At 36.9% G+C, this 72,089-nt stretch overlaps 3 protein-coding genes, 1 non-coding gene and 1 pseudogene across 4 annotated transcripts in view; 3 read left to right on the top strand and 2 right to left on the bottom strand.

Annotated features, from left to right (window-relative positions):
• Positions 1-2,464: 2,464 nt before the first annotated feature.
• On the bottom strand, positions 2,465-2,573 carry LOC115988240. Its single transcript, XR_004091411.1, has one exon. It is a non-coding gene; the product is annotated as a small nucleolar RNA R71 (small nucleolar RNA).
• A 21,356-nt stretch (positions 2,574-23,929) lies between these two features.
• On the bottom strand, positions 23,930-25,063 carry LOC115985754. The gene has a single exon (XM_031108655.1). It carries the CDS (start codon positions 25,061-25,063, stop codon positions 23,930-23,932), a length of 1,134 nt encoding a protein of 377 aa, XP_030964515.1.
• Positions 25,064-30,524: 5,461 nt separating this feature from the next.
• On the top strand, positions 30,525-38,236 carry LOC115988153 (annotated as a pseudogene).
• Positions 38,237-56,957: 18,721 nt separating this feature from the next.
• Positions 56,958-58,559, top strand: LOC115987750 (probable glutathione S-transferase). The gene is made up of 2 exons (XM_031111349.1): positions 56,958-57,419; positions 57,935-58,559. Exons 1-2 carry the CDS (start codon positions 57,105-57,107, stop codon positions 58,277-58,279), a joined length of 660 nt encoding a protein of 219 aa, XP_030967209.1. The 5' UTR covers positions 56,958-57,104; the 3' UTR covers positions 58,280-58,559.
• Positions 58,560-71,704: 13,145 nt separating this feature from the next.
• LOC115987749 (probable glutathione S-transferase) overlaps positions 71,705-72,089 on the top strand; it is a 1,144-nt gene continuing 759 nt past the window's right edge. The window contains exon 1 of the mRNA XM_031111348.1: positions 71,705-72,085. Within this exon, the coding sequence (XP_030967208.1) occupies positions 71,768-72,085 (318 nt within the window). The 5' untranslated portion in view covers positions 71,705-71,767. The remainder of the gene's footprint in view (positions 72,086-72,089) is intronic.

Genomic DNA, 72,089 nt, shown 5'->3' with positions numbered 1-72,089 from the left:
CACTCTTGAGCAATCAACACTTTATTTCACTCACTACCCTTACAACAAACCCAGCTAAATACAGGGTTACTAAATGTTGAAATACAAGCAAATTTGGCACGGAATAAATCCAATAAAATGGTTGATTAAATTCAACCTTACAATCTTCCCCTTTGGCTATTCCGTGACAAAACCCTAAAACAGATTCTAGATTTAACATGTGAGTTGGGAACAGTTGAACAAAACTCACTCACACCTAACTCTAGAAGCTGTGAAGCACTTGAATCATAAGAACATAAAACTCCTGAAACACAACAATACACCATGATCATTGTATGCAGAAAAGCATGAAATGCATATGAAACAAGCTTAAGGTGATCAAGCAAAGATGAAATGAAGATTCAAATCATGGCTTGATCAACCAAGTAATCACCACAAGGTAGTGATCACTGATGTGCATGAAATATATACAATAAAGTACTCACATATCTACATATTTAGCCTTACTTTTATGTTATTTTGTGACTGATTATATAATATCTTTGTGTTGTAGGTAACAAGGGCTTTACATGCAAAGTGGGGCTAGGCCACTTGAATCAAGTCAACTTACATCCAGCCAGGCATGAATTCAAGAAAAGAGCAACCCAATGAAATTTAAGTCCAATTGGAGTAAGGAATCAAAAGAAATTTGCTCCAAATCCAAGTCCAATTCGGATTAGGATTCCAGACTACATATTAGTTAGTATTTTTAGCATAACTTTCGGCTCAGATATCCAATCAAGATGATTCAGGTTGGGCTGGAATGATAACTTAAAGGGCTAAAACTTTGTAGTTTACCAAAAGTCCAAATTCTGACGTTAAATGGGCCAAAATAGTCGGTTAAGTGAAGCCTAAAAATCTGGGATTTTCTCCAAACGAGAATTCAACTTGTAATAGGATTCCTTGACCTATTTAAGAGCTCTTTAGGGAAAAATTCATGGAGGTGGAAGCTAGTGCTAGGGCTGAGGGCTGAATGTATAGAGAGTGCGGCTACTTCTTTGGTTTTCTTCCATGACAGTTAGTTTTATTTTATTTGTCTAGTTTAATATTTAGTATTTTATTTTTGTGTTTTCTTTCAATTACTATGAGTAGCTAAATTTATAATTAGGGTTGAGGATGAAACCTTGTTAAGGATTATCAATAATATTTATGTGATTTGATTTTTCCCACAATAGTTGTTCTTTAATGATTTAAATTGTTCTTGCTTTATATCAATTGACTAAGATGAGATTCTAGATATGAGTTTAATCATGTTTTTCTCATGATTTAGGATTTGTCTTAATTAATTGAATGCTTGGTTTATTAATTCTTGATTATAAAATTAGACATCTCTTGTAATTTGTCTGTTAATGGATACAATTTATGATTTGATTTTTAGAATTGGATATATCTTATGATTTGTTTGGCTACGGATAGAATTGATGATTTGGTTTTATACTTTAGAAGCGAAGAAGAACATGCTTTAGATTTTTAAACATAATTTTTAATGATGATATTTTCCATGATAGCAAGATTGATTTCTAGATTATCATGCAGTGGTTGGAAAAAATTAATGATCATAAATATATGCTGATATGATTTACAAGGCAGATTCCAAAACCTTAATTCCTTTCTCTTAATTGTTTACATCTTTTTATTGCTTTATATCTTTTGCTTAGTTTAACTATTTGCTTAATTTTATTATTTGCTTAGTTTATTTTATTGCAACTAACCAATTTTTATTTAAACTAGATTAGGATTAATTTGGTTAAGGTTTAATTAATTTTCCTACATTCATACAAGTCCCTGTGGGTTCGACCTCGTTCTTGTCCAACTATACTTCGGTACGGTTCGTACACTTGCGAGTATTTTAAAATTTCACAACAAGTTTTTGGCGCCGTTGCCGGGGACTTGGTTAGGAAAATAAATTAGGTCTTAATTGAATTTTTCCTTCTACTAGTTGTAGTTATTTTTTTTTTTTTAAATAGAAAAAAAACAAAAAAAAATTAATTTCTTTGTGCTTGGTGTATGAGAACTTGGATACGTGATAAAGAAAATCGTCTTGTTAGTTTTGATTATTCATCCACAATGGGAGAAACTGGAGATGATTCAAAAACTCTTAGGGAGTTGTTCTCACCCATAACCACCAACCCTCCATCTTGCATAGTATTGCCTGCAACCACTGCTGCACATTTTGAGTTAAAGCCACAGATAATCCACCTTCTTCCTACTTTTCATGGATTGGATAGAGAAGATCCTTATATGCATGTGAAGGATTTTCTTGAGATTTGTGCTACTTGTAAGTTTCAGAATTTCACTGATGACTCTGTTCGCTTGCGTTTATTCCCTTTTTCCTTGAAGGATAAGGCAAAAGCATGGCTTAATTCTTTGTCACCTGGATCTATCACTTCATGGGAACTGTTGGTCACAAAATTCCTCTCTAAATTTTTCCCAATGGCCAAGACCAATGCTTTAAGGAGAGAAATTGCAGATTTTTATCAGGATGAACAAGAGAAATTTTATGAGAGTTGGGAGAGATTTAAGGACTTGATCTTAAAGTGTCCCCATCATGGTTTTGAAACATGGAGACTAGTACAATATTTTTATAATGGTTTGACTCAGACAAATCGTAACATGATTGAGTCCATGAATGGTGGTGGATTTTTGAGTCTTGTAGATGATGAGGCTTACAAATTTCTTGAGAATTTTTCTGAAAGTTCACAACAATGGGATTTTTCCAATCGTAAAGAGAGATGTGCCCCTGCAATTAAGAAATGAGGATTGTATGAAGTCAGTGAAGATTTAGACATAAAAGCTAGGTTGGACAATCTCACTCGTAAGGTTGAAGCTTTAGCTTTAGGTAGAGGAATGAATTCTGTCAATCAAGTTCAAAGTGAAACATGCTCTATTTGTGCTAGTCCTATGCATACAACACAAATGTGTCCTTCTGCAGCTGGGTACCCTGATTTTTATGCTGAGCAAGCAAATGCACTGAATAATTATGGAAAACCATTTGCTAGTCCATTTTCAGAGACATACAATCCAAATTGGAGGAACCATCCTAATTTCTCATGGAGGCAAAGTCAGCCTCCCACAAATGTAGGTGGACAACAAGTGCATCAACAAAGTCAATTTCGTCCACCTACTCAAGCATATCCTCCCATTCCTCAATCAACACCTCAGTTTGTAACACCACCAAGACAACAACCATCTTTGGAGGAGTCTCTCAAAACTTTCATGCAGTCAACTAGCCAAGCCATTCAAGAGATGAAAAGTTCCACCCATTTGAATACTCAAGCTATTTCAAAGTTGGAAAATCAAGTTGGCCAGTTAGCAACCCAAGTTGGAGAAAGGGAAAAAGGAAAGTTTCCTAGTCAACCTATACCTAACCCAAAAGGACAGTATGCCATCAATGGTTCTTCTAGTTCTACTCATGGACAAGAACATGTTCAGTCTATTACTACCCTTAGGTCTGGTAAGCAAGTTGATAATCAAGTGAAAATGCCAGAAGTGGAGGATGATGAAAATATTATGTTAAAGGAAAAAGGAACTCATAGTTCACATGATGATCATAGAGAAAAGAAGGACAACCCACCCGCCACTCCAATTCAGGATCTTAATTCCCCCCTTGATAAGAGGTTTGTTCCTAAAGCTTCATTTCCTCAAAGGTTAATCAGTCCTCAGAAAAGTGCACAATTTGGAGACATTTTAGAGGTCTTTAAGCAGGTGCAAATAAACATTCCATTTCTTGATGCAATTCAGCAAGTTCCTGCTTATGCCAAATTTCTAAAAGATCTTGTGACAATGAAGAGAAAGACAAATGTCCCTAAAAAGGCATTTTTGACCGAGCAAGTCAGTTCAATCATTCAGAATAAATATCCAGTGAAATGTAAGGACCCTGGATCTCCTACAATTTCATGTAGGATTGGGGATCATCTCATTGAGCGAGCTTTGCTAGATTTGGGGGCAAGTGTGAACTTATTGCCATATTCAGTATACTTACAGCTAGGTTTGGGGGATTTAAAACCAACAACCATGACACTTCAATTAGCTGATAGGTCTGTGAAAATCCCTAGAGGTATTATTGAGGATGTGTTGATTAAGGTGGACGCATTCTATTTCCTGTTGATTTTGTTGTGTTAGACACTGAACCTACTCTAAATGCCAATACACAAATCCATGTCATTTTAGGTCGCCCTTTCTTAGCCACATCCAATGCTTTGATCAATTGTCGGAGTGGTGTGATGAAGATTTCTTTTGGGAATATGACTGTTGAGCTTAATATTTTTGACATAAGTAAGCAAGTACTAGACAATGAGGATATATGTGAGGTTAACATGATTGGGAGCCTAGTCCATGATACTTTCCTACAATCAAGTTGTGAGGATCCCCCAAATGCTTGCTTAACCCGTTTTGATTGTAATTTGGATACTGAAAAATCAATTGAGGAGGTCAATGCATTGTTGGATTCTATTCCTCTCTTAAGTATTGATAGCTGGCAGCCAAAAGTGATCCCTCTTCCACTTTCTTCATCCCTATTCCCATCTATTGTAGAACCACCAAAGTTGGGTGAATTTTGGGAACACCAATTGATAAGTATACTTCAAGAGTATAAGGAAGCTATAGGTTGGAAAATTGCTGATATTAAGGGTATTAGTGCTTCTGTGGTTATGCAAAGAATTCACTTGGAAGACACTGCAAAAGCTTCTCAACATGTTTTTGACCCAGGTAAGTTACAATATCATTAGACTAGTCCATTCATAATATGAATTATTTATCTCCATGGTGTTGTTGGGATTTGGATGGTCCTGTTTATCAGGATTGATCTCCAGTTGTGTTAAATCTTTTTGAAAAAAAAAAAAAATTCTTTTTTATTTTCTGATTTTAGATTAATCTTTGTGTTTATTTTCTTGTTTAGTTTTATTTTCTTTTGTTCTAGCTGATATGTGACAGAAATTAAAATTTATAACAATCAGCTTGATTAAGGTACGTCTCCTCCTTCTCCTTACCTTACTTTTCCTACTTGAGTTTCTCATGTTGCATATTCATATTTTGCTCTCTTTTCATTCAAGACATATATTTGAGAGTATCATTTTTAACATTGAGGACAATGTTTGGTTTAGGTTTTGGGGGGATGCATATAGCTTTCTATCTTTTTGTTTTGTTTAGTTGTGTTAAAAAAAAAAAAAAAAAACTTTTGCCTAGCTTGAGGTTTATGTTTTGAGTTCATTATACTACTCTTGCTTAAAGAATTTCATTGCTTTCATGCTCAATTCATTGCACATGCACATAGCCACTCAAACACAACTTGTTGTTGAAGGATAAAAATGATTAGAAAATCTTGATGATAACAATGTGGAGACTGTAACCCCTGTGAGTTTTGAGCCAATCATTATTTTTGGAGGGTTATTCATTGTTTCTAATCTTAAAATTCATTTGGAAGTGCATAACATATTTCCCTTGTTGTAGTCTCATTGTTTTTTTCTTTTGGCCAAGAAAAAAAATATATATGATTTTATGCCACACTTTAATCTTTTGAAGTCATTGATGTTGAATGAACTATACTAGTCTTTGAGAGATGAGATTAGGCCATTTTTGTCTACTTTGAGCCATATATGTATTTTTCTTTTTTTTCTTTTTTTGATACATTATCGCTAGTCACCCCGTTGAGCCTTTTAATTAGCCTTTCTTTCTTAAAGCCCTTATCCATAGTGTTTCAAGATTGAATTTGATCAATTTGTTTCAATGTGGTGGTTTGTAAGAGAATTCAAAGAAAGAAAGAAAAATTCAAAGAAAAAAAAAAAGAAAAAGAATTGAAAAGAGAAGAAAAAAAGAAGAAGGGAAAAGTGTCAAAAAGAAGAAAATAAAAAAGGTTCTCATCAAATTTTGAGAAGTGAAATGTAAGGAAGAAGTACTACTTTGAAGAAGAAGAGTTGAAAAAAAAAAAAATGCTGAATGAAAATTCCAAAAAGAGTTGACATTCCAACAAATCTTGAAAACACTTCTTATTATTTACCTTCACCCTTTTTCATTTCATTCCCTTTGCTTTTACCCTACATTACGTCCTAATAAAGTCCTTATTTGATCTTGAAGATTGTGTAGTTCAGATATTGATATGACTGAGAAGAAAAAGGTGTGGTATAAATTCTTTTTGGCATCCTTTCATGAGACTACTTGTTCTTTCTTGATTAAGCGTTTTTCATGTGTTTTATATGTGAGGTATTTGATTTTGCTTACATTACTCCGCTCACATATATTGTTGAGAGTGTAACACCCTATTTCAGAGTGATTTCATTTGTTGAGTGATAACACCGGAAAGATTTGAGTTGAAGCATACTTTCAAATAGAGATTCGAGTCAAGTTTATTCTAAAACTAAGAGTATGTTTGGGTTGGCTACCACTTTTCATTCACATTGAGTTTTGATGGCATGAGAAATTTCTTTAGCATTTATAGTGTTTTTGAACTTGAACTAATCCTTTTTGCAAAAGGCAATTGAAAAAAAAAATGATGATTTTCTTTGTTTTGTTTAGTTATTTATTTATTTTTTTTTAGTATTCAATCTCAGAATTTTGTGGGTAAATTCCCTGCAAACCCTCACGAGACTACAACTCGTCCACTAGTGTAAGCTAGGGGTTTAAAGGCTTGTTGCATATGCTAAATGCAATCGAAAATTCCAGCGAAAGTGGATTAGTTAGGATTTCCTTTTTCTTTGTTTTTAACTTCTTTATTTTGTTTTACTCTTTATCTGTTTTGCTCGAGGACTAGCAAAATGTAGGTTTGGGGGTATTTGATGTGCATGAAATATATACAATAAAGTACTCACATATCTACATATTTAGCCTTACTTTTATGTTATTTTGTGACTGATTATATAATATCTTTGTGTTGTAGGTAACAAGGGCTTTACATGCAAAGTGGGGCTAGGCCAATTGAATCAAGCCAACTTACATCCAGCCAGGCTTGAATTCACGAAAAGAGCAACCCAATGAAATTTAAGTCCAATTGGAGTAAGGAATCAAAAGAAATTTGCTCCAAATCCAAGTCCAATTCGGATTAGGATTCCAGACTACATATCAATTAGTATTTTTAGCATAACTTTCGGCTCAGATATCCAATTGAGATGATTCAAGTTGGGCTGGAACGATAACTTAAAGGGCTACAACTTTGTAGTTTACCAAAAGTCCAAATTCTGACGTTAAATGGGCCAAAATAGTCGGTTAAGTGAAGCCAAAAAATCTGGGATTTTCTCCAAACGAGAATTCAACTTGTAATAGGATTCCTTGACCTATTTAAGGGCTCTTTAGGGCAAAATTCATGGAGGCAGAAGCTAGTGCTAAGGCTGAGGGCTGAATGTATAGAGAGTGCGGCTACTTCTTTGGTTGTCTTCCATGACAGTTAGCTTTATTTTATTTGTCTAGTTTAATGTTTAGTATTTTATTTTTGTGTTTTCTTTCAATTACTATGAGTAGCTAAATTTATAATTAGGGTTGAGGATGAAACCTTGTTAAGGATTATCAATAATATTTATGTGATTTGATTTTTTCCACAATAGTTGTTCTTTAATGATTTAAATTGTTCTTGCTTTATATCAATTGACTAAGATGAGATTCTAGATATGAGTTCAATCATGTCTTTTTCATGATTTAGGATTTGTCTTAATTAATTGAATGCTTGATTTATTAATTCTTGATTATAAAATTAGATATCTCTTGTGATTTGTCTGTCAATGGATACAATTTATGATTTGATTTTTAGAATTGGATATATCTTGTGATTTGTTTGGCTACGGATACAATTGATGATTTGGTTTTATACTTTAGAAGCGAAGAAGAACATGCTTTAGATTTTTAAACAAAAGTTTTAATGATGATATTTTCCATGATAGCAAGATTGATTTCTAGATTATCATGCAGTGGTTGGGAAAAATTAATGATCATAAATATATGCTGATATGATTTACAAGGCGGATTCCAAAATCTTAATTCCTTTCTCTCAATTGTTTACATCTTTTTATTGCTTTATATCTTTTGCTTAGTTTAACTATTTGCTTAATTTTATTATTTGCTTAGTTTATTTTATTGCAACTAACCAATTTTTATTTAAACTAGATTAGGATTAATTTGGTTAAGGTTTAATTAATTTTCTTACGTTCTTACAAGTCCCTGTGGGTTCGACCTCGTTCTTATCCAACTATACTTCGGTACGGTTCGTACACTTGCGAGTATTTTAAAATTTCACAATAATCACAGTGCTCATTCACACTTGGAATGAACACTTGAACATACAAGTTAACAAGAACAAAGCAAGATACATGTATGCCAAACACTCAACCAATGCATAATACACTAAGTATATGTATCTAGGAACAATCCTACAAGGGCACAAGAGTGACAGTACTTAAAACAAAATGCAAGAAATTTAGATAGAAGTATTGATTTCAACAAAGCATAAAAGGCTGCATAAAGTATGGTACAAACCATAAAGCCTACAAACATGCATAAAACATAACCCTAAAAGGTTACATAAGCAACATGGGTACAAATCACACTATATCCTGAAAAACATCAACAATATATATAAAAGAGTAAACCAAGTTCAAATTATGAGTTAGAAACAGATATACACCAAAACCACAGTATATCAAACCCAAAAAAAAAAAACACTAAATATCCAAAAAAAAATATAACCACAGATAAGACAATGTCTGATTTTGACTGCTCCCCCTCAACATATTACTCCCCCTTAAGAGCTGCTTTTCTGCTTCTCAACCAACAAAATTCTCCCCCTTTTTGACCGGAATGGCCAAAGGGTCACTGTCCATGCTGGGTGGTGAAGTTGTCAAGTTTTGCAGACAGAATGTCTATCTGGTCCTGCATGGCTGCCATCCTCTCAGAGTGCTCGGTCTGGACCCCTCTGATCCCATCAAGTCGTTCCAGAATGACTTGAAATGCATCTGTAGGTGTATCTGAAGAAGTTGATGCTCTAGTCCTTTTGCCAGCCCTCCTGGGTGTTGAAGTTGATGCATGCCCTGCTGCCTCTATCTCAGTTTCCATAGGGACACCCTCTCCTTCATCACCTTCATCTTCTTCACCTGGAAGCCGAACACTTATCCTTTTGAAGGTCAGTTTGTTAATTGCAGAAGGTGTGGACATGGGACTGATGTCTCTAGGGGTTGGAACACCCTTCTTTTTAAAAATCCTCATGAGCAGGCTAGGAAAGATCAGTTTTGGCCTAGAAGTGGTTCTAGTCTCATCCACAATAATGTCATATATGTGGGAACTGATGTCAATGAATGTCTTTTCTTTGAGATCCATCAGAAAAATTGCTCTTGCACAGTTGATTGTAGTCAACTTCCTTATGGGATATAGGTTAAACATCATGATTATTGTGAGACACCTCATGTCTACTGGAAAAGCTGTGGTATTCAGACATTTCCCTTCTCTTTGTCCACCTATTCTCTGTTGAACAGTTTCAATAGACACAATCCTACTTTGTAATTGACAAACTCCTGATCTTCTAATCCTTCAAGACCTAGCACATCATTAATGTCATGTGCATCCAAAGTGAACTCTTTACCTCTAACCCAGCAGCTTAGATCATCCTCCCTTATCACAGCATTTGAATAAAACTCCCTAATCAGGGGTTCACACACTACAGGGAGATCACTCAGAAGCTTTTCCCATCCTCTCCCTTCAAAACAGCTGGGGATAAAAGTGTTCCTTAAATCCTCCAAATCCACAAATATTTCTTGAATAATTCCTGCTTTCAGGAAGTACTTGTATCTCTCAAAGTGAGAAACAGACCTGAACAAATTAGGGCCCATTTTCATTCTCTTATCTGCCTTCTTTGTAGGTGTTTTCTTCTTTGGGAATGAAGGTGCCATCTGTGAGCAATCAGAAAAGGCCATAACAACATAGAATAATACATGTGTAGAACTAATCAGTACTATGTAATTAACAAAGAAATTGCAGCCACACAGATGAACTAGCCTAAAAGAGGATACAAAAGATCAATAGGTAAAATGCAGGGTAGCATTAAAGTAGCAAAGATTGAAAACAACCTAAAGACAGATATATGTCAATGAGACATACATTATGATGAGAATGACATGACTTAGAGAACAAAAGACAGATTCACACAATAGAGGAACAGGCACATTCAGCACAGTAAACCACACATTCAAAAAAGGAACATTATGAATCAACATAACAACATAAGATCAGACAAGATGAGTAACCAATAAACAAACCCTAGTTAAGCACATGATGAAGAATAAAACCAACAACTTAATAAGGCTTAAACTGAAACAATAGCTACCACATGCTAAGCATGGACAAAGAGTAACTAACGAACCAAAAACCCATCTCAAAATCATAAACAAATGTGAATAATCCAGAGGGAAAAACACAAAATCAAGTAAAATAAAGTTTAAGATAGAAAACCCATACCTGTTTACTTGAAGATTTTGAGCTGAAAAGAAGCAACAATGGAGTTTGAAAAATGGGTGCACGGAGTGTTTGGGAAGGAGACAGTTGAGAGAGAAGATGAATAGTCACAAAAGTTCAAGGGAAAACTAAAAAAGATTTAAAAATTACCCCTATTTTTGCCAAACACTCGTTTTTCGCAACTGAAGTGAGTCGTCAACAAGTCACCAGGTCAAGCCGCCAAAACACTCAATGACAGAATTTTGAAAAAAAAAAATTTTTTTCTAAGTGTTTTTCGCAACTGGAAGGTCTACCCGCGAGAGAGTCGCGAGTTGAGCCGCGAAAATCTCTGAGTAACCCTCGCGACTGGACCTTCCACTCGCGAACAAGTAGCCAAAAATGACCCGCGAACATGCGACTGAGGCTCGCGACTTGACTTACCCGCGACTGAGTCGCCAAAACAGGGCAAAAATGGATTTTTGAAATTTTCAGATTTTTCTAACAAAATACTTTCCAAAAACACCTAAAACACTCAAAAATCTTTTTGTGCTTGAATTAACAAAGATTGAGCATGTGAAAACATATTTCATCAAGTACAATCACACAAATAAATATGGCATTTATTGAACATAAACTTGTGTGTTGTGTGTGGATATCAACAATGAGATAGTCCATAGTTTAATGTGAAGTTTCAATGATCAATTCAACCAAGGCATACACCATTAGCACTAGATCATGTGATCCATCTCAATTATAGAAATATGTATATATGACCTCCCACAAAACTTGATAACATATCTTGGAGCTTTACATTTGACTCCACTTTCAATCATAACATTTGATCTTTTTGATGATTTCGAAAAGAAAAACCCCTCTCATTATGAGAGTGATAATAGATATTTCACCTTGATAAGATAGCCTTTGGCTTTTTGAATAAACATTCACTTTAATTTTAGGTCGCTTACCCTTTTTCCTAGTCGAATACTAGAATGTGCGACAGGTTTTTGCAGCTCAATATCTCTTTTCATTTGGAGATTTACATTTGGTGAGCTCTTGTTAGCAAAAACAAAAATAAAGAGTGGGAAGATATATAGACACACGTCTATGCATGTCTCAAGATCATCATAACCATTCACTAATCATTCATGACAAGTTTGAAGATCTATTTACAACAATCACATAGATTTCAAGATTTCTCCGACAGTGATATGAGTGCAATGAAACAAGTTATGCTCGAAAATGCACAAAGCCATTAGCACAAAGGTACAAGGCAAAACAAGTTTTGAGACAAAAACTCAACAATGTCAATCAAACTTTTTGATTTTTTGATTTTTTATGTAATTTTTGGATTTTTGACACAAGAAGAAAAGGATTGAAAACAAAAACAAAAACAAAAAATATGCACAAATAGACAAACAAACAACCATCAACATAAACAACAAGCAATCAATCAAACATCGTCACAAAGCATAGGAAGTATTAATGCATGGACATGTTGTAATGTTTATGCATGAGTACCCTTTTTCACCCACATGTCACTTGCGTTTGGGGTGATTTCCTTATAGGATTGGGTACGGGAGTTAGGGCTTTCAAATCTTTGTGAGAAGCTTTCCAAGCAGTTGGTGAATGTACTAATCATCTTCATCATGTTCATCATTCCGGGATCACCATTTTGATCTCTCGATTGTTCACCTGCCCAATTTCTTCTATCATTTCTAGGTCCTCGTGACCTTTGAGGAGTTGCACTATTCTTTGCTCTCAACTTTTGGCAATTTGGTCAGGTATGCCCTTGAAGTCCGCAATGATGACACACATAAGTTGATCTAGGACCTCTTTGTGGTTGTGGACGGGACTTGGCTCGAGATTCAGACCTACTCACAGATTGATTACGGGAATTCAACAACCGTTCATTCCCCACATTTCTCTTCTCCTCTATCTTGGACTTCTCAACAGTAGGACCAACATCAGCTGATTCTTTGGCCATTATAAACTTCACTTCTTTAGTGACATTTCCAAATGAGTTACTTCCTCCGGTATATCCCAACTCGGATTTGTCTGAAAAGCACTTTTGCGACGAAATAACATCATTTAGCTTCTTGGTGGTGATCCTCTCAATTTTGGCATTTGCTTGCACAACCTCTTGCTCAAGAAATCTCACTTTTGTGTAAACTTCTGACAGCTCACCATTCAGTGTTTCTATCTCACATTTGGCCTCCCTATATCGGATTAGGAGACTTTTATAATCTTCCTCTGCCTTCTTCATTTTTCTCACAGCTGCCTTGACCACCCTTGTGTACTCACCCGACTTCTCCAGGAGTGAGTTATAATTCTCTTGAAGATTGGCTGTGCTTTCATCTTCTTCAGCATCTGATTCTTCAACAATTCCCAGTGATTCTTCATCACTATGTTCTCCAAGGTCTCGCACAAGCAGATTCAACTCGTCTAAAGACTCAACATGAGCAATAGTCATAAAAGCTGAGTAGTTCCCCTCTCCATCACAGCTTTCTTCAGATTCTGAGTCGGATGAATCCGAGTCACTCAATGTCGTGGCATACACTTTGCTTTTCGATTTCAAATAATTCGGACATTCTTTCTTAAAGTGTCCATACCCGTTATATTCGAAACAAGTGACACCTTGTGTAGGTTGAGATTCTTTTCCATCTTTCTTTTTGAATTCCCTTTTCTCCCTTCCTGAACTTTGTAATTTTCCTTTATCACCAAATTTGCCATTATTTTTGAATTTCAAGAATTTTCTGAAATTTTTTACAAGGTAAGCAACATCTTTGTCAACCACATCTTCTCCCGATGAGTCATGATCTTCCACCTTCTCATTAATGGTCTTAAGAGCAAGAGATTTACTATTCCGTTGATTGGGCAGCGACATTTCATAGCTCTGAAGAGAACCAACCAGCTCCTGAACTTTGATATCATCAAGGTCCTTGTTCTCTTCAATCGTTGTCACTTTAGCACGAAAACTTTCCGGCAATGATCGAAGGATCTTCCTTACAATTTTAGAGTCCTCCGTTTTCTCTCCCAAATTGAAATTGCTGACAATCACCTCATTCAGCTTGCTATAGAAAGGGTCAAAGGACTCATCCTTACTCATTTTTAGCTCCTCAAACCGAGTGGTTAGCATCTGCAGCTTGGTGTCTTTTACCTTCTTCGTGCCTTCGTAAGTGGTCTCCAATATCTCCCATGCTTCTTTAGCAATGGTAATGTGAGAGATCCTGTGAAATTCATCTGGAGAGACACCACAGAAAATAACATTGAGTGCTTTACTGTTAGCATTAGATGCAACAAGTGCTGCCTTATCCCATGTGGATTTGTCTTCCTCAGGCCTGGTCCAACCTACCTCAACAGCATCCTAAACTGACTCATCAATGGAACACAGAAAAGCTCTCATGCGAACTTTCCAAAAAGATAATTACTACCATCAAAATATGGAGGTGCATTTAGGGATTGAAACCGATTCATCTCAAAGGGAGTCAAGGATCACACAATGGTAATGAAACCACAAGATGTGTACCTGCTCTGATACCAATTGAAAGTTCAAATATGTGTATAAACACCCTTGAACTTTTAGACCCTCAATTTACAAATTAACCAATTCAAGCTTTATGTCAAACAACTAGTGTGCGAAAAATGAACATAAGCTATAATATAGAATTGGAAAAACTATCTAAGCCAAATTAAAATCACAACCCACAGCAGATAATAAAAGTCAAAGATAAAGGAAAGGAAGATACAAACACAAGGACAGCACGCGATGTGTTATCGAAGAGGAAACCGAATCCCTCAGCGTAAAACCTCTCCGCCGCCCTCCGAGCGGTAAACAATCCACTAGAAAATGTAGTTGGGATACATGGACAACAATAGACCCTCCAAGCCTAATCTACCCAGTGCACCTAAGCCCTCCAAGCTTCTTGCTCCAACGAGGTTGCGCTGAACCTTTTTCTTTTCTAGCTTCCCAGATTCCGCTACTAGACCATAGCATCAACCAATGTAGATTGTTTCCTTCCTAACTGCTTCCCAAAAAACCAAACAGCCCTCTCACAGTGATGAATATGGTGAGAACAAGGTTTTGGTAAAATGCCTCTCAAGGGTTTGACAATGGAAAGGAAGAGAGTTGAGGAATTTGAAGAGACTCTAATATATAGATTGTAGGTGAATCAATCTTGTTTTTCTTTAGGGTTTCTCTCACAAAATTCTCTCTAGAAGTTCTCTTTCATTTGTGGGTATAAGAGGTATTTATACTGGAGTGAGAGAGGAATGTGAAACGTCAGGTTTTACAAGACAGGGGTGGCTCACGGCTTGGCCTCGCGACTTGACTGAGTCGCGAGATCCAGTCGCGAGATAACCGTATGACCAGTTGTCCTATTTTGTCCTGTAGTGCTCCAGCTAGCATGGCTATTCACCTTCTAGCACGCTTGGCACGTGTGCTGCGTCTGGCGGCTTGAAGCCGCGAGCCACCCGCGAGAATAAGCTGCGAGTCTCTGTTTTCTTGCACACTCTTGAGCAATCAACACTCTATCTCACTCACTACCCTTACAACAAACCCACCTAAATACAGGGTTACTAAATGCTGAAATACAAGAAAATTTGGCACGGAATAAAGCCAATAAAATGGTTGATTAAATTCAATCTTACAATAGGAAATTTCTTCCATCCTTTTTTCTTCTTTTCTCTTCCTTTCCACCATTTCCAAACACACTGTTAGTAAGTGATGTTGCAAAAGCCTTAAGAAAACACACACAATACTCTCTTGATAGAACAAAAATTAAACTATTAGCTTCTGGTAGTAAATTTCAAATTCACAAGAAGTCCCTTGAATTCATTAGAGAAAACAATTGACAAAAGTTTGTATTTTTATTGATAAAAAATTGAATTGCCTTCAAAGGGTACAACACATTTAAGTAGTTTAAAAAAAAAAAAAAAAAAAAAAAATCTAAGGCGACTAGAAAAACACATAAAACCCTAATTTGACTAAACAACATTAAAAGCACTTAAAAAAAAAAAGAAAAAGAAAAAGGTTTATTACTTATTATTTGTTTGTCTGGTAGTTAGTATATGACTATAATATTATTATATTATTTGATATTCGTTGGGTCTTAGTTTGTGACCTTTTGTTTTGGTTTTTGGTTTGTATATGAATTTATTATTTGACTTTTTTTTTTGAGAAACATTTTTTTTTTTTGGTTATTGAATTATTGTTGTTACTTTTTAAATTTTAAAAACATACATAAATTATGTCTAAATATTATATATATATATATATATATATACCTCTTTTTAAATGTTAATTAATTAATTGTTGTATCCTCAATGTGTTGTATTTTAGTTTAAAAAAAATGTTGTGTTAGTGTATTATGTATCGTATCTGTATCTATGCTAAATAGATTAGTGCATGGTTTCTAAGTGATTAATTAACTTATCATGTGCTGAAACTCTATGTTGTCAAATGGAGGATTTTATTTGTGTACATGGTCCCTACTGAAGCAGCTGTGTATTTGTCTTAAGACATAATGTTAGAATTATGAAGGGAATATGCCCGATATACATCTAGGCTCTACAAAGGCCAACAAAATTATTCCATTAATTTTAATCCATGCTCAAGAAATAAAGGGTCATGTTAACAGATGTCTTTAGAGCAATTGTTAATAAACTATAATATGAAAGTTTTTATACTACTTTTATGGAAAATATAAAAATTTGTCAATAATATTTATTATTTTATCATTCTTTCAATAAAATATATCTATAAATAGCTTCTAAACCAATGCCCTAAGAATATTGATTAACATTTTCCAAAAAAAAAAAAAAAAAAACAATAGTGAAAACGACACAGGTGTAGTATATACATACATACATACATATATATATATATATATATATATATATGGGTTGAGTTCAAATTACACTTAGTGTAACTCTAAGCAATGTTGTACCACTCAATATTTTTTAATAGGATGCCAATTTTGACAAATCCACTATTGGATTATGTTATCTTCTTATATTTTCCATGCTTGCAAAATTACAAGATGATCGAATATCAATAGTCATGTCATCGATCAATTTTTTAAATTCAAGTTTTCATAATATAAATTGTGGGGCCCAATAATTTATGGGTTAGGCCCATTTGCTCGTGGGGAGTCCAATGGCCCGAGTCGAGGAGGGCTATGACCCAAGCTTAATAATATAAAGCACAAGATAGCCTTGAGATACAGCCAAGGACAATTCAGTCATCGGCAGACCCAAAGTCCCACCGGAAGGAGGGGCAATAACGGTATAGGGCCAACTTGAAAGAAAATCTAAAATATCCAGGGAAAACTACCTTTACTGCCATTCAATACTCTGTACCTGACAGAGCCGTATTCTTCGGCTTTTACAACCACCCCCAACGACTTTGGGTATGGGCTGATGGGACAAGTATCAGTCTTGAAAAGGTTGGCCCTACACGTGGACGAAGGACAGTGAACGCAGGCTAGTATAGAAAGAAACGAAAGTAATTTCTGATGGAGGCTAGGAAAAATGGCCAAAAACCAGAGCCTCTCAGCCCACCTCCAGGAGAAAGACTCCAAGGGTGAAGACAACTTCACCATGAATGAATACCACGAAAAAGCCACCGCCTGGTGAGCAAGGCCTAGTCTTTCAAACCCACGCTCTACAAATGATATTGTTTGGGCCTTTTTACGTGCGAACCCAACATTGTTACGGTTCGTTACAAATCGTGTCCTCACATAAATAATGCATAAAAAATGAGTTTATTGATGAAATGGTAAATAATGTCCAATTAGCATGAAAATTGACACGCATGTTAAGAACATATAAAACATGTAATCCAATAATAAGATTTCCAAAATACGAACTTAATAATAAGTTATTAGGTAGTGTAATATTACTTAGAGTTACACTAGGTGTAACTTGAACTGAACTATATATATATATATATAGAGAGAGAGAGAGAAAGAGAGAGAGAGAGAGAGAGAGAGAGAGAGAGAGATGTGATGATGCTGGGATCGTCAGCAAAGAGATTCGTCCAGACGGGAATCGTCCACGAGTTAACCTGATCCAGAGCCAATTTAAAAAGGAAATAAGGACACATCGGAACGGGCCTCCGATGCCAAAGTTAGAATAACTAGCAATTGGGAAGAGAATAATATGAGTGTTTTTGAAGATTCTAATTGTGTACCTTCTTTGCGGGCTTTATCAATGGGCATATATAGGATCTCTCTTCCTAGTCGTTGGCCTTGCTTTGATGGTCGAATCATTGCAGGATTCGTAACGCCTACGCAAGGTATTAAATGGACAGAATGATCTTCCAACGGTGCTGAAGATCGTTATTTGTTTATGTAACGCCTCGCCATAATTGAGGGACGATGGTTGAGTCTTTGTCAGGCAGTTCTTCCAGGGCTTGGTTGATTCTAGTATCGTCCTTTATTATCGTCCTTCTATGGTGGACGAATATATTTTTAGGACCATCAACTGCTCCACTATTCTGTGATTGTCCTCAATTTGGACAGTCTAGGGAATACGAGAGGTCTTTTTTTTTTTTTTTTTTTTTGAAATGTTTTTTGATGCTTGGGATTATGTTCTCCGCATTTATGGTCTTATAGAGGCGTGGCACATATCGTGGCCACGTGTCCTTTTCTGATCAGTGAGCAGTTCTCGTTTCCGGTGACTGCCTTTTCAATTTCCTGCATTTTTCAAGGCAAAAACCTTTTAACTCTTTTATTTTTTTCATCTTTTCACTTTCCTTTTGCATTTGACATCTCTGACTTCCATTCTTTTCTTTTCTCTGCGTCTGATTTCTTTGAGTTTACTGTTGCTGTGGCGCATTTCGCTCCACCCTACTCGGTTTTCCTCCTTATTTTCTGGTACGTTCGCCTATTTCTACGCTTTTTCTCTTTTTGGCTATACTGTGTTCTTCTCTTCCGCATTCTTATTTTCCTTTTTGGGATTGCATAACTTTCCTGAATGGTGGGTTATACTAAATTTAGGAATATTTCTCCCTTCATCGCCTTTCTTTTCGCTCTCTTGGGAGGGCTGTTAGATTCTTCTGGAGACCGACACCCACAAATTGGGGATTTCATTGTAAGGGAGAGTGGCCTTAATTTAGCCTTAGGTGATTTGCACCCTTTGCTGCATTAGTCTTTGTCTTGGTTTAAATCAATCTGTGGGGTTCTTAGGCAGGAAGATATGGGATCAGAGTTGGGATCGAGTGGTCAAGAGAGGGGTTCGTCTTCTGGTGTGGTCACGGACGGGGCTGTTAGGGATACAGCCACCTCCATTCCTTCATCTTCGTCCATTCTTCCTTCTACCTCTACAACATCCCGTCCCTTTCACGCCTTCAAAGAAAAGTGTACCTTGAAACTAGATGTCTTTAATAAGTTTAGGGATAGATTCCAATTTCCCGATGAAACTAGGGCTTTTCTACCTAGGAAGGGTGAGAAGGCTTGTGCCTTTGCCCATGGTGAAGTTTGCTTTTATGAAGCTGCTTTTTCATGTGACCTGAGGTTTACCGTTCATCCATTCATTATGGAACTCTTAGATCACCTACACATTGCCCCTGGGTAGCTTATGCCGAACTCCTGAAGGGTCGTCATAAGTTGTATGGTGATCTGAATGACCATAGCGGATGGAGACATGATCACTCTTAACGAGTTCACCTACCTCTACCGTCTCAAAGAGTCCAAGGAGTTTGGATATTATGAGTTTGTTCCCTGGGATAGGAGATCCCATCTTGTAGTTGATCTTCCCTCGTCCTTCCATTATTGGAAGTCCAGATATTTCTTTGTTTCGGGCGATGGTTGGGAGACTTTGTTCAACGACTTTTGGTGGAATGTCCCTAGGTTGCTGCGTCAGTGGGAGACCCCTCATATTGGTGCGTTTGCCTTTTAAGCCTCTTTTCTTGGTACTTTGGTTGATTTTGATCGTCCTTCTTACAAAATTTTTATTTTTACTTTTTTATTTTATTATTATTATTATTATTATTTTTAGTGAAGGAGCGCCCTGATTTTGAGAGCCAATTTGAAGAAAGAGTTCAGGAGGCCATTAAGTATGTGAGGACGATTGACGATTCGACGAGCTGGTTGATCCACGCACCTTGGCCCGTCATTGTCTAGGTCCTGAGCCTTCACTTTACATCCTTCAAGCGATCAACCGAGAGCAGAGGAAATGTGAGTCGTCTTGACGCGCACGATCATCCATTTTTCATTCTTCGTCATTTGAATTCTTAAATTTTTCTTCCATTTTGGTGCAAAGATGACGAGCAAATTTAACAAGGACGCTAAAATTAAGGCGAAGAAGAATGAACCTCTTTCAAGTACTGGCTAGAAAACACTAAGGATAACTAACAAGGAGAAAGAGAGAGAGAAAGAGGTGGCTGAAAGGGGTTCATCCACCCCCACTTTGGACGAGGGATGGACAACTTCTCCTATCGTTTCCCTTGAGGAGGTCCCTACCCCGAAGAAGCAGAAGACAAAGTACAAGGGCAAGTAGAAAATGGGCTCCACCATTTGGGCTGATGTTGAGGCAGCCAAATGAAGGAGATTTCTTTTGTGCCTTCGCACGAGATGGTAAGCCAACATGTTCACAAACTTGTCCAGGTAATTTTCCCCTTACTGTATTGGTTCTTTCTTTGTTGATTCATGTTTTGATAGTGTTCTTTACTGTTAGGTGTTGGGAGAGACGATGCACTTTACTACACAATTTTTGGCGAACGAGGAGAAGGTAGTCATGGCTGCTTTGAAAGTGGAGGCTTTGGAGGCTAAAGCTTCGGGGTTGCGGAGGGATTTGATTGCTGCTATGGACGCTCATAATACCTCCAAGGAGCAAGTTAAAGTCCTAACCAAGCAACTTGGGGCTGAGAAACTGTTAACGAAGCAAAAGGATGAACTTCTAGCGACGACTAACCAGAGGATGAAAGCTGTAGTTGCTAAGGCCGTCCTTGCTTTCCAGACGACAGAAGAATATAACACTATTTTGTTCCAGTGGTATTTTAAGGGTTTTGAACTACTGAGGAGGTACTTAATGAAGCACGGACTTGGAACCGATCTGGAAAACTTGGATTTTGAAGCCGTTGACAAGGAAATTGAGGCGATGAGGCAGCCCAAGCTGTTTAGGCTTTTGGTGAGGATCCTTTTGTGGCTGACAAGGGTGGCGACGACACACCTCTGGGTTAACCAGGATTCACTTTCGAAGACATTCTATTATTATTATTATTATTATTTTTGGGGTGCCCTATATGTTTTTGGGCTTTTGTACGAACAATATTTTTATGCCCGGTATGTTTTGGTGCCTTCGAACAATTTGCATCTCTTTATATGTGATATGTTTGTTGGTATTTTCCTCATTCGTTTTCAATTGTAGATGCCTTGTCTTTGTCCTTATGGGGACTTGGAGAACCTTCGTTTAAGTATTCCTTCCGTCCTTATGGGGACTTAGAGGAAAAATGCTTTTTTCGTCCTTGCGGGGACTTAGAGGCTTTTTGTTTAAATACTCTCTTCGTCCTTATGTGGACTTAGAGGATTTTTACTTAAATGTTCCCTCATCCTTATGCGGACTTAGAGGATTTTTGTTTAAATGCTCTCTTCGTCCTTATGTTGACTTAGAGGATTTTTGTTGAAGTACTCTCTTCGTTCTTATCTAGAAGATATCCACCCATTTGATGAATCTTATTGGCGTTCATCCGTTCGAGGGGTATCATCGTCATTTTGGTTTGGACGACTTACATCCATCTAAGGAATCTTATCGTCTTTTTGGTTTGGACGACATGCATCCATTTAAGGAATCTTATCGTCTCTTTGGTTTGGATGATGTACATCCATTTAAGGAATCTTATCGTCTTTCTGTTTGGACGACCTTTTTGGTCTTTTGAAAAAGAGATAATTAGAGCGTGTGAACTGGTGGATAATGCTCGTCAGATGCTGAATAACAACTTTCATAGTACCTCTTTAGATGTTCAACATTCCAGGGACGAGGTAGCCTTTTTCCATCTAAGTCTTCTAGGTGGTAACTGCCCTGTCGTGAATAGTGGATGACTCTGTAGGGTCTTTCCCAGGTCGGACCAAGTTTGCCTTGTGCTGGATCTTTTGTTGCAGGAGTCACCTTCCGGAGTACTAGATCCCCGATGCTGAATCTCTTTAGTTTTACTCTCTGATTGTAGTATTCGACCATCTTTTGCTGGTACTTGGCCATTCTTTGGGAGGCTTGGTCTCTGACTTCGTCTAAGCAATCAAGGTTCAGCTTTAGTTGATCGTCGTTGCGTTGTTCGTCAAAGAACTCTCTCCTGAGGCTAGTAAGTCCTACCTTAACTGGGATGACTACTTCGATGCTGTATGTTAGATTGAAGGGTGTTTCTCCTGTTGGTGTTCGTGTCATCGTCCTATAAGCCCACAAGACACTCGACAATTCCTCGGGCCATGCTCCCTTTGCCCCCATCAACCGGGACTTGATAATCATGAGCAAGGTTCGATTGGTTACTTCCGTCTGTCCATTAGCCTGAGGGTGTCCTAGTGATGAATATTTGTTTTTGATACCTAGGCTCGAGCAAAACGATTTGAACCCGTGGCTGTCGAACTGACGATCATTGTCTGAGATGATCGTCCTTGGTATCCTGAACCTACAAACAATATTTTTCCATACAAAATTTTGTACCTTTTCCTTGGTGATCATTGCAAGAGCCTCTGCCTCGACCCACTTCGTGAAGTAGTCGATCGCGACGAGTAGGAACTTCATCTGTCTTTTTCCCTGTGGTATGGGGCCCATGATGTTGATCCCCCATTATGCAAACGGCTAGGGTGAGGAGATGGTTGTCATTTTTTCCCCAGGGACTCGTTGAACATTCCCATACCTCTGGCAACTATCACATCTCTTCACGAACTCTGCTGCGTCTTGCTGCATCGTGGGCCAAAAATAACTTGCCCTCATGATCTTCCTCAAAAGTGACTTATGCCCCATGTGATCTCCACAAATTCCCCCGTGTACCTCCTTCAGGACATATTTGGCCTCATCCTCTTCTATACATCTCAGGTAGGGCTGGGAGAAGCCCCTTTTGTAAAGTTCGCCATTCAGTACTATGAACTGGGCAGCTCGTTTTTGAAACTTTTTGGCTTCTTCAGGATTTGGTGGTAATCGTCCATCGTTAAGGAACGATAAAATGGGATCCGTCCATCTCGATTGTGTATGCACGGGGAAAGTTTGAAACTCTTCGATACTGGGAAAGTCTTGTTCTTCCATACTCCAATCATTCATTTTACCCTGGTTGTCTGTTGAGGCACTTCGTGCTATCTCGTCAGCTTCTGCATTCTGATCCCGTAGGATTTGAATGAATTTCGTGTGATGAAAGGTACTTACCAGCTGGTTCGTCAATTTGAGGTATTTTTGCATTCTCGTCTCTTTTTCTTCGAAATCTCCCCTAACTTGCCCTATGACGAGCTGTGAGTCGCTCTTGAGCACGATATTTTCAGCCCCAAGTTCCTGAGCTATTCTTAGTCCTGTTAGCAAGGCTTCGTACTCTACTTCGTTATTAGTTATGGGGAATTTGAGCTGGACCCCATACTTGAGAACGTCTTTTTCAGGGGAAGTAATAACAATGCCTACTCCGCCTCCTTCTTAAGTGGACGATCCGTCAGTGTTTATCATCCAAAGGTCTTCTTGGTCACCTGTGTTCTCGGGGATGGTGAATTCTGCTATGAAATCAGCCAACGCTTGAGCTTTTATAGCTGTTCGTGGACGGTATTCTATGTCGAACTGGCTGAGTTCGATAGCCCATTGTACTATTCGTCCTGCGGCCTCGGGTTTGTTCATCACTTTTTTGATCGGCTGGTTCGTCATTACTATGATAGGATTAGCCTGGAAGTACGGACGAAGTTTTCTTGAAGCCACTATTAGGGCAAAGGTGATCTTCTCTATGCGAGGATATCGCGCCTCGGCACCCTGAAAAGCCTAGCTGACGTAGTATATAGGGAGTTGCAATCTGTTTTCTACTCTAATCAACGTTGCGTTGACTGCCGTGAGAGATACCGTTAAGTACAATAATAAGTCTTCGCCTTCTTTGGACGGACTTAAAAGTGGGGGGTTGCTTAGGTAATGCTTCAACTCTTGAAACACTGTTCACACTCCTTCGTCCAAGCAAACACTTTCTTCAAAGTCTTGAAGAAGGGAAGACATTTGTCTGTGGCCTTAGAGATGAACCTATTGAGGGCTGCTACTCTTCCTGTGAGGGATTGTACTTCTTTGACCGTTTTTGACGAAGACATTTCGAGGATGGCCTTGACTTTCTCGGGGTTTGCTTCAATTCCCCTTTGCGACACCATTAACTCGAGGAATTTCCCTAAGGAAACCCCGAAAACACATTTGGACGGGTTCAGCTTCATGTTGTACTGTTTGAGTGTGTTGAACGACTCTTTGAGGTTGTCCAAGCGGTCCACTTCCTCTTTGATCTTGACGAGCATATCATCAACGTATACCTCCACGTTTCTCCCGATCTGTTTCTCGAACATCTGGTTCACCAACCTTTGATAGGTGGCCCTTGCGTTCTTGAGTCCAAAAGGCATGATCCAGTAGCAATAGAGCCCTTGACTAGTGATAAAGGCAGTTTTTTCTTGATTTGTATATGGTTATATCTGGAAAATGCATCCATGAACGTGAGAAGTTTATGTCTGGCGGTGGAGTCTACCAGCTGATCAATTCCAGGCAAGGGAAAACTGTCCTTCGGGCAGGCCTGATTAAGATCTATGAAATCGACACACATTCTCCACTTCCCGTTTGCTTTCTTGACCATGACCACGTTGGCCAACCACTCAGGGTAGTGAACTTCCCGAATGAAATTGGCAACAAGCAATTTATTTACTTCGTCCATTACTGCTTTGTTTCGTTTGGGGGCAAAGACTCTTCTTCTCTGTTGGACGAGCTTCTTCTCTGGGTCAACATTCCGGTGATGCTGGATGAGGCTTGCTGGGATCCCTGGCATATCCTTGTGGCTCCAAGCAAATACATCGAGGTTATCTTTCAGGAAGTTGATGATCCCTTCCTTCATCCTGGGACTTAGATTCGTCCCTATTTGGGTTGTTTTTGATGGACTTCCTTCAACCAACTCTATCGTTTCTAGCTTCTCAATGATCTCTGGTGTTTTTTCTTCGATTGTCCACGTATGGCTTTCTTTTGAGGCTAAGACGGCCTGATAACACTCTCTTGCCAATACTTGGTCTCCTTTTATCTCACCGACCCCCTGTTCTGTTGGAAATTTCAACTTCAAACAGTACGTGGAAGTAGTAGCCTTCCGGCGGTTGAGTGTAGGTCGTCCTATGATCACATTGTAGGACGAGGGTGAGTCTACCATCAAGAAATTGTGCTGGTTGGTTACCTGGAGGGGGTATGAACCGGTAGTGACTGTCAACGTCACTATCCCCCTGGGGTATACCTTGTCTCCATTAAAACTGACGAGGGGAGACTTGAAAGGACGAAGCCTTTTTGGGTCTAGCTTTAGCTGCTGGAAGGCAGAAAGGTAAATAATGTCAACCAAGCTCCCATTGTCTACCAGAACTCTCCTCGTATTGAACCCCTCAATTATGATCATAATGACCAGTGGGTCATCATAAGGTTGCTTTATACCCCTTGCATCTTCTTCTGAAAAGTACATGTCTTGGTTTGTCTGTCTTTGCTTCAGAGGAGGTAGACTGTGAACACTATTTACTTGCCTTTGGTGTGACTTCCTGAGGGATCTGAATGATCCCCCTGTGGTTGGTCCCCCTGCGATAGTTTTTATTTCTCCTAATGCATTCTGTGGATGAGGTGATGGGCGGTCTTCATCCCTCTTAGAGCCCCCGTGCTGACCTTTCTGGCTGTATTTGTTGGAATTTCCCCTTTTCACATATTGTTGTAGTTTTCCTTTCCGTATAAGTTCTTTAATTTACTCCTTCAGATCTCTACAATCCTCTGTGTAGTGCCCATGATCTTTGTGAAAACGACAGTATTTCCTCTTGTCGCATAGACTAGGCGATGAATGGAGTGGCCTCGGCCATTTAAGAGAAGGTTCATCTCTTATTTCCGTCAGAATATAGTCAACAGGCATCACTAACGGTGTGAACTTCACTGGACGAGGGTTTTTTTCCTCTCTCCGTCTATTCCCTTCGTCGTTCTATCGATCTACTTGATCTTTTTTTTGTCCTCTCCGATCATCCTCCTTCTCCTTCTTCTTTTCCTTGCTTTTTTCTGCTCCATCAATGGCTACCAGAGCTTCTTCAGCATTCATATACTTCTATGCTTTCAATAATGCCTCGGCCATCATTTTGGGGGGATTTTTGGCCAAGGAAGCCACGAAATCTCTGGACTTCAACCCTGCCTTAAAGGTCGTGAACTGTACCTTATCATCCACCTCGTCTACTTCCAGCATTTCCTAGGTGAAGCGTGTTACATAAGACCTCAATGGTTCCTTCTCTCCTTGTTTGATGGTGAACAAATGGTCAGCAGTCCTTTTTGGACATTACCCGCCGACAAAATGACGGACAAAGGAACTGCTTAGCTTCTTGAAGTTATCAATGGATGACATTGGCAACTTGTTGAACTACTCCCTGGTTGCTCCTTTGAGGGTAGTGGGAAAGGAGCGACACAAAATCTCGTCAGGGGGTTGTTGAAGACCCAAGGTCGTCTTGAAGGTATTCAAGTGATCCAGTGGGTCTTTCAGCTCGTTGAAGGACTCTAGTTGTGGTAGACGAAACTTAGAAGGCACCGGGCACTCCTGGACAGCCACAGTGAAAGGTGAATCCGTCTTCTTGACTATCCTTTCCAAGCTCTGGTTCGTCTTTCCCTTGATGGCTTTTTTCAATTCGTCCATCTCTTTCCTCATCTCCTTGAGGAGATTTGAGCTCACCTCTTCTAGGGTGCTGGTTTGTCTCTTGTTACTGTCTTAATCGTTATCCCTGTTGACATTTGTACGGTTATCTTCCTGTTGCAGCCGCTGCCTCATCTCCTGGTTTTTCCTGGTAAGCTCCTCCACAGTGGTTGCGAGTGACTGAATTTGTAGAGCCAATGCGGTAGGATTTGGGTTAGTGTTGGTTTCTATCTGGACTCGTGAGTTAATTGGGAAAAATCACGTGTTGAATAGTACTCGTCCCCACAGACGGCGCCAAACTGATGATGCTGGGATTGTCAGCAAAGAGATTCGTCCAGACGGGAATCGTCCACGAGTTAACCTGATCCAGAGACAATTCAAAAAGGAAATAAGGATACCGGTGTGGCGCCTACCAACGGGCCTCTGATACCAAAGTTAGAATAGCTAGCAATTGAGAAGAGAATAATATTAGTGTTTTTGAAGATTCTAATTGTGTACCTTCTTTGCGGGCTTTATCAATGGGCATATATAGGATCTCTCTTCCTAGCCATTGGCCTTGCTTTGATGGTCGAATCATTGCAGGATTCGTAACGCCTACGCGAGGTATTAAATGGATAGAATGATCTTCCAATGGTGCTGAAGACCGTTATTTGTTTATGTAACACCTCGCCATAACTGAGGGACGATGGTTGAGTATTTGTCAGGCAGTTCTTCCCGGGCTTGGTTGATTCCAGTATCGTCCTTTATTATCGTCCTTCTATGGTGGACGAATATATTTTCAGGACCATCAAGATGCAATCATTATATCCAAAGAGCACCTCTAGAAGTGAGTTTTTGTCGAAATGTGGTAAGTTGAAGTTAATGGATTATATTTTTCTATTAAATCAAGTAAATTATATGTTTATTTATTAATTTATTCTCATGAAATGTATAGCTTTATTTATATAATAATTATATTCTTAACAAAAATAAATATTAGATTTATCTCAATTATATTTCATATGTGAAATATTTAATCAAATGACTTATATAAATTTATAATAATAATAATAATAATATCTCAGCAAAAATAATAAGAAGGATTCCCATTCTTGTGTCTTTTGTCTATATTATTTCCCAAAAAAAAAAAAAAAATATATATATATATATATATATATAATAAAAGGAAAAGGAAAATTGATGGTTCATGTTTGCCTTTCATATTGACCATGTTGAACTAAGATGTTTTATTGAATCCGAACCTAGTTTCTACGTACTCTTGACATTGGTAGCCTTATATTTTCTAGAAAGTCTAGTAGTCTGTCATTTTACATTTTTAGGAGTTTTGTATAAGTCTCTCTCTATCTCTCACCCACAAGCAAGCAAAGTTTTTATGTTCCCTCCCTCAAACTTGATGACGTTTAAAGAAATTCTACTAGTAGCTCTTCTTTTTTGGGAAGTGATAATACAATATTGTTGGCGTAAATGCAGGTGTTCGATGTTGAAAAGAGGACATGGACCACAAAAATAGAAGAGAACGATGTAGAAAAGGACATGGACCACAAAAATAGAGTGCCCCAAAATTATTGCATGGGGTAAAAGGTGCATGCAAAAGGAATGTGTAGCTGAGAGTCTTCCTGTTCAAAAGAAGATTTATGAGTTTATTGTGCAATTGAGAAAGAAGCTTGGCTTGGACTAGAGTGGTCTGGCCCCAAGGCTGGCTTTAGGCTAAGGCAACTTAGGCCATAAACGCCCCATTTATACCAAAAATTTATCAAGTGTCTGGAGGCCCCTCATTGCATAAACAAAAGGCGTCTACAATTTTACAACCACACCCCAAACTTGTAAAATGGTAATTGATTTTTGTCCAAAAAAAAAAAAAAAAAATTGCAGGTTTTGCATTCTCTCCAACTCTTCTTTTACAAAGCCCTAAAAATATTGAGCTAATAAAAATCTAAGAATAAAGCTAGAGATACAAATTATTTTACAAAAAATTTTACAAACTGCTAATATGGTAAATGATTATTAGTAATAATGAAAAGTGATATTAATAGTGGGTTTAAATGAAAACCAAGGTTGACCACATCAATATTTTGTAAAATTTTTGTAAAATAGATTGTGTTTATAGTATTACTCAAATCTAAGAATAATGCTAGAGATACAAATTATTTTACAAAAAAATTTACAAACCGTTGACGTAGTGAGTGATTATTGTTAAATAAAAAAATGATATTAATAGTGAATTTAGATAAAAACCAATAAAATGTTGACCACATCAACATTTTTGTAAAAATGTTGTAAAATAGTTTGTGCCTATAGTATTACTCAAATCTAAGAATAATGCTAAAGATTCAAACTTTTTTATAAAATATTTTACAAACCGCTGATGTGGTGAGTGATATATTATTGATAAATGAAAAAGTGATATTAATAGTGGGTTTAGATGAAAACCAATAAGAGGTTGACCACATTAACATTTTGTAAAAATTTTGTAAAATAGTTTTTGTTTATAGTATTACTCAAATCTAAGAATAATGCTAGAGATACAAATTATTTTATAAAAAAAATTTACAAACCGCTGACATAGTGAGTGATTATTGTTAAATGAAAAAATGATATTAATAGTGGACTTAGATAAAAACCAATAAGAGATTGACCGCATCAACATTTTTGTAAAAATGTTGTAAAATAGTTTGTGTCTATAGTATTACTCAAATCTAAAAATAATACTAGAGATACAAACTTTTTTACAAAAAATTTTACAAACTGCTGATGTGGTGAGTGATATATTATTGATAAATGAAAAAGTGATATTAATAGTGGGTTTAGATGAAAACCAATAAGAGGTTGACCACATCAACATTTTATGAAAATGTTATAAAATAGTTTGTGTTTTTTAGCATTACTCAAAATCTAATTAAATTGAAACCCTAAACTGTTTCACACCAATATATATATATATATATATATATCATTATAAGTTTACTGAATAGTCATTGACAATCAATTTTCCTTATAAATTGTAAACGAGATGATAATAAAATATTTATTTAAAAAAAATTTAATTAACAATTTTGCATCTCAAAAAACAAGATGATTTTTAAAACCAATATACATACATACATGGTTATATATATATATATATATATGGAAAGGCAAAAAGTTGGGGCCTTGTGGATCTTAATAAGTGATACATTGTTAAGAATTTTGTAACTCAACTGACACTTTTTTATATTTTTAATAGAAATATTTAAGATTCAAATCTTTCTACCTCCAATAATATATGTATAGAAAAAAAAAATGGTGATGCTTTAATCGTGGGCTAAGGATTTTGGGATTGTCAACCTATTAGTTAAGATGGATATTATCATTAGCCAAAGGATTTTGGGATTGTCAACCTATTAGTTAAGATGGATATTATCATTAGCCAAAGAAATTAATTCTAACAATTAAAAGCATTGGGATTGAATGCAGAATTTTACTGTAAGCTTTCCCCCAAGGTTGCGTGGTGCATAGTTTCAGGCTAACTAACTTATGTGCGGATACTGTAGTGAAGAGAAGTTGTTAAATGGAGGATTTTGTTGTGCACTTAGTCCCTGCCGAAGCAGCTCTGTAAGTATTTGTCTTAGACACCATGTTGGTTTCATTTGGTCGTTAGGAATTTAGTTTTAATGCATGCCTTATTTACCAAAACAAGAAACAAAAAAACCAGAAGGCAGTGTGGAGATTAACATGTAGGAAGAAAGCAATGGCATTGCGGGCCTGCTTAAGCACCTAATTAAAAGATAATGATCATAGTTTGATACCCATTGTAAACGACAAAAGATATATATATATGCAATCGTGATATCCAAAGAGCACGAACTGCGAGCTTTTGTTATATGTATATGCATTTTTCGTTTGAATCAACTAATTTATTTGTTTGTTATATTCGCAAGATGTATAGCATAATGCAATAATACATATATAGTAAATATTATATTAATAATCTTAGCTAATTTATATTTTATATGAGAAACATTTAAACAAATGAATTACATAAATTTATAGTACAATTCATTATTCTAGATAAAAACGAGGCAACTTCATAGTACAAGACAATAAGCCCACCACTTTTATATATAGAGTATTTTATTTTGGTGCTTTGACGTAGAATCCTATTACAGCTTCTGTTTTATTAATAATAGCCCAGGCCACTGTGTATGTGCTATAAATCTAGCTCTCCTGCACGTCCTTTTGCTTTATATCTCACTTTCCCCCTCATTGCTTCAATCATTTGAGTTCCGTGACAATGGCAGACGAGGTGGTTCTACTAGATTTCTGGCCTAGCATGTTTGGCATGAAGGTTAGGATTGCGTTGGCCAAGAAGGGAATCAACTATGGGTAGAAGGAGCAAGACTTGTGGCAAAAGACCCCTCTGCTTCTGCAGATGAACCTGGTTAACAAGATGATTCCAGTTCTCATCCACAACGGGAAACTGGTGTGTGAGTCTTTCGTCATCATTCAGTACATAGATGAGGTCTGGAAGGACAAGTCTCCATTCAGGGGCGGAGCTAGAAATTTTGGTTTAGGGGTGCCGAGGTTAAACTATCTTGTAGTGAGTCACAATTCAAGAGAAACTCAAAATGCTACATATATGTTTATGTGCATTGGTTTAATCAATGTAATTCTTATTAGCACTTAAAAAAACTAAATGACCAATTAAGTATCTTAAGTTCATTTTCCCTTCTAAGTTTCTCTTAGTCCTTTTAACAACCATAAGTTCAACCATTCAAGAAATTAAATATAAATATAATAATTACATCTACAAGAAAATATAAAAATTTTAGAATTAAAAATAACAAAATCCTTATAAGCCAATATGAAATTATATATAAAAATACAAGATAACTTTGGTATTTTGAATAAATCTTATCAATTGGTTTAATAAAAAAAAAAAAAAATAGAAAGAGAAGAATACTCTAGTACTTCTCAAGATCTTAAAGTCATTTTTGCTAGTTTCAAATAAGCTCAGCACTCTTTTTTGAGACAAAATTATAAATTTTATGCAAAGAAAAGAAAGAATACAAAGGCAAAAGAATGGCCACACCAAAATAGAGCAGAAAAAATAGCTACAGGTATATTCAGTAACAGAGAGCAACATTTACTAGCAAGTAGCAACAAATGCGGACAACAATCTCAGCTTACAACATAGAGCAATATAATAACAATAAAGAACGATATCAACTCACACTAGATTAGAAAAATATATTGAAGCTTGGGAATTGAAAAAGTAGAACTTCTAATCAAGATATGAAGGAGTTTCAGCAGTAAAAAATAATAATAAATGAGGGAAAATATTAAACGTGGACAAATGGGGGGGGGGGGGGAATAATTTTTCATGTGAGGCCAATTCTTAGAAAAATGATTCAAGGATGCAATTTTACCTACTCTAAAATTTTTAAAAAAACTTTTGGTGGGGCCATGGCCCCCCAGTCACCAATGTAGCTCCGCCCAGGTCTCCATTGCTACCTACTGATCCTTTCCAGAGAGCCATTGCCAGGTTCTGGGCTGACTTTGTTGATAAAAAAGTACGTTTCTGCGTGCAATTTTTGAAGTATTCTTCTACGGTTTGATTTGGTTCACGATTTAGTATTCTTACTTAATTAGCAGTTATAGTTGTATTTTTCTAGAAGCAGGAAACTAGTCCTAAGCTATCAATAACGAATTAGAGGAGAGCATTTTATCTGAATTATTATTACTTTTTTTTTTAAAACAAATTATTATTAGTATTAGTATTAGTATTATTTAATCTGTTGTGGGTTTTTAATATTTTAGCTTAGGTGTATTGCACTAAATTCGCTAGCTGTAAAAACTCTCATGCTAGTAATAGTTCGATTATTAATAATAGATTTTTTTTTATTTAATAAAATTCAATTAGAAATGAGTTGAACCCGTAATGTTATAAAAAGATTACTAATATATCATTGGATAAAAAGGAAGAAGAACAAAATAAGTGGAAAAACAGAAATATTGATGGTTCATGTTTGCTTTTCATATTGATCATGTTGAATTAATTAGTTAGATAATTTGGAAATTTGGACATTGAATCTAAACTACACTCCATTTGTATTTGTTTGCATGTAACATGTTTTCCAAATTAATGTAAAATATTTTTAGTTGAAAATGTTTTTGGGTCGGGAAAATGTTTTCTTTTTGGTATTTGTTTGTATTTTTAAAAACGTGTTTTAGATGATTGGTGTAATATAAAATGAAAAAATTTCTAAGCACAAGCTATGAAATTTCCCTACCACAAACAACTATCAACTCCAAATCCGATCGAATCGACGGCTCCAACCACCATATTAATTAGGGTCCCAAGCCGCCATTAATGCCTCTTGGTCATGATCAAAGCCTCCCAACCATGATTAGTTGATACCCGACCACCATTGGCTCCACCAACCACATCTAATTAGAATCTTATGACCACCACAATCAAGGCTCAAGTGACCGCTATAATTTACGCTATGATGATCGCCAATGTGAGCAAAAAAGAAAGGAGATGGATGGAGGGAGGGGATCTTTGTGATGTGATTCGAGTGTTGGGGGTGGGGGGAGGAGGTTTGTGCTAGCTTACCAATTTGAAAAATGTTTTATCAAAATTTATTGGGTAAAACATCATATGAAATTTTATAAAGAGCTTTCCAGTTAGCTTTAAAATCTTTTCGAGTCGACTAAGATTTTACAGTGAAACCTACTTTGGAAAATGTGGAAAACATTTTACAAGAGAACAAATGGAATTAGTTTCCTTCTACTCATGACATTTGTTACATTATCAAGAGAGTCTAGTAGTTAATTTTATATATATATATATATATATATATACACACACACATGCTTATAATATATATATATATATATTGTTAACATGTATAGTGTTGTGGGCTTTAGGCCCAACTAGATTACTTGTATAGCACACATTCTTGTACTACACTCTTACTTGTATTGCACTCATATGCCTCCTATATAAAGGCACTCATGTATATTCTTTCATTCTTGAGAAATACAATATACAATCATTCAGTATTTCTATCATGGTATCAGAGCCACTGCTCTGATCTTTTCTTAGTAGTCTTGTCTTCATTACTGTGACTCCATTCTCAACATCGCTTTCGCCATCATAGCAGCCGTTGTAGTCTCTCGCCGTTGAACCTCCGACGTCTTCCAGCTGTCATCCTTGGGTTTCGGACTTGTAGCCGCCATCGTTAAGGAGCTTCACATTGCACAGACCACTGCCCTTTGCATCACCACTGCAAATATTGCTCCAATTACGTTTGTGAAGGTACCACTAAGATCTACTTGCCCCAATCTACACATTCATGGAAGCCTCGACTCCACCGAAGACTGCACGCGCCTCCACGTGCTGCCCAAAGGTTTTGTTTCGTAGCTCACGCGCCCCACGTGCCTCCACACGCCACTGCACAATTGGGTTTTTCCTGACGCGCTCCCACGCGCTGCATCTCCAGGTCACGTGCCCCCTACGCGCCTACACGCCCCTCAACCCTCTCACTAACATCATTGCTGATGTCATCCACATCAGCCCTAGTTGTGCCGTTGTTGACGTCACTTGCTTGCGTCAGCCGCTGACGTCATCATTTGACTACTAAGGGTTTGACCATTGACTTTAGCAGGTTTGACCGTTGACTTTCATAAGGTTGACCGTTGACTTTTTGCTAGGATTGACTTTTTATAGTTCAGGTGCTCCTTACCCAATTTTTTGTGTAGATTTCTTTTTTGTAGTCCATTTTTGCATATTTTGCTTCTAAATGAAGAATAAGGACAAGCCTTCTTCCTTTTGCAACAATTGTAGCTGACAATCCAGCAAACATTTTTGCAATTTTTGTAAACGTTTTGGCCACAGTATTGAGACTTGCTATCATCGTAACAAATCAGCTATTTCAATTTCTACTGCTACTATTGCTAACACTGAGAGTGTCCAACTAATGGCTCCCGTCTCTCCACAGTCTTAGTCTTCTGGATCTACTTTTACCATTTCCAGATATGACCTTATAAACATCATCGCTAGTGTCATTCGTATGGTTGGTAATGCATCTTATTCCTCTTCTCTCTCAGCTTTATCTGGTATGTCTCTTACCTCTTGGCTTATGGATTCTACTTGTTGCAATCACATGACACCTCACTCGTCTTTATTTTCTGAACTTAAACCTGCACCATACCCTATTAATATTCACATAGCAAATAGTTCCACAATGTTTGGTCATAATATAGGTTCCGTTTCGACCTCCAACCTCTCAGTTCCTGGGGTCTTTAATGTTCCTGACCTTTCTTACAATTTATTCTCTGTGGGACAATTAGCTGAGTTGGGTTATCACATTATCTTTGATTATTCTAGGTGTATTATGCAGGATCCAAGGACAAGACAGGAGTTTAGGACCGGTCCCAGGGTTGGGCATATGTTTCCCATGGACAACCTTCGTCTTCCACTTGTTGCTGTTGTTTCTGTTGCTGCAGTTGCTGTAGTTTCTTTTGTTCCCTCCCTTGCACTTTGGCATGCTCGACTTGGTCACGTATCTTCCTCTCGAGTACAATAATTGGCTTCTAGAGGTTTGTTAGGTTCAGTGTCTACAGAAAATTTTGATTGTGTCTCATGTCAGTTAGGAAAACAACCAGCTTTGCCTTTCAATATTAGTGAATCAATATCCATTGATATCTTTGACCTTATTCATTATGATGTTTGGGGGCCTTCCTCTGTCTCTAGTATTGGTGGTCTCGATATTTTATTGTCTTTGTTGATGATTACTCTCGCTATAGCTAGATTTTTAAAATGAAACATCGTTCTGAATTATTACAAGTATATTATGATTTTGCAAAAATGATTGAAACTCAATTTTCCAAACGCATCAAAATTTTTCGATCAGATAATGCTCTTGAGTATACTCAATATGCTTTCCAAGCTGTTTTGCATTCTTATGGCACTGTTCATCAACTAACTTTTTCAGGTACCTCTCAGCAAAATGGTAGAGCCGAATGAAAACTTCGTCATATTCTTGACACTGTTTGTGCTCTTATTCTCTCTGCTAAAGTTCCTACTCTTTTTTTGGGCGAAGCTGTTCTTCATGCTGTTCATACTATTGATCGCATTCCAAGTCCTGTTATCCAAAATCAAACTCCATATGAGTGCCTTTTTGGGTCACCTCCAGACTATCACCATCTTCGCTCCTTCGGTTCTGCTTGTTTTGTTCTTCTTCAGCCATATGAGCATAACAAACTTGAGCCTCGATCAAGGCTTTATTGTTTTCTTGGCTATGGTGAAATTCAAAAGGGGTATCAGTATTATAATCCTGTCTCTCATCGTCTTCGTATCTCCCACAATGTTGTCTTTTGGGAACATCGCCTCTTTGTCAAGCTCTCTTACTTCCGTACCTCCCTATCTTCCTCCTCTGTCTTAGATCTTTTTCTAGATGAGGCACATATTCCTTTTGTAGCTGCTCCTGATCCTCCTGTAGTTGCTCCTGATTCTCCTGTGGACTTCTCTGTCCAACTACCAGATATCATTGATCCCTTTCCTAGTTCACCCTTTAATGAACAGGTGGAAGATGAACAGGTCGAAGACGAGCTACCTAACCCTAACCCTGAGCTTGGGTCCCCTGGTCCTGCTTCTCCTGAAGATCTTGTACAATACATTCCACCTCGTCACTCAACTCGAGTAAGATCCATTCCTGCACATTTACTTAACTATCATTATTACATTGCCCTTGCTACATTACACGAGCCTCACACCTATCGTGAGGCTTCCATTGACCCTTTATGGCAGATTGCAATGAAAGAGGAACTTGATGCATTATCTAAAAATCATACTTGGGATTTGGTGACACTCCCCCTTAGGAAATCTGTGGTTGGTTGTAAGTGGTTCTATAAGATTAAGACTCGCTCTGATAGGTCCATTGAGTGGTACAAAACTCATCTCTTTGCAAAAGGTTTTACACAGGAGTATAGGATCGATTATAAAGAGACCTTTGCTCCAGTTGCTCGTATCTCATCTGTTCGTGCCCTCTTAGTTGTTGCTGCTGCTGCTAGTAAATGGGACCTTTTTCAGATGGATGTCAAAAATACATTCCTTAATGGGGATTTAAGTGAAGAAGTTTATATGCAACCTCTTTCTGGTCTCTCTGTTGACTCCAATAAGGTTTTCCACCTTCGACGTGCACTTTATGGCCTTAAATAAGCTCCACGAGTTTGGTTTACCAAATTCAGCTCCATCATCTCTCGCTTGGGTTACATGGCCAGTCATTATGATTCTGCCTTATTTCTTCGTCGCACTGACAAAGGCACTATTTTACTTCTCCTATATGTGGATGATATGATTATAACTGGTGATGACCTCAGTAGCATTCAAGCACTCAAGGACTTTCTCAGTTAGCAATGTGAGATGAAAGATTTTGGACATCTCAGCTACTTCTTTGGTCTTGAAATCACTCACTTTACCTATGGACTTTATATTACTCAAGCCAAGTATGCCTCTGAACTCTTGTCTCGAGTTGGACTCATTGATAACAAGACTGTTGACACTCTAGTTGAGCTTAATGCGTATCTGACTCCCTCAGGGGGGAAACCATTGTCTAATCCCTCTTTTTACAGACGCTTGGTTGGCAGCCTAGTCTATCTCACTGTCACTCGTCCAGACTTCCTATGCTGTTCAACAAGTGAGCCAATATCTATTTGCTCCACAATCGACTCACTATGTTACTATTCTGCGCATTCTTCGATACCTAAAAGGCACTCTCTTCCATGGTCTTTTCTACTCTGCTCAGTCTCCTCTTATTCTTCGTGCATTTTCTAATATTGATTGGGCAAGAGATCCCACTGATCGCAGGACCACCATTGGTTATTGTTTTCTTCTTGATTCTTCTTTGATTTCATGGCGAAGTAAGAAACAAACTCATGTGGCCCGTTCTAGTACTGAAGTGTGTCTACATCCTCTGCTACTCCTCTTTATTGTGACAACCAGAGTGCCATTCATATTGCTCACAATGATGTCTTCCATGAACGGACTAAAGACATCGAGATCGATTGTCATTTTATCTGTTATTATCTTGTCCATGGTGATCTCAAGCTGATCTCAGTCTCTTCTAAAGATCAACTTGCAGATATCTTCACCAAGTCACATCCTAAGGATGCCTTCATACTTTGGTTGACAACCTCAAGTTGGTCTCACATCCACCTTGAGTTTGAGGGGGGCTGTTAACATGTATAGTGTTGTGGGCTTTAAGCCCAACTAGATTACTTGTATAGCACATGTATATTCTTTCATGTATAAAGGCACTCATGTATATTATTTCATCCTTGAGAAATACAATATACAATCATTCGGTATTTCTATCATATATATATATAATTTTTTTTTAGTTTTTAATTTATTTATTTATTTATAAGTTTTTATAATTTAACCAACTTTCAATAAATAAATAAATAAGTTTTCCTGTCGTTTTTAATAAAAACAAATCAGCAGAAAAGCTATATCCAAATGCATTGGATTCTCTCTATCTTTAACACAGGCAAGCATGGTTGATATGCCGATTCCTTTCTCCAACTTGGGTTTAAAGAAATTCTACTAGTACACTTGATTTTGAAAATAATTATTTCATCATTGTCCATTCTGTTTGGATAGTGATAATGCAATGCTAGTGTGATGAAATACAGGTGTGCAGTGCTGAAAAGAGGATATGGTTCACAAAAGGAGAATAGCGTGAGGAAGCGAAGAAGGAATTTATTGAAAGCTTTATGATATTGGAGGGAGAGCTTAGTGATAAGCCTTACTTTGGGGGCGAAACATTTGGGTTTGTGGACATTGCTCTGATCACTTTCTACAATCGGCTCTATTCCTTTAAGATGTTTGGCAAATTCAGCATAGAGGTGGAGTGCCTCAACATTGTTGCATGGGCTAAGATGTGCAAGCAAAAGGACACAAAGGCTAAGAGTCTTCCTAACCAAAAGAAAGTTTGAGTTTCTTGTGTAGTTGAGGAAAAAGCTTGGCTTGGACTAGAGTAATGGTTGGGACTGTCTTTGACTCTTGGATGGTCTAGTTATCGTGTTTGTTGCATTTTGTACTATTTTTAGTTTGGGTTTGTATCATATGTGAAAGCTCAAATTAGTGTGAAAACACTAATACTTGTTTAGACCCCTAATTTTAAGAAAAATATAGCTTAATTATTTTTACTCTAACTTATCTAAGTGCGAAATAAGAGTAAATGAAGCGCAATCACTGGAACTACTCTCTAAGCCATAAGCAAGCAAGCAACAATAAATATAAAGCTTAAAGAGTAAGGGAAGAGAGATGCAAACACAAGATAACACCAAGACATGTGATCAAAGAGGAAATCGAAGAACTCGGCGAAAAATCTCTCTGCAACCCTCTAAGTCGAAATCGATCCATTAGTGAATAAGTTGGAGTACACGAATAACAAAAGATCCTCCAAGCTTAGTCTACCCAATGTACTTGAACCCTCCAAGCTCCTGTTATCAACAAACTTCTCAGAGTCTTGTCTTCACTAGCTTTCCGAATCCCGTAATACTGCCTGATTGCATCCGCCAAGTCTTACTGGCTTCTTTTGGCAAATTCCTAAAACTTCCCAAACTCCAAAACAGTCTCTACACTCTGAATATGTGTGAGTTGTGTTTGGGTAAAAATCTTCTCTCAAGGTATAACAATGGGAAAGGGAAAAGAGAAGAGGCTACAAGGATTTCTCTACTGAGGATGAGTAACTCTCTTTAATAAGGGTGGGTGTGTTGTAGAAACCTATCTAGGGTTTTCTCTCTAAATAGCCTCCTTTACTTTTGTGGGTAATGAGCATATACATATTATGGGTGAAGTGTAAGAAAGTCACACTTACCTCCTGACAGAGAGTTTCATGAATATCTCACAAGATGGCCTGTCTCACGAAGTACTTGTGAAATACAACCTGACACTTGACTCTTCAGCTTCTAGCATGTGCTTCTCACGTGGCCTTTTCGTCTTGCGAGTTAGTCGCAAAACTGCATTGATCTTCATTGCATGCTTAATTCTTCACCAGCTTAATACTAAACCCAATATAATAAAATCCTACAAATACAAGGAACAAAATTAATGCAATTACAAAACTTTTTGTGTCATGGAATAAAGCCAAAATAAAACATAGTTGTAAATCATAACTTTACAATACGAGTTTGTTGAGTGTTTACCTTGTTAGACACTTCGATGTGCCTGCTCACAATAGACCCAAAAATTTATCTTTGATTTTTGATTTATTTATAATTTTGAAAGATAAGTATATAGATCGAATAAACACTACGGTGATTAAAAGCCTGTTTGGTTGTGTTGTGTTTTTGTTGTTTAAACAACACAACACATATTTCCACAACACTTTTTCACCTACACGTATTTGCACAACACTTAAACAACGTTACTAGAACAACATTACCAAACGAGTCCTAAATGTTCAACTTAAGTAACTCAATACTTCATACGAGGAAATGAAATTTGTTCGGATCCTTCAAACACAATTTGAGGAGCAAATAAAGTAATTTATAACTCTTTTTATATTTGGTGGGAAAAAAAAGTATTATAAAGTGATATGTAAATCAATAGACATATAAGAAAATTGATCATCAATTTTTTTTTTTTTTTTTGAGGAGTTTACCATCAAACTTAATTGTAGGGACACATTTTGAAGCCCAAACCCAAAATGTAAAGGGATATTGGCTCAATGAGCCCAATACAATAAATTTGTAGAGAGTGGATTAGAGAACTAGACCCTAATGAGTTGGACAACGGATAGAATGAGTTTGAAAGGTAATCAAACAAAAGAAAGAAAGATTGATCCAAAAAATTGTATTAGAACTCATCTCCTCAGACCGTGCCGAGAGCGAATTTTTCGGACCACCTTTCCTAACCTTTCCACTTGCATGTTACTTATGGTACTTTGAATTTAACACTCTTACTATTGTTTATTCGTCTTCGGACCAATCAACGTCCTCGGCCAAAACCCAAGGCCCAATATACATCTTGGGCCCTTATCCCTACAATAGCCCTTTAAAACTCCATTTTTTCCCTCTTATTCGAGGAGAAAAAGTGGGGTTTTGATTTTTTAGAATTAAAATCATTCATTTCTTTGGTTCACACACGCAGGATAACCGTTTTGCGCATCCCATAACTACTACTGACGCTTCGGAGCTTGCGTTGCGTCATTAATTGCTCCAGGCAGCGCTTTGTTCCCCGCATCCAACGGTGAGACGAAGATCCTACGATTGATATTTCTCCTTAAATTTTGGGCAGGATAACTCCCACTCAACTCCTTCATCTATATAAGGCATCTAGGGAAATCATTTATCCCCATTTCACAAGTCTTCAAACTCTCCAGAGATCCGTAGCTCTCAAACTCTCAAAGCTTCCCAAACTTCTAAGGTCTCCAAGTCCTTTTTCTCAAAAAACTCAAACCCTTAAGAGGTACCAGAAGCAACTACCGTAATTATTCTTGTAAGTTTCTAAATCCTTAAGCTTTTTTCTCCTCGGCCAATCTCCTCAGCCTTTTAGTCTCTGTTATCTTTCCTTAAAGACCTCATCCCTTTCCCTTTAGCTCAACCGAATGGGTAGGATCAAGAACCTAGTAGACTCCCCTGAAAAAATAGAGGCCTTTAAGGCTAGATATTATATACCACAGGAAGTTACTCTGCGGTACTGTGCTCCAGACCAACATTAACACATAGAGAAGAGGGGGAAGTCATCATTCCCATGATAGCTTTTATAGAAGGAGGAATGACGCTCCCTATGGGTAGAATAACCCAAGACTACCTCATTAACCATAGGTTGTGTCCTCATCAGTGTGCACCCAACCATTTTAGGGTTTTAGGCAGCGTCGATGCACTAAACAAGTATCTGGGTTTGGGGCTCACCTAGCATGATGTGGTCCATATGTACGAGTGCCACTCACTCGCTGACGAGGGGTTTTACCTCAAGTCCAGATTGCCTATTGTTAGGCTCGTCTCATGCCTCCCCAAATCTAATATGGGTATGAAAGACGACTACCTGATAGCTTCGAGAGCGTGGCATGATGGCCTTCAGTGCCCCATCCGAGAGAGAAAGCCAGGTGGGATACCTTAGAGTTAGGTTCCTTAGCAAGAGATTTAGATCTTTTAACCTTAACTATGTTATTATTTCTCTCTTGTTTTGCTCTCTTTGATGATGGATTTTAACTTTCTAACCATGTTTCGCTCCTCGGCTATTCTTGCAGACAAGAGGCATATAGCACCCAAGCTCAGTCTGACCAACATTGCAGCTCTCAATTATTTGCTGAGGTCCGAGATCTTTGTAAGTGAGGATAGGCAGTTGCGAGCCGTCCACTTGATCTTGGACTTCGAGCCCATCTCGAAGATATATCAAGAAATAGGCCACGCCATAAGAGCAGGCGACTCGCAGCTGTCTCGGATTGACGTGTCAATCCCAAATTTCCTAGACTGAGAAGACCTTCCACTGGTTGTACTGCCACTTCAACAGGCTTTGCCTGAGGCAGCAGCAGTACTAAGGGAGGAGATTGCCTCTTCACACTTATCACTCGAGGAGGAGATAGACAAATTTCACTTTGAAGAGGAGGAGACTCAAAGGGCTCAAGTAGTTCACATCTCGGACGCCAAGGATGAGCCTGATAGGCACTCAGGTGTCCATGCCTTGATTTTGGTGATTACCTGTCCACATAGTACCCTAGAGGAAGAGGAAGACGAGATGGCATTGAATTGGGGGAATAAGGGTCTAAGAGGCCTCATGGCCGCACGGAAAAAGGGGTTAACTTCGAAAGAAGCCCCCAAGTCCCAAGTTCCTCCCACTCTTCCCCCTCTTCTCTCTTCACCTCTTACTAACCTCGGACTGCATGCCATTCCAAATCTAAAGAGGAAAAGACTAGTGTAGGAGCTTGAGCAAAGGGAGGTGGCCCCTCAGAAGGGTACCAAACAACATAAAGTGGCCAAAGACCCTAGGGACAAGAGGTCCACATCTGTGGATAGTTGGAAGGAGCAAACTTTGGCCGAGGTGCACCTACAGCAACATACCTGGTCTCCTCGGTTGGAGGTAGATGGGGCTGCCATCCCTTGAAACGCCTCTGTTAGGGAGTACCAAAGAGGTCATTCTACATACATAGCTGAGGCCTTAGAGCAGCTACTTCTTTTACCCAAGGATATGGACGCTGTGAGGAAGCTGAAGCAGCAAGACCTCTTCATGTCCTTAAAAAGGGACCTTGCCATGGTAAGTTCACAACCACATACTTTTTATTTATTAAGTACTAGTAAGGTTTTTTTATTTTATTTTATTTTTTACATGGGGTTGCTATATTGTTTTTATGCAGATCACCCAGGAGGTCTTTGTGGCCAAGGAATGGGTTAAGGAGGCCCGAAACAATGTTAAGAACGAGGTCCACCTCCGCCTCGAGACTAAAGAAGCCTTGGGGACCGCGAAGGAGGAAAACAAGGAGTTGCTCTCCATGCTAACTGCCGAGGAGAAGGAAAGAAGGAGCGTTGAGGCAGGACTGAAGAATGCCCAAACTCAAGCTGAGGACCAGCACAAGTTGCTTTATCAGACCGAGATAAAGCTGGCCACTTCAAGGCAACTTGTGTTGGAGTTGAAGACAGATCTTCAGAAGGCCAAGGAGGCGGCTCAGTTGGCCAAGGAGGCAACGGAGGCTGAAAAGTAGGCGTCCTATCTCCTCGGCGTAGAAGAGACTTAGGTTAGGCTGGCTATGGAGCTAGCCGAGGTATGCAGGGATTACTGCAACGTAACATGGGATGAGGCCCTTACCGTTGTAGGAGTCCTTGCAAACTCGGTGTGGAGGTAGCCTAGGAGAATATACTATCTCCCAGATATTCGTGAAATTCCAGGTGCCATCCCTTCTCCTTCTACCTTTGCTCTAGAGACTTCAGAGCAACCCCTGACTGCCCAGGCTGCTCTCCCCCTCCTTGAGGCTTCGAATGGACCAGGCCAAGCTGGTGATCAAGGTCAAGGGGTTGATGGGGCCAAAGACAAAGGTAAGGGCATGGGACCAAGCCCCCTCAGAAGCCAAAGACACTACCAAAGGCCAAGAAAGCTGCAACTGAGGCAAAGGAAGCAAAGGCCAAGACTAAAGAAGTTGATCCTAAGGCCAAGGACACTCTTATCTCCCAGTCGAGCCAAAAAGAAGACCCTTCTCCTCTAAAGGCCAAGGCTTAGGACTTAGGATTTTCTTGTAGTTTCTTTTGTTGTTGTTGTTGTTGTTTTTTTTTTTTTTTTTTTTAGTGGTATTCTATCACTGTATATAATGTACTCCCTCTGTTTAATGAAAATGCTTTTCTTTTTATCTCTTGCACCTTTACTTTATATGCTTTGAAGCTTATTACTATTGCAAATAGCATTGAATTGCTGCTACTCCATCTTCAATGAAAACTAACAATAACACACTCCTAACAATCTAAGTAATTTGATCAAGTACCAGTAATAAAGAGGTCTATCACATATTTGTATTGAGAATTGAACCTTCTACAAAGAAGGCTGAATCTAATGAAGATAAATATATACTTTGTAAAAAATAAAAGGGGCAGACAACCTTCATCCTGCTCATTACTTAGATAAATAAATAAGGACTTCAACTTATTTAAAGCCATCAACCCAAGGGGTTGGGTATAACCCTGGATCTGTTTTGACACTTAGTAGAAGACCAATAGATATAGCAGTGTTAATTTTCCCCAAGTATGTGATCTGGGGGATCAGTCTTGACTATGGTTTTGTTTGCCACTAAGAAAGATGTTATAGAGTGTTAATTTCCTCAAAGCATGTGGTCCGAGGAGCTAGACATGTCTAAGGTTCTGTTTAATCACTTAGAAAGATGTCATAGAGTGTTAATTTCCCCAAAGTATGTGGTCCGAAGAGCCAGGCATGTCTAAGGTTCTTTTTAATCACTTAGAAAGATGTCATGAAGTGTTAATTTCCCCAAAACATGTGGTCTAAGGAGCTAGGCATGTCTAAGGTTCTGTTTAATCACTTAGAAAGATATCATAGAATGTTAATTTCCCCAAAGCATGTGATCCGAGGAGCCAGGCATGTCTAAGGTTCTGTTTAATCACTTAGAAAGATGTCATAGAATGTTAATTTCCCCAAAGCATGTGGTTCGAGAAGCCAGACATGTCTAAGGTTTTGTTTAATCACTTAGAAAGATGCCATAGAGTGTTAATTTCCCCAAAGCATGTGGTCTGAGGAGCCAAGCATGTCTAAGGTTCTGTTTAATCACTTAGAAAGATGTTATAGAGTGTTAATATCCTCAAAGTATGTGCTTCAAGGAGTCAAGCATGTCTAAGGTTCTGTTTAATTACTTAGAAAAATGTCATAATGGAAAGTACGGTGTATTTACACAATAATACCACACCTTTGGAATGTAAACAACTTGAAAATGTATTATTATTAATGAAAGTTTCCTTTGTCATATGCTTATTTATTGTGTAAATACACCGTACTTCCTATTAACACCCTCACTATTGTTTATTCGTCCTCGGACCAATCAACGTCCTCGGCTAAAGCTCAAGGCCCAATATATAATCTTGGGCCCTTATCCCTACATTAACAATTTAATATTGTTACTAATTATTGTCTCACTCTGATATTCTGTTGTTAAATAACAATTATTAGTAATATACGTTATATGTTGAAACTATCTCTTAAAAAACCATTATCACCAAAAAGATTTTTCACTTAAATAATAATATGTACATATCAAAATGCTATTTATCCAAAATATGAAAATATATTATATATGCACATATTTAATTTTCATTGACTTAAGGGGTTGAATCTCACCAAACAATGTGCAAAATCAAAACTTGTATATCTCGATCCTTTTCATTTTCTCCCTTAAAAGCCACCATATTTCCCACCGAACACGAGCTGCTCAGTGCCCACCTGGAAATACTCCCAAAATCACAATAAATCACCATCTTCAGTTACAAATACCAACTTTAACTTATTCGGTAGCAATACAAATCTTCTTTCACCGCTTTTATTTATTCGGTGGAGAATACGTGTTTTATATGTTTAATTATAGAAAACTTATTCTCAAAAAAAAAAAAAAAATGATAGAAAACTTGTATTATACCGTTATATTATAAGTAGGCGTTTTTTATTTTTTTATTTATTTTATTTTATTATTATTATTTTTTAATAATAAAAACCCTCCTCTTTACTGTGTTAAAAAATTCTAATAGTTAAATACAATTTAATGAAAATGTTATCCGTTTGTAAGATTTTCAAAAAAAGTATTTTTCACTAAAATATCACATGATGTTAAGATAAGGGATCTTTTGGTGCCCAGTCCCAGAAAAGAGTTTGTGTGCAATTTAACGCATTGTCCAGATTGGAAGATAATTTGAAACAATTTAAATAATTGAGGATAATAATTATGAATATTTTTTTTTATATATATCTAATTTAATTTAAAATGTCATTCAGACTGTTGGGAAAATAATGTAATTTATTTTTGATCTTTTACCTAATCTTTTGAATTTTCGATTATATTTTCAACCTACTGTTTGGTTGGCCATTGATGATGCCGAAAAAATGACCAGTGAGCCACACGGTTCTCGCACACTTGAAATAACACCTGCACAACAAAAAGAGAAGACCTCGCAGAGAGCACTGATGTGGTGCCGGCCAAATACCCTCCGAAGGTTAAGTTAGAACTTCTCACAACTCTAAAGTGCTAGAGCGGGGTCAATTATGCATACCTTGGTTTGTGAGGGTATTGGGGCTTTTTATAGTAGTAAAGGGTTGACCTCTCTTCCTTGGTGTAGAATTCTTTTCCTTATAGGAATCCTCATGAGCATATTTTTCGGAATCCTTTCCTTATAGGAGTCTTTTTGATTAACACCAAGCGTGGGGTGCAAGATATTTCTTTATATATGCAAACGTGGAGACCAAGCAAGGCCATGTTAGGGTCGTCAACTTCGCCTACTCCCTCGTTGGGGTCGTCAGCTTCACCTACTCCCTTGTTAGGGTCGTCAGCTTCGGCTATTACTTCGTTAGGGTCGTCAGCTTCGCCTACTCCCTCGTCGAGGTCATCAGCTTCGCCTACTCCCTTGTCGGGGTCGTCAGCTTCGTCTACTACCTCGTTAGGGTCGTCAGCTTCGTCTACTACCTCGTTTGGGTCATTAGCTTCACCTACTACCTCGTTCGGGTCGTCAGCTTCGCCTACTCCCTCGTCGGGGTTGTCAGCTTTGCCTACTCCCTCGTCAGGGTCGTTAGCTTAGCTTATTCCCTTGAGCTTAGTAGTGTCATCTTTCCATTTATGACACGTTAACCCCGTCTTCCCAAAGCTGTAGATGTCCTAAAGTTGTTTGACTGCCATTTATGACAAGTGAGGCCGACGAGTCTATTTTGAATGTCGCTTCATGATACTATATTCATGAGTATTCACATTCACAATTTTACCCTTATCAGCTGCCCCCCAGTCCATGATCTTGTCAGCTTAAACTGACAGGTTTATGGAGTTTAAGTCCTTTTCATTTGAACAATTCCAACTCGTCTCTTCAGTAAACTTGTTCATCTCGTTATCTTTTATGTTAAAACCGTCGTTTTGTAATATTAGTCATATCCTCTGGTGGACGAACTCGTCAGCTTTATGGGCTTGTCCGCTTTGGGGACTTGGCGCAATCATCCATTTCATGGGTATTACTAATTGACTCGTCCAATATGTAGACTTAATGATAAACTCGTCCACTTTGTGGACTTAATAATTTTTCATTCTCTTAGGATGAGGTCGTCCACTTTGGACTTACCAATGTTGTCCACTTTGTGGATTTAATAGGGTCGTCCACCTTGTGGACTTAATAAGGTCGTTTAGCTTGTGGACTTAATAACACATGGCTGTCCACTTTGTGTCCATTTTATGGACTTCATAATTTTTTTCATCCTCCTGGGATGAAATCGTCTATCTTATGGACTTGATAACATTTCATCCTCTTGAGATGAGGTCGTCCACTTGATGGATTACATATTAGGGTCGTCTACTTTGTAGACTTGGATTCCTCCAGTTTGTGAACTTATTGAGGTGACTAAGTGTTGGTACCTCGTCACCTTATGAGTCGTCCACTTGGGGTCGTGGACTAATTGAGGTGACTAAATTTAGGTGCCTCGTCACCTTTTTGGTCGTCTACTTGTAGGTGACTTAGTATGGTGATCATCCACCCATAGTCAACTTTGGTCATGCATCTACCCGTAGATGACTTAACGTAGTGACCGTTCACCTATAGGCGACTTTGGCCACATGTCTACTTGTAAGTGACTTAGCGTAGTGACCGTTCACCAGGCGACTTTGGCCATGTGTCTACCCATAGGCGACTTTGGCTATGTGTCTACCCGTAGGTAACTTTGCATAGTGACCGTCCACTCGTAGGCAACTTCGGCCATGTCTGAATAAATTCCTCTTATTATAATAAACACATTTGTAGAAAAAGTAGTTCTTAAAAAGAAAACAAAGACCTGCCCTTTGGGCTTTAAAAGAGTTATTTTAGCAAAAACTAAAGTAAATAGAAAAATTGAGGAGTATAGCTAAAATTCACTAAGGTAAACTAGAAATAAAGGGGTACTGCTCTTCATGCCATCCTTTTTACTGGTAGTACTTCTGTAAGTGCTTGGTGTTCCACGGGTGGTGTGGCTTCTGTTCATCCAGCGTCTCCAATTCTTGCCATCTTCCACCCTCTGTCCTGTTGCGTATCCCCCTGCCTTTCTCTCTTCTCTTGAGTCAGAAGTGCATCTTCAACATTCATGTACTTGGTTGCCCTGTAAAGCACGTCCGACATAGTCTTTGGGTCGTTCTTGTATAGTGAAAATAAGAACTTACCTTTCCGCAGCCTATTCGCTATAAGTATCTTGTCGTCTGCTTCATTGATTGAAAGGGCCTTTTTGTTAAAGCATGCTATGTAAGACCTTAGCGTCTCATCTTCCTGCTGCTTGATGCTTGTCAAGCATGCTGTAGACTTCTTATACCTCTGTCCCCCAATGAAGTGCGAAGCAAATTAAGCGCTTAGCTCCTTGAAGGTGCTGATGGAGTTGGGCATCAACTGGCTGAACCAAATTCTTACCGCACCCTTCAGCGTTGTAGGGAAAGCCCTACACATGATCGCATCTGCTACTCCTTGAAGGTGCATCAAGGTCTTAAAGGTCTCTAAGTGATCTAGAGGATCCTTGACCCCGTCATAACTATCTATCTGTGGCATGCAGAACTTACTCGGCAGGGGTAAGGAGTTGACAGAGGCGGTGAATGGCGAGTCAGTTCGGTTAACAAGATCGTCAAGGTCGCTGGACACTCGTTCCTTATGAGCGTTCATCATAACTTCTATCTGTTCCTTCATTGCCTGCATCTCCGCAATAATAGGTGGTGGAGCCGTATCCACGAGGGAGGGGAGGCTCACGTTTTGTCGCTCCGATTTGCTTGGGGTGTTACTGGCCTGTGGTCCCTCTTGATTCCTTCTTTCAACGCTGGTTCCTTCTTGATCTGCTCCTTGGTTATCTAGTGTTGTGTTTTTCTGGCGTAGCTGCTCTTCCAGGTCGTGATTTTGTTTGGTGAGGCGTTCCACGGTAGCGACGAGAGTTTTAATCTGTCTCTCGAGGGCGGTCGTGGGTGGTTCTTCTTCTTGAACGTCGTTAGTGGTTGCCATTGAGTGAGTGAGCACCATGCAACTCTTTTTTCCGGGAAGTGATAATATGGCTTACAATTCACAAAACACTTCCCACAGACGGCGTCAACTGATGATGCCGAAAAAATCACCAGTGAGCCATATGGTTCTCGCACACTCGAAACAACACCTGCACAATAAAAAGAGAAGACCTCTTAGAGAGCACCGGTGTAGTGCCGGCCAAATACCCTTCGAAGGTTAAGTTATAACTTCTCACAACTCTAGAGTGCTAGAGCAGGGTCAATTATGTGTACCTTGGTTTGTAACTTCCATCTGTTCCTTCATTGCCTGCATCTCCGCAATAATAGGTGGTGGAGCCGTATCCACGAGGGAGGGGAGGCTCACGTTTTGTTGCTCCGATTTGCTTGGGGCGTTACTGGCCTGTGGTCCCTCTTGATTCCTTCTTTCAACGCTAGTTCCTTCTTGATCTGCTCCTTGGTTATCTAGTGTTGTGTTTTTCTGGCGTAGCTGATTTTCCAGGTCGTGATTTTGTTTGGTGAGGCGTTCCACGGTAGCGACGAGAGTTTTAATCTGTCTCTCGAGGGCGGTCGTGGGTGGTTCTTCTTCTTGAACGTCGTTAGTGGTTGCCATTGAGTGAGTGAGCACCATGCAACTCTTTTTTCCGGGAAGTGATAATATGGCTTACAATTCACAAAACACTTCCCACAGACGGCGTCAACTGATGATGCCGAAAAAATCACCAGTGAGCCATATGGTTCTCGCACACTCGAAACAACACCTGCACAATAAAAAGAGAAGACCTCTTAGAGAGCACCGGTGTAGTGCCGGCCAAATACCCTTCGAAGGTTAAGTTATAACTTCTCACAACTCTAGAGTGCTAGAGCAGGGTCAATTATGTGTACCTTGGTTTATGAGGGTATTGGGGCTTTTTATAGTAGTAAAGGGTTGACCTCTTTTCTTTGGTGTAGAGTTCTTTTCTTTATAGGAATCCTCATGAGCGTATTTTTCAGAATCCTTTCCTTATAGGAGTCGTTTTGATTAACACCAAGCATGGGGTGCAAGATATTTCTTTATATATGCAAACGTGGAGACCAAGCAAGGCCATGTCAGGGTCGTCAGTTTCGCCTACTCCCTTGTCGGGGTCGTTAGCTTCACCTACCACCTCGTCAGGATCGTCAGCTTGCCTACTACCTCATTAGGATCGTCAGCTTCGCCTACTACCTCGTTAGGGTCGTCAGCTTCGCCTACTCCTTTGTCGGGGTTGTCAGCTTCGCCTACTCCCTCGTCGGGGATGTTAGCTTCGCCTACTCCCTCGTCGGGGTCGTCAGCTTCGCCTACTACCTCGTCGGGGTCGTCAGCTTCGCCTACTCTCTCGTCGGGGTCGTCAGTTTCACCTACTACCTCGTCAGCTTCGACTACTCCCTCGTCGGGGTTGCTCCCTCGTCAGGGTCATTAGCTTAGCCTATTCCCTTGAGCTTAGTAGTGTCAACTTTCCATTTATGACAAGTTAACCCCGTCTTCCTAAAGCTGTAGACGTCCTAAAGCTATTTGACTGCCATTTATGACAAGTGAGGCCGACGAGTTTATTTTGAACGTCGCTTCATGATTATATTCATGAGTATTCACATTCACAATTTTACCCTTATCAACCATAAACCAGTCTTCGAATCCCCAAAGAATGCAAACTCTCCTGAGTCTTGATTAGCTATACCTCAACAACACAATTGGATGATTAATGGGTTCCATTTGGATGTAGGTCAGAAACTAATGTAATAGAAAAGTGAAAACACTACTAAAAGCAGGGGGGGTAAAAAAACAACTCCTTTTTGGAACAAGATAAAAGACAACAGTTGATTATTAATATTTTTTTAAAGAAAAGTTCAAAGAGACAAAAAGGCAACAGTCAACACTCACTCAGTCAGCAATCCTACAGTGATAAATTATAGGTAAAAATGTAAAATTGACTTTTTAACTTTCACATTTTTTATTTTATTTCAGTCCTTTAATTTTCAGTTTTGTTAATTCAGTCCTCTAACTTTCAATTTTTGCCAATGCAGAGCTCCGTTATAAATCATTTAGTCACTGTTGTTAGGCCCGCATTTTTTTTAAAAAAATTCAGAATTAAAAGAAAAAAAGAAAAATCTGGAAAAAAAAAGGAAAAAAGAAAAAAAGAAATCGTCTTCTTCAATTCAGCTACCGTCTCTGGAACTCCTATGTTGACCTCTCCAACCTCAATCCCAAACTCCGCTCTTCTTCTTCTTCTTTGAGAAAGCCACTGATCTTCTCTCTAATTCCAACGCCGTCGCCGCCGCCATCTCTGCCGATGATGCAGTGAAACTTCTCCTCAATGTCAATCTCGCTATATCTCGTACCGCCTGGGAACTCTTAGGCCAAAACCTCGCCGTCGCTTTGCTTAGCCGGTCTAAGACCTTGCTTCTTTGCTCCGATCACTATGCTTAGCTCACTAACCAGTACTTAGCCCGCTAACCAATACTTAGCCTTCGGAAAATCTCTTCTATTAAAGAAGAATGAGACTGAATCTCTCTCCGAAGTTCTCAAGTTGATGAAGGAAGTGTTGGATCTGTGCGAGAAAGTTAGAGACAGAAATCTGAGAGAATTGAGATGGAAGGGGATGGAAATCTCAAATTGGGTCTTCTTTGTTTTGTTTTGATTCAGGGGAAGGGGAACGACGACCCTTAATATTGTTGTTGTTGTTGTTGTTGTTTTTTTTTTTTTTTTTTTTTTTTTTTTTTTTTTTTTTTTTTTTTTTTTTTTTTTCGGATTTTTCTTATTTTCTTTTAATTCCGAATTAAAAAAAAAAATGCAAAACGGTGTCGTTTTAGTGGGTCTAACGGTAGCTACTAACTGAGTTGTAACGGAACCCTGCATTGACAAAAATTGAAAGTTAAAGGACTGAAATGAAAAAATGTGAAAATTAGAGGGTCAATTTTGCATTTTTACCTAAATTATATGACCAAAGCAATGACGTCGTCTGTATTTTGGAAATCCAAAATTCTAACAAATAATTATTAGTTACTGTTGGGATGTAGTATATCTTCCTTTACCTTTTTTTTTTTTTTAGTTGTCATGATTTTTTGGTGAAGTTTGACAGTTTGTGGTGTGTTTTTGTATTAAATTTTTTTTTTCTCACTTCCTTTTATGTGTGTATTTGTTTCTTAAAAAAAAAAAAAAAAAGGTTAAAACCTAATCAATCAAAGTATTTTATATCATATAGGAGGTTATTTTGCTTTAGTTACAGGAACCAAATATTTTAATATTAGTTAATATTGATATACTTTTTGGATATATATATATATTATATATTAGTGGCAGAGCTAGAAATTTGTGCTTGGGGAGCCAAATAAATAAAATATATAACTCATTTCAATATTTTTTTTATAAGCAATTTTCAATAGTAAAGTACTTTATAACTTAATAGTTTTTAATTTGTCAATAGACCTAGATTTAGTATTAAAATTAAGATAAAAATTTACTAATTGGTTAAAGATTGCTAAAATCTTCCATTATTTTATTTATTTATATGATATATTATATACTTTTATCAAACTATTAGTTTATTATATTATATGTTATATTATAAAATATCTATCAATTAAAAAAATAAAAATATAAGAAGCAGAATCACGTACATATTACCTGGGGAGTAGAGAAAAAATTAGTTACTTTAACAAAATTAGAAGAGAGAGAAAGAGATATTCGGTTACTTTGTTAATTAACATTGCTAAGTGTGAGGTTTTTAACCATACACGTGGACAATAGATTTTCTTGAAATTGAAAAAACTTGGTTGCATATGGATAGCTTACTTTTTGCCAACTTATTTCACTATTTAATTTATTTTTGTTACTATTTATGGCCCCACTGTACTTTTTGATACTATTTATAGGTCCTACTATAATATTTTAGCTAACTCAAGGTGAGTTGCTTAACAATTCAGTTGTAGATTTGCTGTGGTGTTGTGTTTTGTGGTGGTGTAATTTTTGCAAAGCACTGCTATCATAGTCAAAGTAAGCTAGAGGAATTATTATTATTATTTCTTTTTAATGAAGTAGAAGCAAATGTTATAATTTTTTTCCTGAGATAATTATAGAGAGAGGGAGAAAAAGATTAGTTATCAAGTGAACATGAATCACTATTTATACCCAAAGGGTTATTACCCTTCAATAGGTACCAATAAAGAGTTACAACGTTTTAAAAAACATCCATTAGATGCAAAACCTTTTCAAAAGTACATAACATTTACTAAAAAATTCAATAGAAAACTCTTATCGCAATCTCGATCGATCAAACTAGGCATCAAGCTAACAATCGAAAGATCTCAATTGGTCGAGCTAGTAGTTGAATTGACAACAACTTTTAGAACCAATTCCTTCAACACTTCGATCGGTCAAAATTTCCTAAACTTGAATTCACTTTATTATTTTATACAAATGATATACTCTCCAAACTTATAAATCATTTTTACACCCTATCATTGTATATACTTATATATAGAACAAAATTTTACGGAATTATTCTTTTTCTCTTATTTATTGGCAAGGTAATATTGTAGCACATACCTTAGCTAGGAGAGCAAAACTTTCTTCCCCTTCATTTGTTTGGATGAAGGATGTTCCTTTCAACTATCTTTCTCTTGTTATGGTTGATTTTCCTACTAATTACATAATGTCATTGATGGATTTATTCTAATAAAAAAAATATTTATGTTGATATTTAAAAAAAAAAAAAAAGATGTGTTTTGGTTTTTTTTTGGATGTGGTTGTGGTTTAATTTGAGTCACAGACTCTTTTTTTATTTTTATTTTAGAAATGTCAGTCACTATTCTTCTCTTCTTTATTGAGGATGTATTTTATTCTTTGTCATCACAGTCTATTGACATTTATAAAAAAACAAATTAGCCCATTATAAATTACATTTTTTTAGAAAAAATTATAAATTTATTATATGTGTATTGATTTGTGTATTCTAAAATTTCCTAATAGATATGTGTATCGACTTTATTTATAGTATCTTAAAAAAAAAAAAAAAAAAAAAAGAAGAGGAAGGAAAAAAGCTTATGTAACCCAACAAACAAAGGTGGGTTAATTTTAGTTTTTTATCCCTCAATTTTCCATCTCTAACCAAACACATAGGGTGGAAAATAAAATATTATTTATTCTCCCAGTTTTCCATTTTCTAACTATTTTCTATCCCCCACTTTTTTGTTCTTTCAAACAAACAAAACCTTAATGAGATACATGTTGTGTCAATACTATGTGAACTCTCTTCAACAAGTTTCACATAGGTAAAAAATTGTTGTACGTAAGCTAATCCACGCAGTCTTACACACACACCCCAAAACAACAGAATTCATGACTTGGAGTCACGATTTCAAAATTTTGCGCGCACACCCATTTGAAATCGTGTGAATTTGTAGTGTATGTGAAAAAAGATGTGGATTAGAGTCTACGTAATGAACATTACTCTTCACAATAATATTCTCATACATCATCTCTACAACAACACACAACACAACTCTTCGGAAGAAAATATTTAGTAACAAACTAGCCTTTGAGCATGTGCTCATGGGTAAACTTTTACAAAAGAAGAAGAAGAAGAAGAAGAAGCTAGTTTAGAGTTGAGGATCCTTGTATCCCATTTTCTATTGGAGTTATTAAAAAAAAAAAAAAAAAAAAAAGAAGAAAAGAAGAAGAAGAAGAAAAAGAGTCTATGGTCTAGTGGTTAAATAATAGAGTAAAAGAAAAGGTGAGAATGTGGATGAAAAATTTGCAATGGTTTAAAATCATGAGACACAATACTTAAAATTGTTGTGGGAATATCCACTACAAAAAATTGTTGTGTGAATGTCCCTTACCAAAAATAAAAAATAAAAATCCAAATACACCCTCCATTTTGATTATAAAAAAGGCAAAATATATTCTATGCAATATATATCTTCCCATTGTAATTGTGATTTATTTTTAGTTTGTTTTTTTTTTTTCACATTATTTTTCCTAAATAGGAAAAATTTATGAAATTTCACAGCATAGTCCTCACACGAAAAATAAACAAAAACAAAACAGAACTTCTTCTTCTTCTCTTTTTTTTTTTTTTTTTTTGAGAAGACAAAGATGAAGCCACCATAAAGCATTTCCAAATCCATTCATATGGATATGACTTTAAGCATTTGACATTATATGAACTTACATTAAGAGGATGGGGCATATTAAAGAGAAAGAGAGAAAGGATAATAGATTTCATTGAAAGCAGTAAGCCTGTAACCACATATTTCATATTTACGCAATTTTCTAAACTTCCCTTGCCCTTCTTTTATCCCCTGATCCCCTTCCTAATCTCATATTCCTCCTAAAATGGTGATAGAAACAAATACCAATGCCTTGGTGCAAATCAAACTAACTTATGAATTTCGGGCAAATAGTTTTTCCTACTATCATCATCTAGGGCAGACCTCCCAGCTCCTAAGACAGAGAAAGAAAAAAAAAAAATTAGAGAATTCATAGAAATCAAGGCATTACCTAAAAATGTCAATTAGATTTCATGGAAAAGTAAAATGTAAAATAATAAGTTCAAAGAATGCTTAAAAAAAAAAAAAATCGTGAAAAGTAAGTCTTCAAACATGAAATTTCTAAAGCATCAATGTGTAGAAAAAAAAGTTTATGGTTCCTTAGCATCCAAAGAAAAAAAATTTCTTTAATTGAACAATGACCAGAAGAGAGAGTGTTTATTTACACAATTGGTATCTAATGAAAATTGTAACGCTCACAAATGCCTCTCCCTTGGGCTTGTTCATATGGATTTACTAACATCATTGAAAATCCATTCTAAATCAAACTGTATATGAACAACAACCAGTTTTCATTTTCATGTATTGCATCATCCTATGAAGCAAGGGATCCCAATTAAACAAGAATTACCAATCAAATAAACATATAGTTTATGTATTTGAAGTGTTACCTATTAATTATTATAAGCTCTGGGACTGAGAATTGCACTTACTGTGTATAATAAAAACGGCTGCAGAATTCCCCAAGGAAAGTGGCAACACTGTGTATGTTCCTAAAATAAATGTTGTCATCAATGTTTAGATAGACCAATATGCCAAAGCATGGGCATATTTTGTAATTTTCCAATTAAAGAAAAAGTGTAAGGCTTATTTAACTATAGGGTGAAGAACAAATAAGATGCTAAACTTGTACGAAATTTTTATCATTTGTCATTGTCAGTGTCAAAATTTTTGGGAACCTACTTTAACAAATTGTAAACACTTCAATTTTCTTTTTCAAAAACAAAGTAAGGGGAAAAAAAAAACCAAAAATGTATTGTTAGCAATATTCATTTAAATGCTACTTTGCCTGCCTGCCATGGCTACTGCAGTCACGTTGTAGTGATCAAGTTTTGGGGTTGGTTTGTGGTTGTTGCCTTGTTGGGAAGGAGATGGAATGGAAGAAGAAAAGTAAGGAGGCAGTTTTGGTGTGGAGTGTGTGCATAGGAAACAGATAAACTGTATGTGGGTTAGTGGGAGGTTTTATATTTTTGGGATTTGTATATGTGTTTGTCCATGCCGGTTTTTGTTTTGTTTTGTTTTTTGATTTTTGTTTTGTTTTTTTGTTTTTTGTTTTAAGAATTATAAAAAGAAGAAGAAGTGGACGAATGGGGATTTTTTATTTAAAATTTGTTATAGTTAAACCTATTTAATTGGTGTGATAATTCATAATCTATTTTTCTATTTAAAAAAAATAATAAATCTATAGTTGTTTCGAAAAAATAAGTTAGTAGAAAAGTACTCTTATTTTGTAGGTAATATTTTAACTTAAATTAAATATAGGTTAATAAATAGTAATTTTTTATATACAAATCTTATTTATTAAATTTTGGTAAAAATAACATCGTATCATTTTATGCCAAGTGCTTTTTCAAAAGTAGCTTTTCTTCCGGAAGACTCCTGTAGAATCCATTGCCTATCAACATTAGGAGGCGTACCTATCACGCTTAATTTGAATATATCTTATTGATTAATAATTAAGTTGGACCATCGCCTAGGCACTAGAAGTCTCGGTACTCTTCCAAGAGTTCCAAGCGCCTTTGCATTTGATTCTCAAAATAAAAGGTGTCTTCGCATTCTCCAGATTTTCACTTGTCTTTACCATTTGCTTCAATACCTAGAGTTCTGTGACAATGGCGGACGAGGTGGTTCTGTTGGATTTCTGGCCAAGCATGTTTGGGATGAGGGTCAGGATTGCTCTGGCTGAGAAAGGTATCGAGTATGAGTACAAGGAAGAGGACTTGGGGAACAAGAGTCCTCTGCTTTTACAGATGAACCCCATTCACAAGAAGATCCCAGTTCTCATCCACAATGGGAAACCGGTATGTGAGTCCCTCATCATTGTTCAGTACATAGATGAGGTCTGGAAGGACAGGTCTCCATTGCTGCCCACTGATCCTTACCAGAGAGCTCATGCCAGGTTCTGGGCTGATTATGTTGATAAGAAGGTACGTTTTCTGCAATTTCTATTCATTCTCTTTCCTTTTGTATGTTCTGTTTTTGTTTTTGTATTTATTTTTAAAAGATTATTAAGTTGGATTCGTCAGATTTCTCTGAAAAAAAGAAAAAAACTATTATGTGTTTAATGTTTAGATTCTATTAGAGTTTAGTATTTTGCAGGTCTTGTCAAGGTGATGATGTTTGTAAGATTCAATTAGACATGATGACTCTAGTACTTAATTTGACCAAACATGATTAAAGTTTGTGAGTTCTAGCAAACCATAGAAACTGTTGTGATTATTAAAAAAAAGAAAAAGAAAGTGAATTTCCACGGATTTAATATATTTGAGTAAGATTAATGTCCTGAAATCTAGAGCATCTTATAAGGGCCTTCCACCTTTGCTTAGGTTTCAAGTACAGTAAACTTGATTTGAAATTCACTACTGTCAATGTCATTGTTCATGCATGTTATATAATATGTGGGAAGTGGACCAAGTGGTAGTAAAATGTCTGGAATATGTAGGTTTATGAAGTTTCAAGGAAGATATGGACCAGCAAAGGAGAAGAAAAAGAGGCAGGCAAGAAGGAATTCTTTGAAATCTTCAAGACATTGGAGGGAGAGCTTGGGGACAAGCCTTACTTTGGGGCTGAAACATTTGGGTTTGTGGACCTTTCTCTTATCCCCTTCTACAGTTGGTTCTATGCAATTGAGACCTTTGGAGAATTCAACATGGAGGCAGAGTGTCCCAAGATTGTTGCATGGGCTAAGAGGTACTTGCAAAAAGAGACTGTGGCCAAGACTCTTCCTGACCAAAAGAAGGTTTATGAGTTTGTTGGACAAATGAGGAAAAGGTTTGGCTTGGAGTAGAGCAATGGTTTAAGCCCAAATCTTGGAAGTACTAGCATTTCTTAATGGTTTTGGATGGTTGTCTAATCTTGTTGGTTACATTTTGTGATGTTTTAAGTTTGAGGTTTTTTTTTTTTTTTTTTTTTTTTGCCCAAAAAAAAAAAAAGATGGTTGTGTTTCATTTGGGTCCGTTGAACTTGTAAGACACATCGGTGTGTGAGCTTAGATTTGAATCTAAAGGGCATATATGGTATTGTAATAATAAAGATAATTTGTTGTGTCTGCTATGTTTTAGATGAAATTGTATCCTTATGCCTTTTGTGTGTGTAGACTACTGGAGATTTTACTCGAATAAAATATATTTGTGATATGAAATGATTTTTTTCATCTAATTATTTCAAATTCATATCTATATCTATATAATAACTAATAGTCGAAATGTTTGACTTTTTGTTGACTACTCCTTATTGTGCCACATGGCTGTATAAATTACCGACATGTTTACATTTTTAAAAACCCGAAACATTGTGCCTTTTCATCTTGTGGTTTTTGCGAAACATTTAAATTTTCCTAGATGAGATACATCTTTTGGTAAAGAGATATATTTCTTCCCAAAAGACATGAAGAAGTTTATAAATATTGATACTTTGCATTCATTTGTTACACAATTTACATTATCTCTCTATCAAATTTGGTGATCCCCACCTAACGGAATTGCCATTCACATTGTAGGATCCAATAATGGTATTCGAGCAGGTTCTTGATGCAATTTTTTTAATAAGATTGTATTAATCATGGTTTCATTGTGGAAAATCCATGTGACTATTGAGGATTAAGTTATCTTATGGAAGAGAGAGAAAATAGTACGATGATGGCTTGTTATAAGAATTTCATGGTGATATAATTCTATCATGTGGTGGTGACATTCAAAAGCCATGTTACACCGGTCTAGATCAAGGCAATAACCATATATTCCAATTTGCTAAGCAGAGGTGAACCATCACGTCAATGGCTGCATCGATTGACAAAGGAGAAGATGGCAACTAAAGCATAATAAGTTTCCCAACAATGAGGAAGAAGAAAGATGAAACAATGTGTTATTTTGTTCTAAACTGCTAAGATGTGAATGGGATGTCATTTAGCCTAAAGTTAAATCATACCTTTGATTTGATCGATACAAATATTGTCAATCATAAGTGAAGCCATATTGTTCTTTCTTTGTGCTATGGTGCCGTGGACGGAACAAGGAAGTTAGCGGTTGGCATGAGCATGACTTGAGATGAACCAAGTATTATTATAACTACATGCATTATTTCAGATGTGTAAAGCATGGATATTGCCACCAAAGTTTTCTTTTAAATCAAACTTTATCATTTGTATCATGAGTGCCAATCTTGAAATTCCTTCACCATTTTAGGGTTAATACTTCTTAATAGTAATAGAAAATAGAAGTAACATAAACTTCAGAAAAGAGTCTACCAATCCAAATGCTTCGCAAACGTCTCAAGACAACTACATCAAAAACTTATTACTAAATCTTAATTCTTTACTTTATATGCTTTTACTTTATTGAGATTTTTTTTTTTTGGGTTCATGTGATTTTTTTTTTCTTAATTAAAGGTGTGATTTTCGATTGATTAAAATTGTCATTCAATCTCACATATAATCTATGTATGATCTATCCATATTTTAATTAATTGTTTGTTTAGATTCAACATAAAAGATAATGGAATAAGATGTTATAATTTTAATATTGTTCCATATATTGAATTATCTATATTATTATTACCACAACTGTTAGGACATATGCGATTCACTTGTTAGGAATATAAGTCACTATTTTATTTAATTGGCTTAGCCTTTGATAAAATGCACTTTACTTATATTTGGGTAGATCTAGGATGTGTTTAATATTTCAAGTTTGACAAAACGCACTTTACTTGTATTTGGGTAGATTTAGGATGTGTTTAATATTTCAAGAAATTGTGTTTTAAGATCAAGTGTTGAAGACATGTAAGTCTGTCCAAGATTCAAGTTAAAGAAGTGTTGTTCATTAAAACTCGACAGCTAGCTATCCATCGAGCTTAAAAAGCTGTTCCACCCTCGTGGCTCGATAGTTGCTCGATAGCACCTCGACAGACAGCTATTTGTCGAGTTTTATGAAAAACAGAATTCCAGTTCTGTTTTGACTCTAATCTGTGATTATGTGTTTAGGCCTTCTTTTCTTCTAACCCTAAACATATAAAGGGCCGTTAAAGTGTACACAAGTTGAATAAGTGTTGAGCAAAGTTTGTTCAAGCAATTTGTAATCGGAGACAAAATTTTGCTATAGTTCATCATTCTTGTGAAGAAGTTGTTGTGTGTATGTACCGTAGGGTTTTGTGACCAAGCATCTTTTTGATCTTCATCGTTGGGATGAATTGAAGAACTTTGCAGCCAACAATCTTCTCTAGTTGGTAATTGAAGTCGCGTACTGGGATCTACGCATTGGTTAGTCACGTACTTAAGAGTCGTGCATTGAAAAGGGAAATTGTCACTACAGAACAAGTCCAATTGGGTATAGGGTAAAGGTTCAACTGTAGGTTGGTATAAGGTATTGAGATTCCTTTACTTGTAATCGCTTGTTGTGATAATAGTGGAATTTCGAGAGTGGTGACCTGAAAATCACCCGGTGGGGTTTTTGCCGTTAGGTTTTCCCCATTCGTAAACAAATCACCGTGTTATTTATTTTCCGTTGCATATTTAGTTATTTGGTGATTTTTTTATGCTACCACGCGTTTGCATGTTAATTAACTTAATTAATTCACTTGGCTAAATTAATTGGTTAATTTATCACAATGGGTCAATTCGTTTTTGGCCTATCAACAACCAAGCAAAATTGAGAAAGTCATATTACTACTCAAATTTGAAACTTGGTGTTCTCTTCATATCATGGTCTTTGTTTATATCTCTACAATTTATATTTTCAAAGGCTATTGATGGGAAAATTAAGACTTGGTTGTACAATATGTATGTGTTCAAATGGGTTATTAGTTCTAAGTGTGTGTATATATAACTTTTGGGAATTTTACTTTACTAATTCAATAATTGTGAATTACTTTGTAGATTTCAGTAACTATGCACTTGCAATGAGTTATTGACAATAGAAGCACATATGTCAACATATGTCTAACTTTAACAGTTTATAAAAATCTCTCTTGGCAACCCAATAATAATCTATGTTAGATAACATTTCTAAACTATGGAAAGCATAGAAATTAAATATTTCTTCCCATTGTATTTTATTTTATTATGACCATTCATTTTTTTAAAAATGCTATCTTGCAAAATGTCTATAAAATGCATATTATTAAGTCAATTTCTTATTTCTAAATTTCAATAGATCTTATAATCAATAGCTTTCCCGCGCATCGCATGGGTTGACGACTAGTATTAATAAAATTTAAATCTATTAATAAAATTTTTTAAATAGAAAACTGCTATTTGATAATCTATTTAATTTATTTAATCTAAAAATTAAAATCCAAATAATTTTTTTTTATAAATATTTCTATCCAAAAGAAATAATGAAATATAATTATAAATTATGTAGCATCATTAGTAATACATTCGTGTATATTACGAATTAATTTGAATGAAAATTCTGAAAATAAAAGAACGACTATATATGTTAAGTTATTTATTTTATTATATTTCAATTTAGTAGGATGCTTATTTTATTTTAATATAATTTTATAGGATATTATACAAAAAAAAAACTAATTAATTTCTAATAACTCCTTTTTGATATTGGTCATATTACTATTTTTTTTTTTTTAAGAAAAATGTAAGAGAATTTTATTGAACCGAATCTAATTGGAATACACTACCAAAATCACTAGGTAGAGATTTTACCCTTACATCCACATCTACATATAAAACTGCTCTCCTAACTAAAGCACGAGTTAACCTATTCCCTTCCCATCGAACATGGCTGAACATGCAAGACCGAAGAGACGCCCCTAAACTCTTACAATCATCAATCACATGACCAAATAAAGTTCCACACCTTCTCGGCATATTTAGGGCAGTAATAACCCTTGAACAATCCCCCTCTATCTCTACATCAAACAAGCTAAGCTCTTTAGCAAATACCATTGTATAACGAGTTGCCATGGCCTCTACCAGCTCAATTGATTGAATGAGAGGAATTTTGTGACTCAACACAGCAATTATTTGTCCACGAAAATCATGGAACACCATTCCAAAACCTGCATATCCAGAGGCATCAAAGAAGGCTGCATCAAACTTACCTTTGTGTATCGACTCTTATGACAAAGACCATTTCACCTGAACACGCCAAGTGGCAACCTAAGTTGATTGATGATTCGTATTGAGAAATTCCATGACATATTCCTTAGCTCGATTACCCATCTCGTGAAGACTCCAAGAGGGCTACTTCTCCCTAAGCCTATTGCGGCGCTGCCATAAGCTCCAAGCTGTGGTGCAGAACAAAGCAACTCGAAAATGAGGACCCCTTTAAAATTTAAATCACCGCCTCAAGCAAGTCAACAAACGACTGATATGGTTTCTAGAACAAAGAAGCAACACTTGAATCAGATTTCCACACAAATTGAGCTTGATCACATAGCCAAAGACTATGCAGCAACGTCTCCTGATGTTCCTCGTAAAGATCATAGGTTTCATCAATGGGTATGTGTCGAGCTCGCAGATTTTGTTTTGTCAAAAGTGAAGCTTTCGCCACACGCCAAATGAAATGTTTTTTTCTTATTTGGGGCCCAGATTTTCCAGATTTTTTTCCACAAACTTTGTTGCTCTAAACCTAAGGAAGAGCTTGGTTGTGAGCTAGTTTCTGCTGAGGCTAGGAATCGGTAAGCACCTTGAACACTATAGGAACCATCAACAGTCAGAGGCCAGACCAGGAGGTCCTCAACACTACCTTCACCCACCTGAATCCGACTCACCAACTCAGCTTCCCACGGGTAGAATGTCTCCTCAAGCTTGCCAGGATCCCATGTCCTTGTGTTCGGGTAAAACAATTCACTAACCTGAGATACAGAGGACTCGCCCTTTGGGGACACAATTTTGTTATAGGTCGGGTCCAGGAGCCACCTGTTCTTCCACACGTCAATCCCTTGCCACCTGCCCATTCGCCAAATAGCACACTTCTCAATGACCTCTTGAGCTTGTAAAATAGTCTGCCAAGCATAAGAACACTTTTTAGGAACCTTGTAGAGCAAAGTGTCTTTTTGGTAAATCAATCTCCACACCTATTTGTCCAATAAAGCATTATTAAATTTTTGGATATCTCAAAAACCCATCACACCAACCAATTTTGATGAACACAAGGAGCTCCATTTCACCTAATGGATCTTTTTTGAATCACCTTAGCCCCACCAAAACTTACAAATCATTATTTTGATTTCCTTACACAGACTAACCGGCATTTTAAAAACACTCATCGAGTAAGTAGGAATGGATTGAATGATAGCCTTGATCATAACCTCCTTTCCAGCTTAGAACAAAAGCTTTTTCTTCCAACTTTGCATCCTTGCCCATATCTGTTCTTTCACCTTAGTAAAACAAACCTTCTTTTCTCTTCCAATAAAGGAAGGATGCCCCAGATATTTTTCATAGTGTTGTATAGTTGGGACATTGAAGGACTATTTGATAGCATCCTGCGTTTGTGCATCAGTATTTCTGCTAAAAAATAGCATAGTTTTCTCTTTATTTATCATCTGATCCGATGCCACTTTATAGAAATACAACAACGACTGAATTTTATGGCACTCCTCCAATGTATATCTATAAAAGATAAGACAATCATTTGCAAAAAATAGGTAAGTAAGTTTACGTCCATTTCTATAAAGGGAAAAACCCTTAATCTTTTCCTCCATGGTTGCCTTCCTAAAAATGGCATTCAACCCTTCTGCACAAAACAAAAATAAATCTAGGGAGAAGGGATCACCTTGCCTTAAGCCCCCTAGAAAGGGAAATCAAACCCTTCGGCTCCCCATTTACAAGGATTGAATAAGACATAGTGTGGATGCACTCCATAATTAAAGCCACCCAAGAATCCTAAAAACCCATCTTTAATAGAATTTTCTCAAAGAGAATCAACTCCACCCGATTATAGGCCTTACTCATATCTAGCTTTAGAGCCATAAAACCCTTTTTTCCTATGCAATTAGTCTTCATATGGTGTAGTGATTCAAAAGCTATCAAGATATTGTTAATAATCAATTTGTAAGTAGTAAAAACACTTTAAGTTTTTGAAATAATATAATTAAGCAAAGGCTTAAGGCGATTGGCAATTACCTTATTGACAATCTTATACATCTCATCACATGAACTGATACGCTGAAAATCAGAGATCTTTTTCTGATTATTAACTTTTGGAATCAGAGTAATGAAAGTATGATTAATAGATTTCAAGTAGCACTTGAGTTTATGCTAGACAAAGTAGCTTGGTGAACATCCATTCACACATCCGACCAGTATGTTTGATAAAACAATGGAGGTATACCATCCGGCCTTAGAGCCTTCAAAGGCGCCATCTCCTTGATAGCAACATCCACCTCATTTGAAGTGTAAGGACAAGCCAAATTTGTCCTCATCTCCTCAGTTACCACTGTATCAACCCCATCTAGGATATGCTCAAAATCATGAGGAAGTGAAGATGAGAATAACTTAGAGTAGTATTCATTCAGCAAACTCGAAACCTTGTCCTCATCTTCATGCCAAACTCCATTATCATCCTTTAATCCCTTGATGAAGTTTTTCCTGTTCTTTGAGTGGCTGTCCCATGGAAAAATTTCGTATTTTTATCCCTACTTTGTAGCCACTGAATACAAGAGCACTAATGCCACATCTTCTTTTCCTTATCATACAAGACTAATAACTCAAATTTGATTTGAGCCACCTTCATATAGCTCCCAAATCTGACCAAATCTATCTCTACCTTCCACAATTGTTCTTTTAGCTTCTTTATATTTTCCTTCACACTTCCAAAATGGTCTCAGTCCCAAGCATTCAACATCCTTTTGCACTTCTTCAATTTTTTTGTGGTAACAAACATAGGATTATCCTCAGTAGTGCAATCTTAAGCTTTTGTGACAATGTCCCTGCACCCCGGATTTGTCAGCCACATCACCTCAAACCTAAAAGGTTTCCTTCCCCACTTCTGAACATCACCATTTGAAGTAAGAGCTAAAACAATCGGGTGATGATCAGAGTTAAAGCAATGCAAATGTCGAATTATAGTTGTGGGAAATTTTGCCAACCAATCATAATTAGCCACCCCCTGATCTAACCTCTCCCAAATCAATTCATTTCGATGCCGACCATGCCAAGTAAAATCTAGCCCTGAGTACCCTAAATCCACAAACCCACACTACTCCAACACACCTCTGAACAATTGCATCTAACTATGAGCTCTCAGAGCACACCCCCCCCCCCCCTTTTATTCTTTACCTCCAGCAATTCATTAGACCCAAAAAAAAAAAACCCAAGGAAGTTTAGGTTTTGAATTAAGCATATGGAGCATATTCCAACCTTCAGTTTTGTGATTAGTATCCAGCTCCCTATAAAATCCACTTAACTGCCAAGCATTCTCTGAATTCCCATCTATAATGGAGTCAATGTGATATTTCTAGAAACTGTTCACCCATACTTGAACACCCCCTTTCCAAAGCAAAGCTAATCCACCACCCCGACCATCATTCGAGACAACAAAAAAAATCATCAAAAGCTAACCTTTCCTTTATCCTAACCATCTGTTCCCTATCTGACCATGTTTCGAAAAAAAAAAAAAAAAAAAAAAAAAAAAAAAAAAAAAAAAAAAAAAAAAAAAAAACAACTAGAGGATCTTGAGCTCGTACAATATTGACACGCTCTTGAACTGCAGGTTGGTTCCCAAGCCCCTTGCAGTTCCATGCTAAGAGTTTCATTGTTGTCGACAAGGCTGTTCACCAGCCTCCATCGATGAATTAGCTTGATAAACTGCCTTCCTTTTTCTACTACCCTCCATATCCTCTATCTCCTCATCAGATTCTTAGGTCACCCTTTTCACCAATAGAGTTCCATGCACATCCTTGATTTTCAGTGATACCCTTTGTCTATGAGCACCTCTCGAACTAGTAGCTTAAATAGACTCAGCCTTGCTTCCCATTGAAAACAGAGAATTTGAACCATTGGGGGTAAAAAAATTCTTCAAGAATTGTGTTGGACCAGCCACCATTGGAGACATATGAACCCCTCCCAAGTTAGTTTTCAAAGATGGGTCATCCACTGGAACTCCATTCTCAATCTAATCTTTGATAGGTCCCTGTCAATGATCTCCAACTGTTCTTGTGTAGATAATGCTGAAGTACTCCACTCAGTCATATCGACTCCCACTTAAGTAGGAGCATCCTCAAGCCCATATGAAGGATTTGGCTCAAAACCCACAAGTGCAATACTCTTCTCACGAATTTGCCCCTTGTCACTCACAGAAGCATCTTCCCTGGACCCCCTTCTTTCTATCCCAGCCACAACCTGCTCTAAGAAAGTGTCTGAATTCAGTGCCGAGACCAATGGAGAAGCACTAGCCTTGTCCATATCTAGTTCATCATCATCTAATGTAGTGAAACTATCATACTCTCCCTCCTCCTCCTTAAACCCAGTAACTCGGATAATTGTATGTCGGGACGAATTTGAAGTGCTTGCCCTTTGTGAGAGACCGTGAACTTGGGTGCTCTCAAAAAAGAGATTTTGGTGCTTTTAAGGGCACCTCTCTTTTTGGGTAAGTGGTGTGGAGTTGCCACTTATTTTTTATACCAAAAAATAAGAAAAAATAAATACAAATTACATGATCAAAATACTTCATTGTCATTGATTGAATAAAGAAAAGTACAACTTTGGTAAATTAGCCTTACAAGGCTTTGGGTCCTAGTTACAATCTATGCAAAATAATACAAAGTTTTGGTCCTAGTTACAATCTACCAAAATTAAAAGGCAAAACACTAATCAACCTATCCAAAAACCCTAATCTTGGGGGCTAGGTTACAGAATGGGAAGGTGTTAGGCACCCATTCCCCCCAGATAGAGTCTGGTCTTCTAGACTCTAATGACCAATATACCCTTTTTGCATGATGTCAAATGATATGTTGAACACATGTGACAGACATTTGACAAAAATTAACTTAAATAAATTTGCTTTATGAATGATGTTATCTTTTAAAGAAAAATCATATTTGTTTTAAAAGTTAAAAAAAAAAATTGATTTTTGGTTTGTGAAAGAAAAATTAGATTTGTTTTGTGCAAAGTAAAAAAAAAAAAAATGGTTTATGAAAAAATAGATTTGTTGTTGGAAACAAATAAAAAGGACTTTTGACGTAAGATTCCATTCATGAGAGAAACTTTATTATGCATGCATCACATATTAAAAAAACTTTAACCTAACTTTCAATCCCTTCTTTTGAATTTCAAAATCTGCAATTTTGTAACAAAGTAAACTTTTTCAAGAAAATCAGATCTATATTTAATGAAAATATAGATCAATTTTGTATTTGGAAAAAATTAGATTTGTATTTAATGAAAATACAATTAGTGTTGAGTTTTGAAAAAAAAAAAAAATCAGATCTGAAAATACATATCAATTGAGTTTAAAAAAAATTAGATCTGAAAATACAAATTAGTTTTGTTTTGAAAAAAATTAGATCTAAAAATATAGATCAGTTTTATGTTAAAAAAATCAGATCTGAAAATACATACCAGTTTTGTGTAAAAGAAAAAAAATCAGATATGAAAATATAGATCAGTTTTGTGTTTTCATAAAAAAAGTTTTGATAGTCATTATAGATTTTGAAGTCAAAGAGAAAGAATTGAAATAAACAATCACCTAAAGCATCTAATCATGGCAATTGTATATTAAGAACAAGTTATAATAAAACATGCTAATCATATTCATGCATCAACACAAAAACACGCTTAACAAGAAAAGAAAGAAAGAAAAACAGAATACCTCTTGCATGAGCTTTCTCTTCTAATGAATGAATATTTTAGAAATCAAAGATGTTTATTTACTTCTTTAAGGTCTAAAATACTTTGCTTACAAAAAAGAAGTTCCTAAAGCAAAAGCCTCTAGAACGTCTTTAACATAAGGGGAATTGAAAAGTCAGAAGAGAAAAGCCCCTAATTCTGATTTGTTCCCTTTATTTATAGAGGTTGGGATGCTGAATAAGATCAGATATGAATTGAAATGCGTCCTTATATCTAAAAAGTCGAAAAAGATAGGTTTTATCTTAATCAAGAAGTCACCAAGCTAGACCAAAAATTTGGGCCAATCAGCATTTGGGAAGTGCCGATTGGTACTTGCCATGTGCCGATTAACACTCCAAGAGTGCTGAATGGTCCACTTGGGTGCCAGGTCTGCGTTTGAGTTTTGATCCAATTTGGACTTCCTTTTTGAGAATTTTTGAGTCTGGAATCATACCTAGACACATTTTTTATCCATATTATAAAAATTAATCCATTTTTCTTGATATTCAGGTCTTTAAAGTGATAAATATTCCAAAAAGACTTGATTATCCACAACTTCTTTGTTATCTGATTATCCTCTTTATTCCCATGCAAGCAAGCCCATTTTGGACACTAACTAACAACTAATCACAAAATTATTTAATTAATTTTAATTGTCTAACCAATCAGAATTAATTTAAACTAATCATGTGTGATCGGTTCCACCTAAACAATATGCATGCAGACCGTGAAAACTTGATTATGTGATATCTTTCAATCCAATGGTCCGATTTGGAAATTGGACATACCGTTGTGACTGCTAGATCCTTTTTATGATATGCAATGAATGAATGAATTAATTAATGTAATGAAACTCTAAATGTTGGGTATATGAATGGTCACTCCAGTCATCTTCCAAGATTAAATTATGGGTGCAAAATCGAGTGTTTACACCTTTAACCATGAGCTGAATTGCTTCTTATCGACCTGCGTGGTTCCTCTCCTTTTCATCTTTGAAGAGCAATCCTTATCATGGTGTGTAAGAAGTCCGCACCAATAGCATATGTTTTGGAGTCCTTTGTACTTAAAATTAACCCAACGCTGAACCGTCCCTTCGAGCAATCTTTCTACCTCTACATAACGGAATTGACAGGTTGACAACGATTTGGACTAATAAAAAATTGCATCCCTCTCCATCCTGTACATCAATCTCGCTCTCATCAACCACACCTACAATCAACGCAATGTCCTTCGCTATATTAAGAAACATGATCAACAGAGTAAAGATGAAGCAGTGGTGAAGAAAGTCAGCAAGGCTCGTGTAAAGAAAACTAAAGAACAAAAGAAAATAAAAGGACTAAACGACAGTAGTATTGATGTTTTGTTAAGAAAACTACTCGTAGCATTGAAAGGATAAGTGGAGCACGTGACATGCATATGGGAGATTTGGCTGAGTTATTGGACAGATGGCTAATGATTATTGGTAGCTTGTAAATAGGAAAATCTGTTAGAAACGGTTAGTGATCTTCCCGCTCGTTCATTTTCTGGTAGAGCTGTAATCGTAGTATAAATGTACAGTGGTGCTTTGTAATTCATTCACTTCTTGTAATACAGAATTTTAGCAATAAGAATTTTCTCTCTTACTCAGAAAATTCTCTCTCTGGTTCTTGAAGTCTTTTGCATTCTTTCTCAATTTCTTTGCTTGTTTTTGAATGCTCTGTTTTAGTTTCTGATCTTTAACACGCTACAACCATAGAAAAACTTCCAATCGGTATATTGTGAACTTGCACCCAAAAGTTGGTCTTGTTGAAAACCAAACTCCTCACATCAGTGTGCTTCGACACTCTTTTAAGGGCCACCAGGTATTTATCAAAGGACCAAGGTTCTCCCTTCAGAACTCGGTTAACATCCAATTGGTCAAAGAACTCAAACAAGGCCCTATGATTTCCCATATCCCTTACTTCAAATCCCTTTTGAGTGCGCTACAGAAGTTTGAACGTTCCATACTTAGAACTTGATTGGTGAAGAAGTGGGCTGCTAAATAGTATCCTTCCTAGTCTCATCCTCCTGGACCAAATACTAGTTTCCCTCATGCTCTGATAGTGAAAACTTTTCCCACTTCTTGGACAAGGACTCCATGGCAACAATTGATGTACTCCCAACTACGTTCCTTGATTAGAGAACGAGGAAACCAAAATCCCAACCTCTAGGGTGGGCATTGACTTTCGGTGACTGCTAGGGTTTTCGAAAAAACCCTAGGATAGGAAAACTTAGGACCTAATTGCTACCAATGTTCTATACTACTACTACATGGATGTACTAGAAAAGAGAGAATAATACTTAAAGCTGCAAAATAAATTAAAAAGGAAAAATGCTAAACATAATGCTTACAAATTGATAATATTATCAATGTGACTGGCGGGCTTCAACTTCCTCACAAATGAACATTTAAGTCGTCTCTTTATGATTGATGATATATTAGTTTGTAAATGCAACGTAGTAAAACTTAAAGTATCTATAGTTGTACTGAGTAAAAAGAGAGAAATATTATATCTACAACACTTTTACAACAAATTTTAAGTGACAAGTTATTATTGATTGTTATTGGTGGGCAAAAAATAATTTAAGTGGTGAATTCAAATTTGAACCAATAACGACTTACTACTTTGGATTTTTTGTAAAAGTATTATGAAAATGTTGTGGACGTAGTACTTAAAAAAAAAAAAAAAATTCTTTTTAGAGCATTTGCATCAAACAATAGATAAATGGCTCAATTTTACATATTTAAGCTATAAAATCAGTCATATCAGTCAAGTTAAAGATGTGTAAATATAGTAACTATTTAAATTTACACAGACACTATTTATTTCACATTTAATTTTTTATTCTTTGTTTATTTATCTCAAGAATGAAAAAAAGAATGGATAGTAGTTGATGTGTGTAAAGAAAAAAAATTAAAAATCAAGAAAATTTGATATTTTATAATGAAATAGAGTTTAAAATAGATAATATGACGTGTAATTTTTAAAGTGACTATATAGAATAAAAATAAATAAAATTTTATATTAAAGAGAATGAGATTAAAGAAAATCGTCGATTATTAGGGTTAAAAGAAAGTCAAATGGGACAAAAGAGTCAAAGACGCAACACAGAAACTCAACGAATTTGGTAATCAATATTGACCAAAGCAACGACATCGTACGGATTATGTGGAATGATCCAGAATCTCGAATGAATTTGGTAATCAAACATATCATTAGTCATAAGATAAGTTTGATTACCAATACACTTAGTAGTCGAAGTCATACTTTAGCATTGTTTTTATTATTGTTATTTTTTTACCAGCATACTTTAGCATTATTTAATTAATTTTTAATAAAAGCCCGAACCACCGCCTATGACTATAAATCCTCGCTATCTTCCAAGTGTTTTTGCATACTCACTCACTTCTTCTCTTTTCTTTCTTAACCTTACTTCTCTATTTTCTTCAATACCTTTACTTATTTGACAATGGCGGACGAGGTGATTCTGCTAGACTCCTGGCTCAGTATGTATGGGATGAGGGTCAAGATTGCACTGGCTGAGAAGGGTATAAAGTATGAGTACAAGCAAGAGGACTTGTTGAATAACAAGAGCCCTCTGCTTTTAGAGGTGAACCCCATACACAAGAAGATCCCAGTTCTCATCCACAATGGCAAACCTATTTGTGAGTCTCTCATCATTGTTCAGTACATAGATGAGGTCTGGAACGATAAGTCTCCATTGCTTCCCTCTGATCCGTACCAGAGAGCTCATGCTAGGTTCTGGGGTGATTTTGTTGATAAGAAGGTAC

This window comes from Quercus lobata, chromosome 4 (genome assembly GCF_001633185.2).
Source record: "Quercus lobata isolate SW786 chromosome 4, ValleyOak3.0 Primary Assembly, whole genome shotgun sequence".
In the NCBI taxonomy this organism is placed as follows: domain Eukaryota; kingdom Viridiplantae; phylum Streptophyta; class Magnoliopsida; order Fagales; family Fagaceae; genus Quercus; species Quercus lobata.
The sequence above is the reverse complement of the archived record's forward strand: the minus strand, read 5'-3'. Positions and strand labels throughout refer to the sequence as shown.

Coding starts and splice junctions, on each gene's coding strand:
- LOC115987750 (XM_031111349.1), top strand. CDS start 57,105: ATGGCGGACGAGGTGGTTCTGTTGGATTTCTGGCCAAGCATGTTTGGG. Junction 57,420..57,934: donor CTGATTATGTTGATAAGAAG/GTACGTTTTCTG, acceptor TGGAATATGTAG/GTTTATGAAGTTTCAAGGAA.
- LOC115985754 (XM_031108655.1), bottom strand. CDS start 25,063: ATGTACTTTTCAGAAGAAGATGCAAGGGGTATAAAGCAACCTTATGAT.